Raw genomic sequence first — 72,089 nt, 5'->3', positions numbered from 1 at the left:
CCATGATGGAATCATCAGTTTATTAGAATTTTTATTCAATAAATGATGTTCTTACCACATGGGTACCTATAGAAAGAGAGAGATCGGCATTAGAAACAATCTTTCCATAAAAAGGAGGGACCTCTCTTTCTAACTATGAAATGAACCTAGATTGTGTATTCCGGACTGAGATTGCATCTTTGAGTTAGTAAGCCAAAACCTTGAGTTGGTAAGCAAAATCAAGATGATGCCATCTCAACAAGCATGATGCTGAAGAGAGAGAGAGAGAGAGAGAGAGAGAGAGAGAGAGAGAGAGTCAAGACATAGGCCTATTTATAAATGCTGAACCCCTCCTTGCCCAAAAATTAAATTTATATGGTACCACCCTATCAAAGTTAAATTAAACATGACTTCATGTTTGAGCAATCTCTCACAAAGAGTGGTGCAAGCCATAACAAGGCCAATTTAACAATACTCAAGAGAGAGAAAGAAAAAAGATAATACAAATTTCTACAAATGACCCAAAGGATCTATGAGACTAAAATATGTTACATATCTCAATGATGGAATTCCAAATGTCATAGGAATTCCTCCTTTAACATTTAAAATGAATTACTAGAAATTCCTCTTTTGCTAATTACTATTTATGCATAAACATAAAAATTAAAATTTTTCATGATTATAATGAGAATCATTCAATTAATCTAGAATGATTAATCCTAGAATATGGTAGGAAATCCTCTTTTCATATTATGAATGAAAATGATTTATGTGTTTATTTTTCAAAAAATTTACCATAGCTCGGCTGCTATTACTGATAATTCTCAATAAATTTGAAAGAATAAAGTTTAGTATTATTCATGTGATTAGAATAACCACCACTAATTGGATCATTATCCAAATATGGATTAATTCTTAATTTTACCATAAATTAAATAGCATAAAAGTATTAAAAAGCCATTATTTTGGCCTCCAATTAGACAAGCATAGAAATTACTTTTAGATTAGAGAAATGCTTCATGAGAGGCTTCATTTGAATTGAGAATAGGTCATAGGAATGACCATTCTTTGGGAGAGAGAGAAATGCTTAAAAACCATTTTAAATTAAGTATAAATGGAAATTTATGTATTTCTTTATTACAATACATTAAACTTACTTCAATAGTATTCAAAAGCCATTCAAATTAATGCTTCTAAAGCTTGAGAGGAGGGGTTGAGAAGAGAAACATTTTGGAGATTTAAGAAAAAGAAGACCATAATCCACACTTTACCTCCTAAATTACTTGATTCTTTGATCACACTAGAGGTCCCCAACCAATCAATTGGTTTGGTATGTTGTTGGAGTCTCCAAGGAAGATTGAAGAGAGAGACAAGCTCCAATCTCTTCAATTTGTAGAGGGTTTCTAGAAGATAATAGAAAATATCATTATTTTAGTATAATACTGGCATGGTATAGCTCTCATGTATTTTTACAAAGGGCTAAGGATCTATTTATAGGTGAGGGAGGCCTCTAACCAAGTCCAACTAGTTTCTAGAATTTTCCAGGTTCAGTTTGGCTGAATTTGGACAAGGTTTGGCTCCCTTTTGATTGGTTTGATCTAGGAGAGAGGAGAGATAAAAATATCACAATATTTTTGAGTTTATAACTCCACCATACAATTAAAATATATACATATATATATGTATACACACACACATATATATATATATGTATATGTATGTATGTATGTATATATACATATATATATATGTGTGTGTGTATGTATGTATGTATGTGTATATATATATATATACCTTAGGGTGTGCCCGTTCTCTTTCAAAAGAAGAAAGATGGAACATTAAGACTCTGTACTGATTATAGATGATTGAATGAGTTAACAATTAAAAATAAGTACCTTATCCTCCCAGGATTGATGAACTTCTAGATTGGTTAAGTGGAACCCAAATGTTCACAAAGATAGATCTCAAATCCGGGTACTACCAGATCAGAATCAAGGAACAAGACATCCTAATGACAGCATTCAATACTCGCTATGGGCATTATGAGTTCATAGTCATGCCATTTAGATTGACTAATGCCCCGGCGACATTTAATCGTCTCATGCAAGATATTCTCATAGAATACTTGGATGATTTTGTTCTTGTCTTCTTTGATGACATCTTGGTATACTCAAAGAATGCTGCAGATCATGAAGATCATGTGCGCAAGGTCCTAGAAATCCTAAGTGTTAGATCATCGTAATACCACTACGGGCATTACCACAGGAGGGGACGACCTTTGGCTCACCACCCAGCCATAGAGGAAGAATGAGGATTGCCCCTCATCCCCCAGGCTATTTAGTGTGTGGCATGCTGTCCACACTAGCCTGGCTGCCCATGGCTCTACATGGGCATCCTCTCCCACTAAACCCTGGATGGCCACGTCCTTGGCCCGCCGTCGGTCACAGACGTTACAGCCTACGTGACATTACCCCCTCTTAAGAAGAGTTTTCGTCCTCGAAAACAAACTCCGGAAACCTCTTGGAAATTGCACTATGACGTTCCCAGGTAGCTACCTCCTCATCCCTATCTGTCCATTTAACAAGTACCTCTTGGTACGCTTTATGTCGGGTTTGTCTATCATGATACTCTAGAATCTTTTCAAGTTCATGTGGTATCTTTGGTGGCTCTATCAAGTCCACCAAAATCTCTGGAGAAACTGCGTTCTCTAACCCATGAATTGATTTCTTCAGTTTACTGACATGGAAGATAGGATGGACTTGAGAACTCTGGTAACTCAAGTTTATATGCTACGTCCCCAATCTTCTTAAGGATTTTAAAAGGACCACAATATCTCGGAGAAAGTTTATCACACTTTCCCATTTTCATGGTTTTTGACTGCGCATGAACCTTGAGGAATACAAAGTCACCTTCTGCAAAGCTCACCTTTCTACGTCCTTTATCCGCATAAGTTTTAGCGTGATCCTGAGCGCTACAAATGCTCTCACGTGCGGCTCTGAGCATATCATTCATATCTTCAAGGAAACCCTTGACAGATTGAATCTTCTCCTTTTCTAGACCTACAGCCATTGAAGATCTCGGTTGGAATCCATACATTAACATGAATGGTTTTTCACTCTCGTTGCTGAGTGTTTGGAGCTGTTATAGGCAAACTCTAATAAGGGCAAGTACTCTTCCCAATTAGATTGCTTCTTACTAACATAAGAATGTAACATATCCTCTAGAATTTGGTTAACTCTTTCAGTTTGACCATCAGACTCCGGACGATCCGCCGTACTCATACTCAGAGTAGTATCCAACTTTTTGAAGACTTCCCTCCAAAAATGACTGTTGAACTTTCTATCTCTATCCGACACTATATCTGCGGCCAGCCGGGCAGGCCATATAGCTCTTGTAGAGATGTTCAATAAAGAGTTTTGCCAACTCTAGCGTTTTAACAGTTTTCTTCGTGGCGATAAACTTTGCCATTTTAGTTAACCTGTCCACTACCACCCACACTGAGTCATTCCCTCGACTCATCTTGGGTAAATCGGTAAATGGAAATGCTTTCCCATTTTCCTTGAAGAATCTCCAGTGGATGGAGTAGTCCTCCAACCTTAAGACGTTCATGTTTATTGACCTGGCACTTATTGCATTTCAGCACATAAGTCTGGACGTCCTTAAATAAACTAGGCCAATAAAACTATCCCTTTACTAGTGCATAGGTCTTTTGAATCCCGGGATGACCCGCACTTGGACTATCATGACTTTCTTTAAGAATCCCTTCATCACCTTTGACTGCCACAGCTTCAAAGGGGAGTGATAAACTTCATCGGGAGAACTAGCAATACGTGCCAACGAGGGAGGTGGTCATGTCTGTGAAGAAGTGCGTATGTGTACAGCACGCCAGACCTCTGTAAAAGATGGATCATGCTCACATAAACCACGTAGTGACTCCAAGAAATCATTCTTGAAGACTGTGAAACTAAGTTCATTAATCTGTGGCATGCGACTAAGTGCATCTGCCACCACGTTATACTTACCTTTCTGGTAACGTATCTGAAGGTCAAACTCCTGTAGAATCTCCACCCATCGAGCTTTTCTTCCCTTCAGTTCATTTTGACTTGAAAGCTATTTCAGACTCTCATGGTCCATTCGGACCTCAAAAGTAGCACCATATAAATAGTGTCTCCACTTTTTCAGTGCATGAACTATCACTAGTAACTCTTGCTTGTAAGCCGAGGAGTTACGCTGCGCACAATCTAACTTTTTACTCTCAAATGCAATTGGGTGTCCCCTTTGCATAAGCACGATCCTAATGGCCTCATTACTAGCGTCTGTTTCCAAAACAAACGGCTCATTTGGATCGACAATAGTCAAAACAGGTGCAGCAGCTACGGTCTCCTTGAGCTTATCAAAGCTCTTCTGTTGGGCTTCCCCCCAACTAATGTTTTTTGTTTTGAACCGTAACTGGTCAGTCACAACGGGACTGTGATCTTCACGTAGTCCTTCACATACTATCATAGAACCCCGACATGCCATGAAAAATCTGCAGTTCCTCGAGATTCTTCGGCGCTGGCCATTTAAGCATAGCCTCTACTTTTTTTGGCTCCATCCGCATACCATCGGCGGATATAATTTGGCCAAGGTAGTGAATTTCTATTTCAAAAAATTCACATTTGCTCTTCTTTGCAGATAGTTTGTGCTTTTGCAACAACTCGAACACTAGACGCAAATGCTCTATGTGTTCTTTCTATGTTTTACTGTACACAAGAATATCATCTAGGAAAACTACTACGAATTTTCCCAGATATGGATGTAAAATGCTGTCCACCATCAGCATCATAAACGTCGCTGGAGCATTGGTTAGCCCAAATGGTATAACCAAAAACTCAAAATGCCCAAAACGGGTCCTAAATGCTGTCTTCGCAACATCTTCTGCTTTAATTCTAACCTGATGATACCCAGATCTTAGGTCTATTTTTGTGAAGTATCTCGATCCATAGAGTTGATCAAACAACTCATCCATGCATGGCATCGGATACTTGTTCTTAATCGTTATCTGATTAAGAGCCCTATAGTCTATGCACATCCGCATAGATCCGTCTTTGTTCTTTACAACAAGAATAGGCGATGCCCACGGACTTGAGCTAGGCCGAATGAAGCCTTTGTTCAAATATTCAGTCAATTATTTTTCCACCTCCTGTGTCTCGGAGTGGCTTAATCTATAAGCAGGTTTGCTTATAGGTTTTGATCCTGGCATAACTTCGATGCCATGGTCTACTTCTCTAGATGGTGGTAAACCATCTGGTAAATCATCAGGAAAAACATCATGAAATTCCTCTAGTAAATTTGTTAAAGTATCTACGTACTTTTTCTTTAATATTTCTTTCACCTTGGATTTTTTCTTGTTTGAATCACATGCATGCCAAACAAGGTTTTCAAAGAGTGGGTCTCATCCAAGGCTATTTTGTTTTCCTTGTTTGTCTACGCAAACATCATTTTTAGTTTCATCTACGGAAACAGAATTTAAAAGAGGGTAACAAGAATATACCTCTGCTATTTGGTCTATGCGGACCGCTGTGCACAGCTCCATGGAGGAAATAAGTGGTGTGGCAGGGACAATACGATCACCTGCAGGGTAATGACTCTACCTCCATGTTCAAAATATAGCGTATTATGTAAGTAATTCTGAGCTAGACTAGGGCCCAAGCCATACAGCCACTCCCTGCCTAGATATACGTCTGCTCTGGCTAAGTACATGACCTGAAAGTCAAGCGGAGCCTCGTAGTCTTACATAGATAATGGGACCCCCAATACTACGGTATTCCATACCGTTTTGTCATATCCGTTGGCTAGGCCAACAGTATACTCATGATGATTACTCCGGGTCTCAGTCAACCCCAATTTCTTGACTAACGAGTAGTTCAAGAAGTTATGGCTAGCTCCATCATCAATAAAACCTGTGACTCTATGGCCACCTATGGTGCCATACATGTGCACCATGTCATGTGGACCTACAGTAGGCTGCCACATCGCTGGTGTCACTGAACAAGCGTGATGCTCATCACAATGACACACTGTCACCTCTTTGAACTCTGCGGAACTGAGAGGAAGTCTCTGCACTGTATGCAACTGCCTTGAGGATTTACCATCTTTTTTGGGCTCGTTGCCACTCGTGCTGGCTTTAGGCTTTAGACATTCAGCCTTCGTGTGCCCTACATCATTGCAATTAAAGCAACGATTTTCCTTTCGCGCTTTAATATAATGCTCTTTCTTTTGGATTTCGATGTCTCTCTTCTTCTTGGATGGTCGTGGTTTTTTAGACCAATGACCACCCTGTCCTTCCTGGTCCGTCCTATCCCCTTGTTTATCACTGTGGAACCCTTTTCTTTTAAGGCTTGACCTCCTCTTTTCACTACCCTCGGTCCTGCTCGAACCACCACGCGCACTACGGTGCTTGATGTCATCGAATATCTGCGCATACTTAATTTCCTCTGCTAAGTCTTTAGGCTATAAGGGCTCTACGTACTCAAGGTAATCATCTTTGAGACCTCTTTTAAAGCCTCGCAATGTCTGGAATGCATCGATCCCCTTTAGCTTGAGTACTATCTCCCTATAGTCTGAGATGTATTGAGTCAGGGATTTGTTCTCCATCGAGCACTTGTCCCATAACTCCCAGCTTCTCTCCGCCTCATTAAAAGGCAAAAACTCTTTTCGAAACATCGTTTCAAACTCCGTCCAAGTGGCAGGACGAGTTGTCAAACTCATCCACCACTTGTACGCTTTGCTGAGATTAATGAGAGGCTAGCCTCTCTACGGGCTGTATCCGGCTAGGCTACTATCACAGCGCGTGCAAATCTGACCACTTCGCTAGAAACATATTGACCGAGTCCTTGTTTCTCTCCTTCTCCTCGCCACCAAAACTAGGCGGCTTTAAGTGTTTTAATAACGACGAAGTTGTCGCTATGGACAGCCCCGTAGGCACATCGGCTTGTACTCCTACAACCACTGGCGAGGCTACGCTCACCCATGCCATAGGAGCTCGGCTACCTCGAGGAGTCGGCGTTCTAGCCGAGGCGGTTGTCAGTGCGTCTAACCGTGTGGGGAGATGCTCTGTAGCATCGTGACTAAGTCAGCCTAGACTTTACCCATATTGTTTAGTTTGGCATTAAGATATTTAAAAAGTCTACTAGAGAGCTCCGTCTCTGTCAGGACGTCGGTAGGGTCCAATAGGTCATAATCATCGTCGTCATACTCCAAGAGGTCCTCCTCGGTCCCCTCGGCGACGTCTGTGTTTATGTCCTTTGGCGGCTCATCGACCAAAAAGGGGTCATCTGCTAATGCGGCCACTGCGGGCTCGCTGGGTCCTAAGGCGGGGGTCAATAGACAAGGAGGGCGCTGGCGGATCACGCGTGATCGACGAGCGCACTCCGGACCGGACAACGGTCGGGCGTATATGGCATGACAATTCGGTCGGGGTCAAACCCGCCGCCGTTGGGATTATCCCTCCACTACTACCGGGAGAGAGGTGTTCGATTGATTTTTTATTGTATTTACTTTTTTAAATAAAATAAAATAAAAAATAAAAAATATTAAAAAAATGGCTGATGGCTGTTGGCTTTGGTGGCCGCCTGTGGGTTGGCCGCCGCCTCTGGGCCGGGTAGGTCGCTTGTCGCTGGCTGTTGGCTTTGGTGGCCGCCTGTGGGTTGGCCGCCGCCTCTGGGCCGGGTAGGTCGCTTGTCGCTGGCCGCCCGTGGTGGTGGCTGGCCGCCGCCTGTGGGTCGGGCAAGCCGCCCGTGGTGGTTGGCCGCCGCCTGTGGGCCAGGCAAGCCGGCCACCCGTCAACGCTTGCTGCCCGTTAGGGTTGGCCGCCGACGGTGGCTGCGCCTCGCCGCCTCGCCTGGCAGCCTCGCCTGGCGGCCTGAACTTAACTTCGCCCCCCTTGCATAGCGGTCGTCTACGTGTGGTCGTCGCCCCCCCTCTACACAACAGTAGTAGCTGGGTCGTGTTTAGGCTGGCCGCCGCCGCCAGCACCAGGCAGCCACTTATTATTTTTCAAAACCACCCGATGTAATGCTCTACACCAGGCGACCTCTCTTCACAGCCACTTGCTCTACACCAGGCGACTTCTCTCTCACCACCCAAACGAATATGTGTTTTCGCATAGACAAGGTTCAATGCCAAAAGAAAAACAAAAAATGCTTACTGGCAAATCCGCTTTGGTGTGTGCTACTGAGAGAGAGAGAGAGAGAGAGAGAGAGAGAGAGAGAGAGAGAGAGAGAGAGAGAGAGAGAGAGAGAATCTTCCTTTCAATTTTGGCCGCCTCCCTCCACACACAATCCATTGTGGAGATAAGGATAAGAGTTTTAGATGGTTGAAAACCATTGACTGGGCTCCGGTCCCCCGATCACACACGAACCTTGACCCAATCGAAACTCACGCTCTGATACCAGTGTTAGATCATCGTAATACCACTACGGGCATTACCACAGGAGGGGACGGCCTCTGGCTCACCACCTAGCCATAGAGGAAGAATGAGGATTGCCCCTCATCCCCCAGGCTATATAGTGTGTGGCCTGCCGTCCACACTAGCCTGGCCGCCCATGGTCCACACTAGCCTGGCCGCCCATGACTCCGCATGGGCATCCTCTCCCACTGAACCCCGGATGGCCACGTCCTTGGCCATCCGGTCTGTCGTCGGTCACCACAGGCGTTACAGCCTACGTGACACTAAGGAAGCACCAACTCTTTGCAAAAAAGAGCAAGTGTTCTTTCTCTGTTGACCAGGTGGAATACTTGGGATTCATAGTGTCTAAAGATGGGATTTCTCCTGACTCCACAAAAATCTCTTGGGATTCATAGTGTCTAAAGATGGGATTTCTCCTGACCCCACAAAAATCTAAGTAGTCGTAGATTAGTCAGAGCCCAAGACAGTGAAAGAAGTCAGAGGATTCTTAGGATTAACCGGATGATATAGAATCTTTATACCCAGGTATGCTCAGATATACCATCCCCTTTAACTAACCTCTAAAGAAGAGTACCCTATTTCAATGGACTGATATATGTTAGAGTGCCTTTGATAAGCTGAAGACAGCCTTAGTAACCAAACCTGTCCTTAAATTGCTAGATTTTACCAAACCTTTTGAAGTAGTTGTTACTGATGCCAGTGGTTTTGCCTTAGGTGTTCTCTTATGCAAGAAGGTCATGCAGTGGCCTATGAATCCAGAAAGCTGAGAACACATGAAAGAAATTATGTTGTCCATGACTTAGAGTTACTCTCAGTAGTTTATGCTCCTAAAGTTATGAAGGCATTATCTTTTGGGATAGAGATTCACCTTGATGAGGATAGATCATCAAAGTTTGAAGTGGATCTTCACCCAAAGGGATCTCAGCATGCATCAAAGAAGATGGATGCAGACCCTGTAGGAATTTGATTTTGAAATTAAGTATCAGCCAAGTAAAAAAAATGTGGTAGCAGATGCGCTTAGTAGAAAATCCTCCTTGCTTGCAATAGTTATTGGGTACAAATTGGATGAAGGATGCATGTATTATAATAATCGGCTATGCATTCCCAACGATGAGGGAATAAAGGGAAAGATTTTGAGAGAAGCCCATGATAGCCTGATAGCTGGACATCCAGGGTTCATAAAAACCTACATGTCTGTGAAGAAAAGCTTCTTCTGGCTAGGACTCAAAAAGGATGTACTTAATCATGTGCGGCAATGTTTAATGTGTCAGAGAGTCAAGGCAGAGAGCAAGAATCAGATATGGTCTTCATTCAAGTACGACCCAAAAGAAGTTCCTTATCTTTAGAGAAGTACAAGAACCTCTCTCCCAGATACTGTGGACCATATGCTGTTATAAAGAAAGTAGGAGATTTAGATGATAAACTTCTTCTGCCTCCCCATCTCAATGTACATAATGTATTCCATGTCACTTTGCTTAAGAAGTATGTACCGAGCCCGACTCAAGTGCTTGATCTCCAACTCAAGGTCAGATGGTACTCCAACAACCTGAAGAAATCCTTGACGTTTGGGTGATAGGACGCCTAAGTGGGATCCTAGAGGGTTCTGACCAGGTGATGCACGAGCTCGCGGTTGCTAGGACACCCATGCGTATGTCGAGGAAGATTCAAATGAACTGGAAGGAAATTATTTTTGTGAACTGGATTTTGATATTGGATCTCGTTGGTTGACCAGTTGGTCTATGGAGAGTCCTGATGATAATTTTTGTAAAACAATGGACTGGATATTTTGGAGGATTATGATCAGTAATACTATAGTTTCATTGAAAGATTTTTTTAAAAGACAACCGAATCTATTAAAAAGGCAATTTCATATTGGGTGTGTAAGTGGTGTGTCTACCTTGATGGTTTTTAACGTGAATTTTGACACTTTTGGGGTTCTTTTACATGTTCATTTTTTGTTAAAAAAGACGTCAAAAAGGCATGTCGGTAATAGTGATCACATAGTATAAGATTAGGTATCCTTAGGCTTATGCAAGTAAGCTCATGTTCCATCTCATAGGTTTCATGCCATGTCTACATGTTTCTTTTAACCTAAGGTTAACGGGAACCACCAAAAACATCTTGTCAAGACCTTGTACACAATGAATAATGGAGAAGTCATAATCAACAACGAGATTAGAAGGCATATCTAGCTTGTGGAAGAGCTAAGAAAAGGGCTTGGATGTTTGCAGTTAAAAAGGAATGGCCACGGACATCAAGAACTATCAATTGGTCACCTACACCATGCAATGTCTACCCAAAGCATGATTATAGATGTGTGTAGCATGTGCTAATCTTGCATTTGCACTTTATGTTATACTCAATGGGGATGGCATGGGTTGTACAAAGGCAATCATCCTATGCACTTCATGGGAGATCTCTAGTTATATCTCATTAGTTCACTTTTTTAGTGTTTGGCACCCCCATATAATATTAGGTATCCTTAGGCTTATGCAAGTAAGCTCATGTTCCATCTCATAGGTTTCATGCCATGCCTACATATTTCTTTTAACCTAAGGTTAACGGGAACCACCAAAAACATCTTGTCAAGACCTTGTACACAATGATGAATGGAGAAGTCATAATCAACAAACGAGATTAGAAGACATATCTAGCTTGTGGAAGAGCTAAGAAAAGGGCTTGGATGTTTGCAGTTAAAAAGGGATGGCCCACGGACATCAAGAACTATCAATTGGTCGCCTACACCATGCAATGTCTACCCAAAGCATGATTTCAGATGTGTGTAGCATGTGCTAATCTTGCATTTGCACTTTTTGTTATACTCAATGGGGATGGCATGGGTTGTACAAAGGCAATCATCCTATGCACTTCATGGGATATCTCTAGTTAATTCTCATTAGTTCACTTTTTTAGTGTTTGGAACCCAACTAAAGTCAATGTAAATGCCCGTGGCCATTACGTGGCATGTATATAAGTGACTTTAACTAATGAGAAAGGGACATTCCCTTATCTACTATTTGAAAGTGTGCTCTTGCTGCTTCTCCTCTAGCTCTCTACCATATCCTCTTGTCCTCTTGCTAGTGCTTGTGTGAGAGTGAGTGTGTGTGAGAGTCTTTTCCTCTTGCCCTCTTGATCTTGCCAAGTCTTGCTAGTGAGAGAGAGAGTGAACTATTGTCTTGCATAGTGGAGCATGGTCTTGCATAGTGGAGCATGGTCTTGCGTAACAACGAGGAGTGCTAAACTCTACATAGATAACTTTTGTGGTGTGAAAGCGGGAGGTGGGTCTTCTCAAGTTCTAGCATGCATTCGTTTGGTTTCCTCTTCCATGAGATGTCAGATAAGCTACGAAGTTCCCCATGACACACAAAACGTGAGTAATCTTCACATGGCTAGCTTCTTATCAGTGAGTGTTGTGTATTTGGGTTTTCCTTTGGCACCGCTAGAGCAAGAAGCATGGTGGTTTACGTTAACACTTGTTTTGACTCATGTGTAGATCTTGTTTTTATTGGCCACGTTGTGACAGACCCGTGAGAGCCTTAATGATATGTATGCTTCTTAAACTTTTTGAAGTTTGACATTTTTTTCGACTACCATATTGAGTTGATAGAATCTCGAAGAAGGAACTTCTTTGGTCCAAAAAAGAGTAGAATCTCCTAGAAGGAATTTATTTGAGAGAAACAAATTCACTATTGAATCCAAAAACAATAAATGTTTTTTTCTTACAAACTAGTGTTAAACATTTTATAGAAAGCTTATGTTTGATAATCACCTTTCCTCAACGTAATAGCCAAACACTTCCTGAATTAGCTTAACTTATCTTGTATCATCTTGCAACTCCTAAATTGGTGCAAATAAATAATAGAAAAACACTTCTTGAATTAGCTCATCTTACCTAAATTGGAGAAGAGTGACTCTTATATATATTGCACTAAGCGACATCTCTCACAACCCATTTGTATTGGCACCCCCAAAATGTTTGGTGTCATGCCTCCAATACGGGTAGGAGGCATAGTGAGAAGGGTAGCCAAGGGCCACAAGATGTGAAGTAAATATGAAGGGTAGCCAAGGGCCACTAGATGTGAAGTCTATATGAAGGGTAGCCAAGCCATATGAAGGCTAGGACAGCCAGAACCATTGGGAAATAGCCTGCATCGACGCATGGTGCTTCATAGTGGTTTTGGCGATGGCCTTCATATGGCTTAGGTTTTGATTTCCCCTTGGCCTACACATGGCCTACACATGGCTTGTCTAGCCTTTGTTTTGGACTTTCACATCAAACTAACATATATGAAGGCTAGGACAGCCAGAACCATTGGGAAATAGCCTGCATCGACGCATGGTGCTTCATAGTGGTTTTGGCGATGGCCTTCATATGGCTTAGGTTTCGATTTCCCCTTGGCCTACACATGGCTTGTCTAGCCTTTGTTTTGGACTTTCCCATCAAACTAATCATACACCCTAGAGTACCATGACCTGCATAGAGATAAAAATACATGCAAAAAACTGGCAGGCTTTTTTTGAATTGAATAAAAATATACTCCCCAAATAGATAGTGAGTATAGCCTTTGTTTTGGGCTTTTCCATCAAACCAATCATCCAACCCAGAGTACCACGACCTGCATAGTGATAAAAATACATGCAAAAAACTGGCAGGCTCTTTTTGAATTGAGTAAAAATATACTCCCCAAATAGATACTGAGTACACCCAACAACCATGTAGTTAATCAGTCTAATTAGTCCTTCAACATTGTGGATACATATGGCACTATTCTTTTCAAATGGTTATGGCCTTGGCCTTGATATGGTTAGCCTATTATTGGATATAGACATTAACTCTATGTACAATTCTTGCACATAGAAACCCTCCACATAAAAACCCTCATCATCAAGGAACTACCTTAAAAGAGTTGCTTAAACAATATTCTTGCTTAGGAATTTTCCATGTATACCTATGTGCATGTATCTTCTACCTCAAACAATGTATTGGTGCAAGTCTATGTGCATGTCTATATCCACGGTAGCAAAGCCAAGTGTAGTCCAAGGCCACACCATTGGGAAGCAGCCCACGTCAACGTGGGCTTCTTCCCATTATGAACTTGGCCTACATGTTTCTTTTAACCTAAGGTTAATGGGAACCACCAAAAGCATCTTGTCAAGGCCTTGTACACAATGAATAATGGAGAAGTCATCATCAACAAACAACGAGATTAGAAGACATATCTAGCTTATGGAAGAGCTAAGAAAAGGGCTTGGATGTTTGTAGTTAAAAAGGGATGGCCACCAACGGACATCAAGAACTATCAATTGGTCGCCTAAACCATGCAATGTCTACCCAAAGCTTGATTTTAGATGTGTGTAGCATACGCTAATCTTGCATTTGCACTTTATGTTATACTCAATGGGGATGGCATGGGTTGTACAAAGGAAATCATCCTATGCACTTCATGGGAGATCTCTAGTTAATTCCCATTAGTTCACTTTTTTAGTGTTTGGCACCCAACTAAAGTCAATGTAAATGCCCGTGGCCATTAAGTGGCATGTATATAAGTGACTTTTACTAATGAGAAAGGGACATTCCCTTGTCTACTGATTGAAAGTGTGCTCTTGCTCCTTTTCCTCTAGCTCTTTACCATATCCTCTTGTCCTCTTGGTAGTGCTTCTGTGAGAGTGAGTGTGTGTGAGAGTCTTTTCCTCTTGCCCTCTTGATCTTGCCAAGTCTTGCCTATTGTCTAGCCTTTGTTTTGGACTTTCCCATCAAACCAATCATACACCATAGAGTACCATGACCTGCATAGCGATAAAAATACATGCAAAAAACAGGCAGGCTTTTTCTGAATTGAATAAAAATATACTCCCCAAATAGATAGTGAGTATAGCCTTTGTTTTGGGCTTTTCCATCAAACCAATCATCCACCCTAGAGTACCACGACCTGCATAGTGATAAAAATACATGCAAAAAATTGGCAGGCTCTTTTTGAATTGAGTAAAAATATACTCCCCAAATAGATATTGAGTACACCCAACAACCATGCAGTTAATCAGTCTAATTAGTCCTTCAACACTGTGGATACATATGGCACTATTCTTTTCAAATGGTTATGGCCTTGGCCTTCATATGTCTAGCCTATCATTGGATATAGACATTAACTCTATGTACAATTCTTACACATAGAAACCCTCCACATAAAAACCCCTATCATCGAGGAACTACCTAAAAGAGTTGCTTATTCTTGCTTAGGAATTTTCCATGTATGTCTATGTGCATGTATCTTCTACCTCAAACAATGTATTGGTGCAAGTCTGTGTGCATGTCTATATCCATGGTAGCCAAGCCAAGTGTAGTCCAAGGCCACACCATTGGGAAGCAGCCCACGCCAATGTGGGCTTCTTCCCATTGGTTTTGAGCTTGGCCTACATATGGCTAGGCTACCATGGACATAGAAAAGGATGGGCTACCATGTGGATCTCTTTGCTACTCAAATGTTCTACTGTACCAGGAAGTCAAACATTAGCCTTTACCAATTTTGCTTGTGTGGCACTATGAATATCATCTCTCAGTATTTCAAATCACCCTTAGATATAGATCCCCATGTTTCCCACTCTACATAATTCACATAGACGGTAGATCTCCCTTGCCATCGGAGATGCTCAAGACTATGAGAACTTGAAAGCACTTGTATAAAATGCATCTTGCACTTGATGCTGCTTGCACATGTTATACAATGAACTATATAGAAATCAATACTACATCACTATCTTCAAATTACCCTCCCCAAAGCTATGTGTAGGTTAAGGCCTCACAATTGGGAAGCAGTCCGTGTCGACACGGGCTGCTTCTTCCCAATGGTGTGGGCTTGGCCTACACATGGCTTGGCTACCATGCACATAGACATGGCTTGTCTACCATGAATGCATATGATGTGCAGCGTAAACCGCACAGCATAAACCGCACAGCATAAACCGCACAACATAAATCGCACAACACAAAGTGCACAGCATAAACCCCAAAAATTCCATACCATGTGCAGCATAAACCCCATGATTCCATATCATATCAGTAGCAAAAAATGCACAGCATTAAAAAAATTAAAACATGTTGTTTATACAAAAGGCATTTAATAGAATGTTTTAAAAAAGGGGCCCCTTTTTTTAAAATTGAAGAGCAAGAAATATGTAGAAAACATTGTTTCCAACCATGACAAACCTGTGCGCATCCGCATCCAAATCCACGTAAACAAAGGGGAGATTTAGCGCATGCAAGGCCTTCTGATTTTTACACAACAATAGGGTCAATGCATGCTTGGGTGTAGCCATTTTTGGTGAGGTTCAGGGCATTTTTTGTATATAGGTAACTTTCCCGACCCATAACTTATGCATTGCTCAATGGAATTCGACAAACTTGGTATCCAAGCAATAGTGCACATTCCAATCTTCAATATGAGACAAACAAAACACAAAAGCAAAATTTATAATCTGATCATTAAAGTGTTACAAGTTTGATGTGGCGTCTGAGGCATGTGTTTTAAATAGCATATGTTATAACACTTTATGCAAAAATGTCAAAAATTTGTTCTGCACATACATGCAACCAAGTAATCATTCTAAAGTACACTACGTGAGCTTCTCCTTAACCATAGGACACATTCAATTGAGAACATCTGGTATGGTTTAAGGGACCTTCAATGTTGTGCTAGAATTTTGCATACCCATTCGAGGGCACGCTCCATAACCTTTTTTTGGTTTGTTGAAAACCTAAAGGGATTGAAAAAATGGAATCCACACTAGTGGGACTAATGCATGGTGGTCTTAAAACATTGGTAGTTGGTTATATCGGTATCTTGATTCACCCTGGAATGGAAGAAATTGAAAATGTTCAATTTTTGCATGTGCAAAGATCTTTTAATAAATCCAACACTATTTACAATTTTTCATTGCTTCTTTTTCTTTGCAGTTTCCTTGCTATATGACTCATAAGCATGTCAAGGGTCATTGCATTTCACATCGCACACCATCAAATCTGATAGCGTGCCTGTCATGTAGGCTGTAATGCGTGTGTGACCGACGGCAGATCGGATGGCCATATTCGGGGTTCAGTGGGAGAGGACGCCCATGCGGAGTCATGGGCGGCCAGGCTAGTGTGGACGGCCAGGCTAGTGTGGACGGCAGGCCACACACTACATAGCTTGGGGGATGAGGGGCAATCCTCATTCTTCCTCTATGGCTAGGTGGTGAGCCAGAGGCCGTCCCCTCCTGTGGTAACACCCTTAGCGGCGTTATGAGAATGTAACACTGGTATCAGAGCGTGGTTCGATGGGATTGTCAGAGCCCGCGCGTGACCGAGGGACCGAAGCCCACCACTCGATGGTTTTCAACCATTCATCTTCTCACCCTTATCTCCAATGGAGTGTGTGGAGGGAGGTGGCCAAGAAGAATGGAAGGGAAGAACTCTCTCTCTCTCTCTCTCTCCCCGTCACACACAGCATGCAAATTGGAGGTAAGCTTCTTGTTTTTTTTCCTGCGTTGAAGCGTATCTGCGAATATATTTTTCGTTTGGTAATGAAGCTTATCTACGAAAGAATTCGCTGACGCTTTTTTGGAACGAAAAGCGTTTTGTTGAACTGTGTGGGGGAGGCGACACCAGCCCCACGGCAATGGCCAGAAAACACTGTGTTTTAAGGTGGGCACGTTGTCCAGCGCCGTCCGGCAAAAAGCGCCCACATGTTTCGACACAAGCGCTGAAGGCTCCGGTTCAGGTAGAACTACAGACCCTCCAGCTTAAGCGTGCCTTCAATGATCTTCTCGGAGTCGGGCGCCAGCACCTCGCCTACCCAGTGGATCTCGTACAGTGGCCTCTCCACATGGAGCTGGGGTAGGGCGTCCACAATGACACCCGAGGTACGCCGAAGAGGGCGGTGCCCACGAGCTCGTAGGGAAACTTCTCGTTGAAAGGGTGGATGGCGGGCAGGCGGAGTTGACGGCCCTGCTGAGGCCCGGCCAGGCCAGCCACGCCTAGGCAGCCAGCCAAGCATCAAATTCTCACGGAATCGATTGTAGTCTTGGTGGAATGGGACGCCAAGGCTTGTGCATGTAACTTGACTCTTTGGCAGGTCTGTATGTACACTTGTCTGTAGTGATAAAGTGTGCAAGATAAAATTTGAACTTTGAAAATTACCAGTTACAGAGTTCGGAGAAGCTCTAGGTAGCAAGACCATGATGGTGTACTAGTGCTAACAGAGTGATTTAGTTCCGGAGTGATCTAAATCTAGAGGTGAGCAGTAAGACTAGTTTGGTTGGACAGTTTTGTGCATGGGGGATGCCCTATAGCATTTTGCAAGCGTAGTCTTGCCTATGTTCAACATAAGTGTGCGATTGTGAGCACATTTTAGTTGCTACCATATGAATTTGGGAAATATATTACTTTCCTACATAAGCAATTGTAATATTGCATGACAGGCTATTTTGCTTACAAAGTTCATGTGCGTGTAAACCCTATAAGTCGTATGACCCTGGGAAATGAGTGGAGCATTTCTAGGATTTAATCCCAGATGAGCCTGGTTGTTGTTAGTATCGGATCCGACATATGAAGTGTACATAAACTCGGGCTGAGTTAGGATAGAAGGCTAAGTCGGAGAGCTTAGTGGTAAATCCTACTGTATCTGGTGAGTTTTGACTTAACCGGAGTGTTAAGAAGTAAACTCAGAGTCTGGGGCTGAACTGGAGTGTTCGGAGGCAGACATATCTTTGTTAAATCGGAGAATTTAGCAACAGATGAGCTTGGGGTGAACCATGGTACCCAGGAAAAAAGCTCTTCACACTAAAATAGTGCACAATAATTTTAGGGTGATAAAAATCCATCGTAGGAATGTTTTACAACTTTCCATAGATGATAGATGAAGACCATGTACTTTACGGAGTTAAAGTACATAGGTGGTGACTTCGGCGCCACATTTTTTGTAGGAAGTCACCAGTGGTGTAATTAGGTCAGCCGAGACTCCACAAGACCTATGCACTAGTTTTTAAGTTGACCTCTATGATAAGGACGTCCAAATATTCGTGTTGTAATACCAGAAATTGTACTGCAATGTGCAATGGAGGGGTCAATTTGTGTAGTCACTTCTTAGCAGCAAGTGACTTAAGCATCTTGTTATAGATGGTTGTATATGGTACTCCCACTCGGGGGAGGTACGCCATTGGGTACGGAGCTACTCACAGACTAGTATGGAACTACTAGTGTGATGATAGTGGGTACGTAGTTACTCACTACTAATACATAGCTACTAATAAAATTAAGATCCTCGAGTGAAAGATACTCTAGATCAACATTTTAAATTACCGAACCACAATCTATGAGTATCGTGGTACTCATAAATATGTTGACGTTTCTCAAATCGAGGGACCGATTTGTTTGATGGTATGGACTAAGCAAGGAGAGTTGAGTAACTTAAAAGTTACACATCACTAGTCCTAGTGAGTTGTTGAGGTCATCCGTAGTTTGATGATCCCCTCTACCTATCAGATAACATTCAATTTTGCAAGCCCTGGCATTTAATCCGTAGTGATTATGAGTTTGGTGTGAGATATGGTTATGAAGTTCTTACAAGAGTACTCGTTTATTTATAGCTTGGTAGAGATTGCCACCTGTGATGGGTAGGTAGCTTTACCGCTATAATGAGGAGGCAGCAAATAATGTTCTCATAGTTATACTTCATACCAACACCAAACAGGGATAGGATGATATTCCTAAGTTCATCATCACGAACTACTGTGATGTTTGCATTTATATTGAATGTATGATGTAATGAGACATTGGGCTTGTGTAATTACCATCAATTATCTAGCAACCTATGGCTTCGCAGCAAGCTCAGTCATTATCTGTGGATTGATAATGTGGTTATTAGTAGTTTGGAATTTTCTTGATAGATGGTACAACCCACCCACATGATTCATAAGTGTGTAACCGCTTATGAAGGGTAATAATATGTAACAATGAAGCACTTTGTTACAAGTGTGAAACCACTGATCTGTTGCAAAGCAGTTTATCAATAGTACCACCATATGTGCGTAGACACTATACCACATCTTCATTGCAAGATGTTTAAAAGTTTCTTCGAAGGACTCAAGAATATAACATATGATATTAAACACGGTCTAGATTTGTTCTTGGACCTATGAAACTAGCGCGTAGTCCGCTTGAGAGTAGAGTTTTTGAGGACAAAAACCTTTCTTGAGGGAAAGGAGGGATATCCTCAAATATCACATAAACTGAAATAGTTGTGTGAGTCCAGACACTACTTGAAGGGATGTGTCTGGTAATAGCAAACCTTTCTTGAGGGATATCCTCAAATATCACATAAACTGAAATAGTTGTGTGAGTCCAGACAATACTTGAAGGGATGTGTCTGGTAATAGCAACAAAGAGTTGTAAGTGATTGGATGTAACTCCAGACACTCGTAGTGGTGCAAGAATCTTTATCAAACATCTCTCCACATACTATATGGTCTGCCCACATATATAGTATGGCATAAGAGATAGAAATTTGATTGTTATAGTTGAAGGGAAATTTTCAAAACTTACATTTACTCTGAGTTAGAGTGGAGTTTAACCATCCGTAGATTGATGGTAGTTAGAAACTCAACAAGATTAAAGAGCATATGCTTGTGCAAAAATGTTACTTTAAGAGAGAAAGTATCTCTCAGCTTTCAAACTAATCCTTGTGATGCATGATTAGATTGGCTCTAGTTTATTTCTCCTATGGCCGTAGAGCTTTCCAAGGAGAAGTTTTAACAAGTTGGTGATGCAACATGGTAAGCTAGTCTACAAATATCTAGTAGCATAGTCTGAGAACTTGCGCTACTAGAGTGCTCTCCAGTACATTAGCTTCTGTGCTAATGACATGATGCAAAATCAAGGCATGAAATTTGCCTTGGGGTTTTGGTTGAAATACCAAATCACGGCTTGCGTGAGTACTACTAGACATTTGCTTACCAATGACTTCCCCAGTTAATGGCACGTCGGATTGCCCGTTAGCAGCGGTCGAGCTCGACCGGACACGTGGGAGAAATATGCTAATTACTCCATTGACGACGGGTACTTACTTTACAAGGGTAGAGTATGTGTACCAACTATTGGTGACTTTCGGGCCCAAACTCTTAAAGAAAGTCATGATAGTCCAAGTGCGGGTCATCCTGGGATTCAGAAGACCTGTGCACTAGTAAAAAGACGATTTTATTGGCCTAGTTTGTTTAAGAACGTCCAGACTTATGTGCTGAAATGCAGTAAGTGCCAGGTCAATAAACATGAACGTCTTAAAGTTGGAGGACTACTCCGACAGCTGGAGATTCCTCAAGGGAAATGGGAAAGCATTTCCATGGATTTCATTACCGATTTACCCAAGACGGGTCGAGGGAATGACTCGGTGTGGGTGGTAGTGGACATGTTAACTAAAATGGCAAAGTTTATTGCCACGAAGAAAACTGTAAAAATGCCAGAGTTGGCAAAACTCTTCATTGAACATCTCTACAAGCTATATGGCCTGCCCGTATAGATATAGTGTCGGATAGTGAGAGAAAGTTCAACAGTCATTTTTGAAGGGAAATCTTCAAAAAGTTGGATACTACTCTGAGTATGAGTACGGTAGATCATCCAGAGTCTGATGGTCAAACCGAAAGAGTTAACCAAATTCTAGAGGATATGTTGCTTTCTTATGTTAGTAAGAAGCAATCTAATTGGGAAGAGTACTTGCCCTTTTTGGAGTTTGCCTATAACAGCTCCAAGCACTCCAGTGAACGACTGGATTTACACCATTCATGTTAATGTATGGATTCCAGCCGAGATCTCCGATAGCTGTAGGCCTAGAAAAGGAGAAGATTCAATCTGTCAAGGATTTCCTTGAAGATATGAATGATATGCTCAGAGCCGCACGTGAGAGCATTCGTAGCGCTCAGGATCGCGCTAAAACTTATGCGGATAAAGGACGAAGAAAGGTGACCTTTGCAGAAGGTGACTTTGTATTCCTCAAGGTTCCTGCGCAGTCAAAAACCATGAAAACGGGAAAGTGTGATAAACTTTCTCCGAGATATTGTGGTCCTTTTAAAATCCTTAAGAAGATTGGGGACGTAGCATATAAACTTGAGTTACTGGAGAGTTCTCAAGTCCATCCTGTCTTCCATGTCAGTAAATTGAAGAAATCAGTTCATCGGCTAGAGAACGCAGTTTCTCTAGGATTTTGGTGGACATGATAGAGCCACCAAAGATACCACATGAACCTGAAAAGATTCTACAGTATCGTGATAGACAAACCCGACATAAAGTGTACCAGGAGGTACTTGTTAAATGGACAGATAGGGATGAGGAGGTAGCAACCTGGGAACGCCGTAGTGCAATTTCCAAAAGGTTTTCCCAGTTTGTTTTCGAGGATGAAAACTCTTCTTAAGGGGGGGGTAATGTCATGTAGGCTGTAATGCCTATGAGACTGACGGCAGACCGGATGGCCATATTCGGGGTTCAGTGGGAGAGGATGCCCATGCGGAGTCATGGGCGGCCAGGCTAGTGTGGATGGCAGGCCACACACTACATAGCCTAGGGGATGAGGGGCAATCCTCATTCTTCCTCTATGGCTGGGTGGTGAGCCAGAGGCCATCCCCTCCTGTGGTAATGCCCGTAGCGCCGTTACGGGAATGTAACAGTGCCCTTTGGCCTATTGGCGTTTTGAAGCATTTTAGGCCACATTCCACTTGCTTGGGGGTAAGATTTTGCTGGCGTGTATCGCCGGAGGGGGAAAACCACGGTGGGTGAAAATTTCAATACCCCGTAGACTTTCAAATTTTCAGGCCTCCCGCTGTGGGGCGAATGTTTTGAATAAAGTACATAACATACCACCTACTATGTTGCAAAGTATTGTGTTCGTTTTCTTTGTCTTCTTTTCTTTGCTTTGTAAGATGTCTTCTTTTCTTTACTCACCTCCCCAGCTAGCTGGTCTTTTTGTGATCGTCTCCATGGAAATGGCAAGATGCAGCTCGCCCCCCCACCCTACAAGATGCACAATTTGGTGTGGCATTGTATTCTTTACCCTGGTAAGTTGTCTTCTTTTCTTTGCTTACCTAACGAGCTCAATGGCCTCTATCAGATCCCTTGCTTTACTGGTCTCACCAACGCGGTGGTCTCTATCTTCTTTGCTTTGCTTGCCTCTTAAGCTAGATGATCTCTGTATAAATCGTCTCCATGGCAATATGCAACTCTTCATGGCTTGCAAGAGAACCAGAAAAAGGTGGCAAGATAGGAACGTTGAAAAGCTTGGTCAAGGCACAAGGAGCATATTGCAAGACGAGGAAAGAAATGGCACGGATGACAAGCTCAAAGCGGCAATGCAAGACACTTTTGCAACGTATGCGGAGGGAGAAACAATGAGAAGACATAAGACTCCTTGCAGAGCAGCACAACAGGAAGCGGTTGTAGATGGATGCATTTGAACATTGCCATCGGAGCAGAGAACACGAGCTGTGGCCAATAGATTAGTGGGAGAATTCAAGGCAGCAACATCAGGCCATTCACATGAGTACAAGCCTCCTGTCATTAGAAGCTTTACCTTGCACCCTAAAATCCATAGAGTGAAAACCCCGCGAACACCTTAGGAGATGCACGCGCAAGAGACACTACTTTCTAACCTAAGAGATGGCCTACAGAAAGTGAAAGGGGTACACAGCTTAGATCAATTAGCTGCAAAGAGAGCGACATTAGCTATGTTGGTATCCCCTGAAACAAAGACGAAACAGCTTAAATGCACAACGTCAAAGATGTTGTCAATCTCAGAAGGTCCAACATTGCTCTAGCAGTTGGATGCAGAGTAAAAGTAATGCACGATGATCAAGAATTGAAAAGTATGTGGGCTTCAACAGAATGCAAGAAAAGGAAAGACACCCTGCTGACTGCGGAACTCACTACTAGAGTGACATCGTTCTGGCAGGAGAACACTGAATTATGGTAGGATATACCATGCTTCCAAATATGTGTCTTAACGTGAACTAATGCCCATCATTATAAGATGGGGTTGGAAGGCATTTAACACTAGCCTTATAGAAAAAAATAATTTTGGTGGGATATTGAGATATTTTCATTCAGGGGTGGGTTAACGTCATATCTAGATGGTCTCATGATGCCTAGTGGGTGGTGCTTTCATGTCACATTTGTTTGAGATTATGTTTTTTAAGATTAAATAAACTCACATGTTTTGTTGTAATAAAATAGGGCCTAGTAAGCTAGGTAGCAAGTTGGCCATGTGCCCTAATAGGTATCTCAAAAATTTGTTCTGCACATACATGCAACCAAGTAATCATTCTAAATTACACTACGTGAGCTTCTCCTCAACCATAGGACACATTCAATTGAGAACATCTGGTATGGCTTAAGGGACCTTCAATGTTGTCCTAGAATTTTGCATACTCATTCGAGGGCACCCTCCATAACCTTTTTTTGGTTTGTTGAAAACCTAAAGGGATTGAAAAAATGGAATCCACACTAGTGGGACTAATGCATGGTGGTCTTAAAACATTGGTAGTTGGTTATATCGGTATCTTGATTCACCCTGGAATGGAAGAAATTGAAAATGTTCAATTTTTGCATGTGCAAAGATCTTTTAACAAATCCAACACTATTTACAATTTTTCATTGCTTCTTTTTCTTTGCAGTTTCCTTGCTATATGACTCATAAGCATATCAAGGGTCATTGCATTTCACATCGCACACCATCAAATCCGATAGCGTGCCCTTTGGCCTATTGGTGTTTTGAAGCATTTTAGGCCACATTCCACTTGCTTGGGGGTAAGATTTTGCTGACGTGTATCACCGGAGGGGGGAAACCACAGTGGGTGAAAATTTCAATACCCCGTAGACTTTCAAATTTTTAGGCCTCCCGCTGTGGGGTGAATGTTTTGAATAAAGTACATAACCTGCCACCTACTATGTTGCAAAGTATTGTGTTCGTTTTCTTTGTCTTCTTTTCTTTGCTTTGTAAGATGTCTTCTTTTCTTTACTCGCCTCCCCAGCTAGCTGGTCTTTCTGTGATCGTCTCCATGGAAATGGCAAGATGCAGCTCGCCCCCCCACCCTACAAGATGGACAATTTGGTGTGGCATTGTATTCTTTACCCTGGTAAGTTGTTTTCTTTTCTTTGCTCACCTAACGAGCTCAATGGTCTCTATCAGATCCCGTGCTTTGCTGGCCTCACCAACGCGGTGGTCTCTATCTTCTTTGCTTTGCTTGCCTCTTAAGTAATAGTAGCGAAGCTATGGCAAATTGAGAATTATCAGTAATAGTAGCAAAGCTATGGCAATTTTTTTTAAAAAAAACATATCTTATTTTTATGCATAATACTAAAAGAAGAATTTCTACCATATTCTAGGTTTAGAAATTTTAAGCAAAAAGAATGATTTTTATCATATTCATGAAAGAATGCTTTTTAGTATTTATGCATAATTATTTAATTAAGAGAAAATAGAAATTTTTGATAAATTTATTTTTATGCATAAGAATTTAAATGTTAAAAGAGCAATTCCCATGACATTTGGGATTCAATCATTTAAATTTTAAAAGAGGAATTTTTTACATATTCCAAAATATAGATATTTAGAGAAATTTTCATGGTATTTAAGTAGAAAAAGGTCTAAATTAATTTTGATGATAAAAGAGGAGTTTTCACCGTAATTCCACATAGGAAATTAGGATATACTAATGTTGATGATTAAATTGGTGGAAAGAATATTTTAAGATATTTATATATCGATAAATCAATAAATTGATATATACTCAAAGATTGGATTAGTGGAAGAAGAGTATTTTTATAAAATCCCGATATTCTCATATAGAACTATTTCTAAATTCTATTGTGGTTAGGAAGGAAAGAAACTCATAAAGTTAGAATTTTCCTTACGATTATAGAAGTTCCGTTAAATTATCTAAAGAAAATCCTTAGGAATCAAAGTTAGAAGTAAACCAAATAAATTTTGATTAGACCACGATCGTGAGAATGGCAACCAGTAAATTACTTGCCCATCTCTCGAATCTGAATCAAGAAAAAACCTCGTGAGACCAATTCCAAATCTTGACACAAAGAATAGACTACCGTTGAATTAGAGAAGTTTTCCTTTAATATAAATCATCAAGAATCAAGTTGGAAATTCAGCCAAATGATGGGTAGATTACCGTGATGTGAGATCAATGATTCTCATTAAGAAAATCTGGATTGTGGAAAAAAGGGTTTTGTGGAATCAAACTCAAACCGCGAATTCCACTTGCATAGAATCTCTGTTTTTAAAGGACTGTTTTACGCCAGAATGTCGGAGGAAGCATTTGGCTTGTGATTTAAAACTAAGGAGAGATTCGTTGTAACAGCTAGCGTGGAGTCATCAAAGGACGTCGCTCATGGCAAAGTAAACCTACTGAGGTCTTGACAGCCTCGGTATGGTTAAAATGGTGCGCTTCTGATATGATGGGCGAGGACCGACGAAGTGGTCCCTGAGTAAAATGATAGGACGCCTAAGTAGGATCCTAGAGGTTTCTGACCAGGTGATGCACGAGCTCGCGGTTGCTAGGACACCCATGCGTATGTCGAGGAAGATTCAAATGAACTGGAAGGAAATTATTTTTGTGAATTGGATTTTGATATTGGATCTCGTTGGTTGACCAGTTGGGTCTACGGAGAGTCCTGATGATAATTTTTGTAAAACAATGGACTAGATATTTTGGAGGATTATGATCAGTAATACTATAGTTTCATTGAAAGATTTTTTTTAAAGACAACCGAATCTATTAAAAAGGCAATTTCATATTGGGTGTGTAAGTGGTGTGTCTACCTTGATGGTTTTTAACGTGAATTTTGACACTTTTGGGGTTCTTTTACATGTTCATTTTTTGTTAAAAAAGACGTCAAAAGGGCATGTCGATAATAGTGATCACATAGTATAAGATTAGGTATCCTTAGGCTTATGCAAGTAAGCTCATGTTCCATCTCATAGGTTTCATGCCATGTCTACATGTTTCTTTTAACCTAAGGTTAATGAGAACCACCAAAAACATCTTGTCAAGACCTTGTACACAATGAATAATGGAGAAGTCATAATCAACAACGAGATTAGAAGGCATATCTAGCTTGTGGAAGAGCTAAGAAAAGGGCTTGGATGTTTGCAGTCAAAAAGGAATGGCCACGGACATCAAGAACTATCAATTGGTCACCTACACCATGCAATCTCTACCGAAAGCATGATTATAGATGTGTGTACACTACAAGACAATGCTGCCATACACGCGTTTCATACACGCGATAAATTACGAACGCGTGTATGGTCGTGCTTGTATTTGAATAGAATCGAGCGCGTGTATTTTAGCATTTAAGTTCGCGTGTATATTTGCATTTATCAACGCGTTTATATACACGCAGTAATACACGCATAAATACACGATAATATTTACGGGGTAATACTCGCTATTATACACGGATAAATACACGCCACTGTACACGGATTAATACACGCATGGCAGAGAAAAACTGAAAAAAAACTGAATTCCTTAACAAAATTAAAAACTATTTTCCTTAAACCATCTCATAGTACATTACAGTATACATCATTACACAATCCCACTACATGCATTTACAACAATGAAATATATTCAAAAATAAATCATGCATATGAGATGATAGAAATGTCATCAATTTAGAACATACAGTGACGGATTGGTTAGGGTTCGATCTCATCTTCAATAAGATCCATCCTTGTCAAACGATCAACATCAATATCCATTTGATCAATTGGTAAGGCTACGATTAAATTTATTCCACTATCGATATTCTGTACTCCATTGATAATGGTATCGATGTCCTGATCATCCTCATCAACATCACCATCATCCTCAATGGTAGGGTCATTCTCATGATCATGAGAAATGGCATGCTCATCCTCATTATCACGATCATCTCTTATTTCTTGATCATCGATCACAACATCTTCAATGGCATGTTCGACGTCATCTTCATTGCGGCTTGTTACATCCTCCATATGCTCCATATCAGTGAATGTATTATACATCACTTTGGAATGTGGTGCAATAGGGATGACGTACCACCATTTGATGTCATGCACCATTGGTAGATAGATAACCTACTCAAATACACACAGTACAGTAATTAATTAGCATATCAAAAGTCAAGGGGTACGCGAGCTTAGATATATATGTACATGAAACACATTAGTAAAAAAATGCATACCTGCTCACATTGTTGTGGCAATACGAGCCTATCTTTCTTTGTTTGCCAGAACTTTGTAGAGTCAATAGTTACATATCCACTTGCATGGCGTTTTATCGTTGCATCAGGCCCTTTTTCCACCACGTTCATTTTCCATTTGACATCCAAAACATACACAAAGAAGCGACGAAAGTCAAGCCTAAATATGTCTTGGATTATGCCACAATAATCATCCATTTTTCCATTAGCTCCCTCAAAGCTACTAATGACACCGCAATCTTGTGTATTTCTCTTTTCATCAATTCTTTGTGTTCGAAAATGCTTGCCTTCACACCATATAGCATTGAACATAGTGCACTGGACCAAAATAGAAGCAATATTAATATTGTGTAAGCAATGTGAATAAATATTAAAAGCAAATCACTTACAACTAATGCAAAACATTAGTTCTATGTACCTTTGACATGCATCCTCGTGCATACTCCCATTCTTCCGCCGTGATATGCAGCCCCTCGTCACTCTCTGCTCTCTCCATTTCCTCATGCAACCAATCAACATGGATATCATTCGGAAGTGTTGCTAGATGCTTAGGGTACGCCTTCCGAGAGCCATGTTGCCTCCGAAAGAGAGCTCTTTCTGCTTGCCTTTTTGTCTTTGCATCCTCATATCTTGTAACCCATCTGCTCATCACATCACTATTAAGGATACAAGTGAAATTGAGATCATCAATCAATGTTCTGTCAATTACTTTACTCTGTCCTTAGCTTTTCCTTGAGGCACAATAGAGGTCATCCTCAAGTCCTCTTCATTGCTCCATAGTCGTGGCAAAGAGCTGTCCACCTGACCAAGAAATTCTGAAATATATACAAGAGACTCTTGTATCAACCAACCCTCGGCCATGCTTCCTTCAGGCCTTGCACTTTGCCTCACAAAGTCTTTTAAGGTCTTCATGAAGCGCTCTAGAAAGAACATCCAACGTGCATGCACAGTACCACATAAAGCAATTTCGTCCACTAAATGCACAATGAGATGTAGTTTACTTGTGAGAATGGTTCGCGGAAAAGTCTCCTCTACCAAACAAACCACCTCCACTGCCATAACACGCGCATCATCCAACGTGGCTGGATCAATTGCTTTGGAACTAACATATCTGAAAAATAAATAAATAGTACGTTATACCTCATGCACGTTCATTTTGCAAGGTATAATGAAGGGTGATCTGAGCATGGGTTTTACATACCTCACAAGCTCGCCCATCTTATAAATACATTTTTTCAAACTCTTATTCGCACAATGGTCGATGCTAGTAGGTAGTATGAACTGCGCACATAAGAGCACATTTATGGTTTATGGCATTACAAAATTTAATTTCAACGTACGTACAAGACTTGGAAAACACTTACTTGAAGCATCTTGTGCCAATCGTGGGACTTCAACCCATATAGTTGCTCAACGCCTCTTTTCTTAGTGGTTGTAAAGGCTCCCTTCAATGATCTCATGCATCCAGTGGGAGTACGCAAAGTGGTGATGGCCTGCTTTACCTGCTTCTCCTCTTTCTTTGATATAATCCATGGTGCAGGCGGAAGACGAACGTGCCCACCCACCTCTCGTGGCCAAGCTTGACGCATACGTCCTGCGACCCGCAAGTCCTCACGTACGCTAACATTGTCTCGTTTACCAGTAATATGTTCCCAAATACCAGATCCCACATTCTTGAAGATGTGCATGGGATCAAGAAGATGGTTGATCTTAAGATGGGTCCAATATGGCAGCCGAAAAAAATGGAGTACCTGCACAAGGGATTGCTCTATGTGACCTTTAATCCAATTAGAGACTACACAAAACAAGATTGAAAAAACATCACTATACCTGTTCATGCCATCTGGAGGAAGAATAGTTGTAGACTCCCAAATACGCTTCCAATCTTTTGCACGAAGTGTTTGTGGAGGAATGTTACTCTTACTAGCAACATATTTAGGATGATCTGAGGGGAGAAATCGATGATGATTATCGAATATAGTCTTACACAAACCATCAGCATACTCATGTACTAACGAAGGACCACAAACAGGACATGCATGTTTACCCGATGTTTTCAAACCTGTTAAAATATAAATAAAAGTTAGAATAATAAAGTCAAACCGTCTAATTAATATATATAGCCAATAGTAATAGAGTAGGGAGGTAATTAGAATTCTTACCAGAACAATCGCTGTATCCTGGAAAGTCATGCATTGTCCACATCAACACTGCTTTTAAGTCGAAGTGTCGAGAGGAGGGAGGCCTACTAATGTCCACCACCGCAACACCTCTCCATAGTTCCTCCAACTCATCAATCAGTGGTTCAAGATAAACATCCATATGCTTGACTTTATGTTTCCCTGTAATTAGAAGGGATAACATAAGATGTCCCTTCTTGATCGCCATTGATGGTGGAAGGTTGTAATTCACCAGCACAACTGGCCACACGCTGTATGCGGTGCTTTTGAAACCAAATGGATTCACTCCATCCATACCCAGGCCAAGTCTCAAGTTTCTAGGCTCTGTTTTAAAGCTGGGCCACTCATCTTCAATATGCTTCCAAGCAGGAGTGTCTGCGGGAATTCTCCACATGCCATCATCCGATCGATGTGAGGAATGCCATGACATGAGCTCTGCTATGGATTTGCACTTGAACATGTGTTTGATGCGAGGAATTATAGGAAAGTGTCGCAAGACTTTACGAGGTACATCAAAACTCTTCATATCTGTTCTGTACCTTGCTTCACCACAAGTGGGACATGTCAGAGCCTCCTTATGCGTCCCACGAAAGAGAATGCAATCATTGACGCATGCATGTATTTTATCATAATCCAGTCCTCCAAGAGATGTCACATAGCGCCTCGCTATGTCTCTTGAGGTGGGTAGTCTATTTTCCTTTGGAAGCATGTTTGACAATAGCCTGCATCCAATATCATCAATTATAATTAGTCTTAAATCCTAAACCTTAAACCACTAATTCAAATTTATAAGTTAGAATGCTTACTTCAACAATGCGTCAAGACTTGCATTGCTCCATCCATAAACTGTTTGTATATTAAGTAGTTCAAGGGAAGCACGTAAAACTGAGAATGTGCACCCTTCAAACACCGGTGTCGATGAAGCTTTATAAAGATGCTCTTGTTCCATATCATCGTCGTCCATACCTTTGGGATCATCCTTAAAAAGATTCCGCACCATATCATCAAGCACCTCCTCTTCCACAACTTCGTGGGGTGCAGGGCTATTGTCGTCCCTTTCCCACTCATCTCTGACAATAGATCCCGAAGCTCCAGCATCATCTCGTCGACGCTTTACGTGCTCTCGTCGCGCGTAGGGTACCATGTTAGGGTGTGGTACTACATCCTGCTTCAATTTATCAAATTATATGTTACAACTCTATTAATTTAATTTGGATACCATGAGTCATTTGAATACCATCAATTTACATCTACTCACCTCTAAACCTGTTTGATTCCATTCTCCATACATGGAGATGTGATTCAAGGTAATTCGACGTGCTCGTACAATGCATCCTTGACATCGATTGCACATACATTTGATCCGTTGTCCCAACCACACATCGCGATTACGATGACGCATTGTCTCATCTTCCCCAGAACTGCTTGAAGAGGTTGATGACATCCTGTGTACAAACCAGAAAACACAAACTCATTATATATTTTTAATGAAAGCACAATATCGCGTGTATTCACGCGGCTATCTCCTAAAACTTGCTTCCTAAAAAACGCGTGTATTCACGCGGCTAATTTCTGCAAAACGCGTGTATAAACGCAGCTAAAATCCTATACACGCGAATATACCTGCGTTCGTAAACGCGAACATAAACGCGGCGGCATATTTAAACTAAAAATAGCCCGCCTTCCCCAAATATAGATTTTGAACTTAGAAATCAACAGTGCATGCGTTTTCGCCTGTTTTTGCCTCTTCCAACAGCAAGGAGGGAGCAGAGAAAGGAGCACACACACGGGAGAAGGAGGGAGCAGAGAAGGAGCAGAGAGGACTCACTTTTTCAGAGGTGAGTCACTTTGTCCTGTGCCTTGTCTCTTTTGTCAGATTTGTTTACTTTGCTCTTTGCTCTTTGGGTTTGTCTTTTTGCACACGATTGGGTTGCTGCATCCTGACAGGGGAGACAATGGCTGGTCCTTTTATAAGGACATTCTGTCTTTGTCGGGGGGTCGGTCTTTTCGAGAAATTTTTTTCGCAGGTCGCGTGTACAAACGCGTGTAGAAGCGCGTGTAACCTGTCTGCAGAGTTTTTTCACGCGCATATACACGCGTTTTTGGCCGGGTGTATACACGCGTTTTTTGACGGGTGTATACACGCGTTTCTGCAGACAGAAAATTGCGGCGTTTCAGATTTCATGGTTTGCAGGCAATTGACTTGTGTAATGACAATGTGTGAGTCAAGAGACAGCCCATGATGTACATGATGATGTTTGTTGCAGGTTCTTTATGGATATTCCAGGTTCTTCATCCGATCCATTTGCGTACAGCAATTGGTTGATGGAGATGATGAATCACTTTGGGCGCCAACCTGGTCCGGTTGAGCTTACAGAGTATATGTATGCCCATCCCCCTCCTTCCCTGCCTGGTATCTATACCCCTACCGCGAGTATCCAGGGCACTCCAGTGCCGTCTATTCCTCCGAGTCGGACGAGACGGCATGCAGCTTCTCCTCTTCCACGTCCACCGAGGAGACATACCTCGTCCCAGACACACTCACGTACACCCTCACAGCCACCATCACGTGCTCCCTCAGAGCCACCGTCACGTCAGGGCTCACAGCCACCGTCACGTAGACAATCCCCCAGTCGTGACTCCACCCGCAGCAGTAGGAAGAGTGGGAGTGGAGGATGCGGCGGGTGCTTTGGTGGGGGAGGTGGGGGAGGTGGGGGAGGTAGTAGGGCACGGGGTGAGAGAGGAGATAGAGGGAGAAGAGTTAGAGAAGACAGTTCGGAAGAGGAGGAGATGAGAGAGATGGAGAGAGTGGTTTGCTATGATGTGACGGATAGGGGCGGGATAGTGATGGATGCGAGGGGGAGGGAGGTAATGGAGTACATGCGTGGGGTAGTATCAAACTCATATAGAAATTGTTTTATTAAATTTAAAGATCAAAATAGCCGATTAGTTGGGGAGGTGATAGAGGCTGTACACAGTCGGTACCCCAATCCCCCACATGCTACATTCTCGGATGTATGGGGAAGGATGCGAATAAGGGAGATCTTAAGTAATAAAAGATCTCACCTTAAAAAACTCGCGTACGATGACCGGCTAAATGTAGCTGCGGGTGGCTATCCTGCCGAGAAACCTGCCACTGCGCACAAACGCGAGTGGAAGGAGGCAAAGAAACGAGCAGAGGGTGGCGTGAAGAGCAGGCAGCATGTGGAGGCACGACGGATCCAGATGGAGACCGTTGGATCTTTGCATTTCGGATCTGGCGGCGTCGAGTCATGGGAGGCAGAGTTCGTAAGTATCCTGTCACTTTATTTGATTGTTTACTTAATTCATTGATTCTATGAATTGTTTTAATCTTACAAATTGTGTTGATTATGATACAGCGACGGGTTACGGGGAGGAAGCCCACAACCCACGATACTGCGTATGCTCGCCGGCATAGCAGACGTGACACGTGGGCCATCTTCAGAGCCGAGGGACGTATTACGGACGCGCAGTTTGAGTTGGCCATGAGACCATACGGTCGACAGGTACTTGAAAATTCGTAACGAATGGTTTTGGTTTATTGAATTGCATATATATATATACTTATATACTATATATTACTTGAATAGGCACAAGCTGCTGATGATCCACCGGCCGCCGCTGCAGAGGGTGGACGTGAGCACTACTCCTCGGACATTCCGACCGATGCGAGCTCATCTGAGCATGGGGGGAGCACCGAGTCATCATCTGGGTCTGAGTAGTACTCAGACTTGTAGTATCACATTCCATATTTAGGATGTGATTGTATATATTTTTTTGTAAACTCAAGCCATGGGCTACTTCGAGATATGGACTCCCTTGTATACATGTATGAAATTTTGATAGTAATATTGAATTGATTGATCGATAGTATTACATTCATGTCTGTCTTGAATCGTGTAATGACAATGTATGCATTCATGTCGTTCTTGTCTTAATCTCCCTCGTGCATATGTTCTTCGTGGATGGTCTAATGGGATGGTCTAATGCACCAAAAACCCTAAACCAGAGAGTGCTATTGGGTGCTGGAATGCTGGAACAGTATTCAGGCACCAAATAGCACTCTCTGAATTTTTTTTTTGGCTCTCTGTTCGCGTGTATAAACGCGTCAAAACTGCTAAAATTCGCGTGTATCGACGCGGATACCCTAGAAATTACGCGTGTATTAACGCATATAAACTGGCAATAACGCGTGTATGAGCGCATCTAAATTAAAGAAACGCGTGTATACAGGCAAGTACAAACGCGTCTGGGACATGGGAACTGAACAGGATGCGGCTATACACCCGTGTATAAGCGCGTCTAATATAATAAGAAGCGTGTATAGGGGCGTGTATTAACGCGTCTGTGAAAAAAAACGCAGCTATACACCCGTGTATACGCGCGTCTGAGAGGTACTTTAGACGCGGTTTTACACGCATGTCTCTGGCCGCGATTATACACGCGCTGATACACGGGCCCACTACTTTTCTTCACAAGTCATTTTTAGCGGCTAAGAGCGCGGGTATGAGCCCAATCCCTTGTAGTGGTAGCATGTGCTAGTCTTGCATTTGCACTTTATGTTATACTCAATGGGGATGGCATGGGTTGTGCAAAGGCAATCATCCTATGCACTTCATGGGAGATCTCTAATTATATCTCATTAGTTCACTTTTTTAGTGTTTGGCATCCCAGTATAATATTAGGTATCCTTAGGCTTATGCAAGTAAGCTCATGTTCCATCTCATAGGTTTCATGCCATGTCTACATGTTTCTTTTAACCTAAGGTTAACGGCAACCACCAAAAACATCTTGTCAAGACCTTGTACACAATGAATAATGGAGAAGTCATAATCAACAAACAAGATTAGAAGACATATCTTAGTATCTAGCTTGTGGAAGAGCTAAGAAAAGTGCTTGGATGTTTGCAGTTAAAAAGGGATGGCCCACGGACATCAAGAACTATCAATTGGTCGCCTACATCATGCAATGTCTACCCAAAGCATGATTTTAGATGTGTGTAGCATGTGCTAATCTTGCATTTGCACTTTTTGTTATACTCAATGGGGATGGCACGGGTTGTACAAAGGCAATCATCCTATGCACTTCATGGGAGACCTCTAGTCAATGTAAATGCCCGTGGCCATTACGTGGCATGTATATAAGTGACTTTAACTAATGAGAAAGGGACATTCCCTTATCTACTATTTGAAAGTGTGCTCTTGCTGCTTCTCCTCTACCTCTACCATATCCTCTTGTCCTCTTGCTAGTGCTTGTGTGAGAGTGAGTGTGTGTGAGAGTCTTTTCCTCTTGCCCTCTTGATCTTGCCAAGCCTTGCTAGTGAGAGAGAGTGTGAACTATTGTCTTGCATAGTGGAGCATGGTCTTGCGTAACAACGAGAAGTGCTAAACTCTACATAGATAACTTTTGTGGTGTGAAAGTGGGAGGTGGGTCTTCTCAAGTTCTAGCCTGCATTTGTTTGGTTTCCTCTTCCATGAGATGGCAAATAAGCTACAAAGTTCCCCATGACACACAAAACGTGAGTAATCTTCACATGGCTAGCTTCTTATTAGTGAGTGTTGTGTATTTGGGTTTTTCTTTGGCACCGCTAGAGCAAGAAGCATGGTGGTTTACGTTAACACTTGTTTTGACTCATGTGTAGATCTTGTTTTTATTGGCCACGTTGTGAAAGACCCGTGAGAGCCTTAATGATATGTATGCTTCTTAAACTTTTTGAAGTTTGACATTTTTTTCAACTACCATATTGAGTTGATACAATCTCGAAGAAGGAACTTCTTTGGTCCAAAAAAGAGTAGAATCTCATAGAAGGAATTTATTTGAGAGAAACAAATTCACTATTGAATCCAAAAACAAAAAATGTTTTTTTCTTACAAACTAGTGTTAAACATTTTACAGAAAGCTTATGTTTGATAATCACCTTTCCTCAACTTAATAGCCAAACACTTCCTGAATTAGCTTAACTTTTTACATCTTGTATCATCTTGCAACTCCTAAATTGGTGCAAATAAATAATAGCAAAACACTTCTTGAATTAGCTCATCTTACCTAAATTGGAGAAGAGTGACTCTTATATATATTGCACTAAGCCATATCTCTCACAACCCATTTGTATTGGCACCCCCAAAATGTTTGGTGTCATGCCTCCAATACGGGTAGGAGGCATAGTGAGAAGGGTAGCCAAGGGCCACAAGATGTGAAGTCAATATGAAGGGTAGCCAAGGGCCACTAGATGTGAAGTCTATATGAAGGGTAGCCAAGCCATATGAAGGCTAGGGCAGCCAAAACCATTGGGAAATAGCCTGCATCGACGCATGGTGCTTCATAGTGGTTTTGGCGATGGCCTTCATATGGCTTAGGTTTCGATTTCCCCTTGGCCTACACATGGCCTACACATGGCTTGTCTAGCCTTTGTTTTGGACTTTCCCATCAAACTAATCATACACCCTAGAGTACCATGACCTGCATAGTGATAAAAATACATGCAAAAAATTGGCACGCTTTTTTTGAATTGAATAAAAATATACTCCCCAAATAGATAGTGAGTATAGCCTTTGTTTTGGGCTTTCCCATCAAACCAATCATCCAACCCAGAGTACCACGACCTGCATAGTGATAAAAATACATGCAAAAAACTGGCAGGCTCTTTTTGAATTGAGTAAAAATATACTCCCCAAAAAGATACTGAGTACACCCAACAACCATGTAGTTAATCAGTCTAATTAGTCCTTCAACATTGTGGATACATATGGCACTATTCTTTTCAAATGGTTATGGCCTTGGCCTTGATATGGTTAGCCTATTATTGGATATAGACATTAACTCTATGTACAATTCTTGCACATAGAAACCCTCCACATAAAAACCCTCATCATCAAGGAACTACCTTAAAAGAGTTGCTTAAACAATATTCTTGCTTAGGAATTTTCCATGTATACCTATGTGCATGTATCTTCTACCTCAAACAATGTATTGGTGCAAGTCTATGTGCATGTCTATATCCATGGTAGCAAAGCCAAGTGTAGTCCAAGGCCACACCATTGGGAAGCAGCCCACGTCAACGTGGGCTTCTTCCCATTATGAACTTGGCCTACATGTTTCTTTTAACCTAAGGTTAATGGGAACCACCAAAAGCATCTTGTCAAGGCCTTGTACACAATGAATAATGGAGAAGTCATCATCAACAAACAACGAGATTAGAAGACATATCTAGCTTATGGAAGAGCTAAGAAAAGGGCTTGGATGTTTGCAGTTAAAAAGGGATGGCCACCACGGACATCAAGAACTATCAATTGGTCGCCTAAACCATGCAATGTCTACCCAAAGCTTGATTTTAGATGTGTGTAGCATACACTAATCTTGCATTTGCACTTTATGTTATACTCAATGGGGATGGCATGGGTTGTACAAAGGAAATCTTCCTATGCACTTCATGGGAGATCTCTAGTTAATTCCCATTAGTTCACTTTTTTAGTGTTTGGCACCCAACTAAAGTCAATGTAAATGCCCGTGGCCATTAAGTGGCATGTATATAAGTGACTTTTACTAATGAGAACGGGACATTCCCTTGTCTACTGATTGAAAGTGTGCTCTTGCTCCTTCTCCTCTAGCTCTTTACCATATCCTCTTGTCCTCTTGGTAGTGCTTCTGTGAGAGTGAGTGTGTGTGAGAGTCTTTTCCTCTTGCCCTCTTGATCTTGCCAAGTCTTGATAGTGAGAGAGTGACAGTGAACTATTGTCTTACATAGTGGAGCATGGCCTTGGGTAACAACGAGGAGTGCTAAACTCTACATAGACAACTTTTGCAGTGTGAAAGCGGGAGGTGGGTCTTCTCAAGTGCTAGCATGAATTCGTTTGGTTTCCTCTTCCCTGAGATGGTGGATAAGCTATGAAGTTCCCCATGACACACAAAACGTGAGTACTCTTCATGTGACTGCATGGTAGTTTACGTTATCACTTGTTTTGACTCATGTGTAGGGCTTGTTTTTATTGGCCATGTTGTGAAAGACCCGTGAGAGCCTCAATGATATGTATGCTTCTTAAACTTTTTGAAGTTTGACATTTTTTTCGACTACCATATTGAGTTGATAGAATCTCGAAGAAGGAACCTATTTGATCGAAAAAAGAGTAGAATCTCCTAGAAGGAATTTATTTGAGAGAAATGAATTCACTATTGAATCCAAAAACAACAAATGATTTTTTTTCTTACAAACTAGTGTTAAACATTTTATAGAAGCTTATGTTTGATAATCACCTTTCCTCAACTTAATAGCAAAACACTTCCTGAATTAGCTCAACTTTTTACATCTTGCAGCTCCTAAATTGGTGCAGATAAATAATAGCAAAACACTTCTTGAATTAGCTCATCTTTCTTTATCTTTTATCAAGTGAGTGTGAATACCCATGGTGAGTAAGTGACATGTATATAAGTGGCTTTAACTAACGAGAAAAGGGACATTCCCTCCTTGAGTGTTGATTGAAAGTGTGCTCTTGCTCCTTGTTCTCTAGCTTTCTACCCTATCGTCTTGTCCTCTTGGTAGTGCTTGTGTGAGAGTTTTTTCCTCTTGCTCTCGGTCTTGCCATGTTTTGCTAGTGAGAGAGTGAGAGTGAACTATGGTCTTGCACAATGGAGCAAGGTCTTGCAACAATGGGGAGTGCTAAGCGCTACAAAGACAACTTTTACGATGTGACAGTGAGAGGTTGGTCTTCTCAATTGCTAGCGTGCATTCGTGTGGTTACCTCTTCCATGAGATGGTGGATAAGCTACGAAGTTCCCCCCCACAACACACAAAAGGAGAGTACTCTTCATATGGCTAGCTTCTTGTTAGGAGTGTTGTGTATTTGGGTTTTCCATTAACACCACTACCAGCAGAGCGAGCATGCTAGTTTGTGTTAACAGTTTTTTTACTCATGTGTAGGGCTTGTTTTTAATGGCCACATGGGATCCGAGAGAGCCTCAATGATATGTATGCTTCTTAAACTTTTTGAAGTTTGAGATTTTTTTCGACTATCATATTGAGTTCATAGAATCTCAAAAAAGGAGCTTATTTGATCTAAAAAAGAGTAAGATCTCCTAGAAGGAATTTATTTGAGAGAAAAAAACTCACTATTGAATCCACAAACAACAAATGATTTTTTTTCCTTACAAACTAGTGTTAACATTTTATAGAAATCTTATGTTTGATAATCACCTTTCCTCAACTTAATAGCAAAACACTTCCTAAATTAGCTCAACTTTTTATATCTTGTATCACATTGCAACTCCTAAATTGGTGCAAATAAATAATAGCGAAACACTTCTTGAATTAGCTCATCTTTCTTTATCTTTTATCATTTGGCAACCTCTAAATTCGTAAAAATAAATAAATGACCTTTGTTATGCACAAAACAAACTTTTTCGAATGGCATATATAACTTAAGTTGTCTCAAAACATCAGGTAATAATAATTGTACAAATTTCTTGGCCTACTTGTGTTTATTTGTATGTAATTATTATAATTTCTAACCAAGAATACCTTCAAACTCAAAATATGATAAGATTTTTTTAAATATCCTAGCTAAGCCAAATGAACACACACATGCATACACACAAAGAAAACTCATCAAAGATTGCCTATTCATTATGGGATGTAGAACACCATTGTTAGAATGTCTATTCTTTAAAATAAATTGTAAGTTATCTTATAATCAACTCTGGATTTCCATTTTCTATTGAGAATGGCAGGATTAGGAGATGAGATGACCATTAGGAAAACTTTTATTCACAACAAAAAAAGAAATACGTACAACAAAAAAAAGAAGAGTGTAGATAGAACAATGATTTTTTAAAACATAAAAACCACAAGAAGGATGATTGAAGAGCATCTACCGTGAACCATTTTTCAACTCTATAAAAGCATCTTTCTTTTCCAAACAAACCGACTGCTAAACCACATTCATGAATCAAAAAAGAGGCCATCCAAAAAATGGGCAAGATTCTCTATCTTCATACTACAAGAGCAGAAGCCAACTATATTGTTCCTGCTCCTCTCTTAATTAACTCCATCAAAGAAATCCAAAGCTAGCTTCTGATACAAAATGTATTGTCTATGAATTCATGCTTGTAGCGTGCTTAATGATCTCTTATCACATTGCTAGTGTCGAGTTTATCGACCTAAACATTGCACTAGGATTGCTCAACACATTGGCCACATACTCTTTCCTGTAAATTCAACCAAAAGCCTGTTAATAGTTAGAGACATTGCAACACCGTCAACAACAGATTATGATGATGCAAAACCAACAATTCACTATATACATGCGTATACGAAAGATAAATTCTTTGTGAAGGAAAACCAAATTATGCAAATATTTAAAGTAGATATATCATGATAATGCAAGACTACCTACTCATGGGTGTGGATTGTCTTGTCTTTGTAAAGACATGTTATTGAAAAAAAAAAAGAGAGGAATACTAGCTGGAGATAAGTCTCACTTAATCTAAAAATGTTTTTTTTTTCCAAATAGAGGAAGGAATGAATACTAGTTATTGGAGATAAGTTTCACTTCATCTAAAGTCTGTGTGAAAAGTTCAAGGAGGTGACTGATAGTAACAAGAAGAATACAGACAGATTATAACAAGCTCCTGAACCGATTAGAGTGTTACCAAGACATTCGCTTCATAGTACATAAAAATGATAGCCTATCACTCCTCCTACAAAGAGAGAAAGAGAGGATGATAAATTTACCTCGACTCTATCTCATCTCCATCAGGTTTAAGAAGATCGATCCTCGTGGGAACCTCTGTGTATAGAAGAACTGCCTGCGTTGGTAAGGTAATTGGTAGATTAAGATTAATGAAACCGAAATAATAGTGAGGGAATATGATCAAGGAGTGTGTGCAAAGATCAAGGATTGGTTGATCCTAGTATTTACGCGCCGCGAGTCAAAAAGATAATCATATGTACCTTAATGTAGTCTTCGGTGTCGAGCGTGAATCGATGGTACATTCCTGGCGGCAAGGTAATCATATCTCCCTTTTTGACAGTAAACCTTATCCAGCTGTTATCGTAATCTCTTATGTCCCAATAACCTACGTAGAAAGGCTAGATATGATTAGCATTAGCTTAGCTGCACTTCCTAGTTATAAGTGCAATGCTACACATACCAGGTTATATATATATATATATATATATATAACATTACACAAAAACAAGCCTAGGTTTTTAGTTTGCATATTGAAGCCTAATTTGAATATCTGCTCGACGATGGTGCCGATGGCTTCTCTACCCTCCTCCTCGCGTTTTCTTGCTTTCAAGTCTTCTTTCCGGAACATCATCATGCCCAAATTTGTTTCGCCCAAATCCTCGCACACGCACACTTCGTCTTCTCATGCTAATGCTGCTCGTTGTTGCGTTCCGCATGAGAGAGCAAGACGGAGACCCTACCTTCGTAGCTCTACCCTTGTAGCATATCGTTCCCTTTCCAAGACTTTGGAGGAGGAGGAGGAGCAAGCTATCAGCAAGTCATGCAATGTTGAAATACATTTTCGCTGCCTGAGGTGTGAGTGCAGAGTCACCACAAATCATAGGTTGATGGGATGTGTGACCACACCACCATGATCATGACATAGGTAGGCGCTGGTGGTAGATAAAGTTCCGTGAGTTGCCCACTGCAGCACAGCACAGTGGAGGAGGGCGACGTATATATGCAAGAAGATGAACGTCGTTGACAGCTACTTGACCGGAATTTGGGTTGCTTGGGAGCCAATAGGGTTGACGTTGGTCGGCGCGTCGTACATGTAGGAAGGGGTAATTAATAATTATGCAATATCATCGAAGATTTTCATGACCAAATAAAGTGACTGATTTAATTTACCACGGCCTTCAAGGATAAGTCGGCTTTCTTCATAGGGATGCAGATGTTCCTGAAAGAAGTGTTCAGTCTTCTGCTCAAAGTTGTCCATAACGCCAGGTGCTACAGTTATCGTCTCCTGCATCATGGTAGTAATTACAAACCAAAATCATATCACATATGCATGCATGCAGTAGTAGTAGTAGTAGTCGTCACCTTCATTTGCATTAGTAAGCTGCACTAGTACTGCGTTTTTATAATGCCATATCATAGGAATCAAATACCAAACGATTAATTATTGCTAGCTGCAATAACAAGCTGATTACCCAATAAACGTAGCCATGGTCGCCTTTTACTCTCTCGAGCGTAGGGTCTCTCTCCCAGTTGCAGTCAACATCTATTTTCCAATGTAAGACGCCGAGTTCTACACGAAAATTAAATTAACAAAGAGTAAAACCTCCCTTAGGCCTTGAGCATCATGACGCAATCTTTAACGCAGCAAACAAGCTGACTGTTAAGCTTACTGTGCGTTGAGTTGATAACGAAAAGAGTTAAACTTGACGAAACATGTCACCTTTCAAGTGTTCCTTTGATACTGGGCGATTAGGAACGTATTTGTGAGGAAGCCTGCGGTCATCATCTGCGGGATTGTACACCCAAGCCTCCATAGCTTCTTCTAATTAGCTATCCTGCGAGAAAGCAAGCTGCCTAAGGACGTTAGTCTTGTGATACCAGGAAGCTAAGCTGGTACAAAAACCTCAGTATAAAAAGGTAACCCCCCAAAAAAAAAACTACAAGTAATTGATGAAAAAAGCAACGCCATGTACACAGACAAGGAATTAAACGCTTCGCCGCTCATAAGAAACGCAATGTTGTCTTGCGCCTGCTCCCCACAAAACTCTTATATAGAGAGGTGTGAGCCATATTATATTAATTTCTTTCATTTTGTGAGAACGATGCGCTCTAGTTTGACGAAGGCCGCAAGTGTGAGCATAATTTCATTTTGTGTGAAATATAAACAATAAATAGATCACATTTAGATTCGAGGGTTAAATATAAACAATACTAAGATCACATTTAATTTTGTGTAAAATATACACAAAATAATAAGAACACATTTAGATTCGAGGGGACGCTAGGCGAACACCACAGCTTTGCTTTGCCTGCTGCCACAATGCAAAAATTACACTGGACACAAGGTTAAGATATTAGCAAGCCCTTGCACCTCCAATATCCCACTCCACATCATCTTATGGCCCTAAACTAAGCGGGCACACAACCATCCTTGGGCTTCTCTGCGCTTATTTAAGCCCTATTCTAAGGTGAGAGTCTAAACAACATCCAACCACTACAAGAGATCACCCTAATACCGTAATACCGTTGTATATACCGAAGATTTAGATTTGGTTTTTTTGCCTAAAACTACCCACACTGATCATTATCACTGTCGGTATTGAATCGTCAATAATATTTATCGCTCAACCGTTGTCTTTATAAACTAGTATACTGATGCTACCTACTGTGATTGGTATATGCATCGGGCATCGATGTTTTTACTGACATAAATATCGATGCAAATATCAATGTTTATTTCGACATAAATACCGACACTGGTATAAATCTTTTTTTTTGGGTGAAATGAGACAGATTCAAGTAGTTTGTCCCAACCTGTCTCGTTGTGCCCATACTACCTAGCTAGTAACTTTAAATATAAACACATTAAAAACAAAGATGTAGAAAAGATAATCAAATTTATGCATATTTTTGTGTGGAATTCGGAAAACTAAAAAGTGCACAGATATTCATATTCAAGATGCGATAACTCATCATTGACATTAAGAAACCTCACAAGAAGTATAAAACTCCAAATACGGTATTAGAAAATCTTGATACTTTGGAAATTTTGCAAGTTGTCTTGCAAACAAAAAAAAAATAGTGGATCTAGCGCTCTTAAAAAAATTACGAACATAGCTCTTACAAAGAACATTTGAAAGTTGTCTTACAAAAAAAAAGAAACTGAGAGGCCCATGTAAGAGCTACTAGTCGTGATCACATCAACGCATCTTTCCACTTCTCGTGGCTTCGACTTGCTAAATATGCTAAATACTCTTCCTTCAATGGGCATGGTTATACTAAAGAAGAGTATGATTTCACGTGGTCTCACGGAACTACATCCTTGTTTGACAAGATGGAGCGAGAAAGGCAAGAGCTCAATTGGGCCCATATTGTCAACTATGTAAGTATATAATATCGTCAAACATTAAACTTTTTAGTTTTCTAAATTTCACACATAAATTATGTGTATCATTTATCTTTCTGTACTTTATCTTTTTTATGTTACATTGTCATGATAAAACTTATGGTTCTATTCCTCAATGTAGGGAGTATCTTGCAAAAAGAAAGAGATGAAGACTTACAAAGTATGTACAAAAGTGATCGATGCCACCAACACAAAGGTGAGAAGTACCTGAACCTTTGAGGCGTACTTTATGAGCATCTCATTGTAATTGCTTGTACTTATTGGGGGTGTTACAAACCTCCACCTTAGCTTTCCTTCGGTCTTTGATGTTGAGATACATGGGCTTACTCTTTCTTTTATTTAAATTTACATCTCACACCTCAAACCTTCAATGGCTCGTTAGATCTCTCATTCTCTTGAGCATGTAATTATTTGTTGAATTGCTGGAAGAGATTTGAGACTAGGAACCCTCTATGAAGCTACTCAAGAATGCAATTCTTTTATTCTTCTGGTTGGTCATGCCACTTCATGAGGATGTCATGGCTAAACTGCACACTACAGAGGTGAGTGTCAATACCCTACCACCTGGCTTATCCTCAATGATGGACCTATCATCATAGCATCTATAGGAGTATAGGGACCCTGATGCTATAGAGCAGGGAGTAAAGGGAGTGCGAGAAAAAGGAGTGTCTACCCAAGTGAAGTCTAGAGGGATGCCACGAGTGGCTCTAGGAATGAAACCCAAAGTTATTCTAGAAGTGACACCCTGATAAGTATATGGAGTAGTCTTAACAAAATGTGTAGGAGGATGATGTGGTGTAGTAGTAGCATCACTACCACCTCCACATAACAAAATGTGGAGGATGATGTGGTGTAGTAGGAGGATGATGTGGTGTAGTAGTAGCATCACTACCACCTCCACATATACTAGTGCTAAAAGCACCACCACCACTAGCACTACCACTTCCATTACCACTAGCCCTACTACGTAATGGCTACTACCACTATGGCTACAATGAGACCTGTGTCATGAACTCTTTGCATCACTAGCAACAGTTTGAACACTCGGGGTGGTGGGACTCAATGAGTCGAGAATGGGTGAGGTGAGCTCCAACCGAGCTATCTCATGTTGGCTCAAGGGGGAACACTTGGAAGGAATTTTGGATCTCATCCTATGTGCAGTCTCGTAGATTACTAGACATGGCTACTTTAAAACAAAACGTGGATTCAGCTCAAAACAAAGCATACTTTTGCATAGAAAATCATAAATATAAAAAGAGCTTGTGTGTACGAGCTTACCTCCAGCGGTTGAGAACAGCTAATGTCTCAAATAAGGTGAAAGACCAACAATAGCTTACCTCCAGTATGTATACTCTATAGTCTATGTATACATAGCGTGCATAGTGTATAAATACATTCTTATGCCTATACACGCATTCATAATCTATGCTCTATACTTTATGATCTATGCGTATAAAGAGTATGCATAATCTATGCATACGTAAAGAGTATGCATGTTCTATGCATACGTAGCATGCATACCTTATACATGCATAGAGTATAGATTAAGCATAGAGCATCTATACTTTTTATGTGTGCATGCTCTATAGTTTTTATACATGTATAGAATATAGACTATGTGATCTCTATGCTTTATGCATGCATAAAGAGAGCATGGTTTGTGCATGCATAGAGTATGTGTGCTCTAGGCATGCATTGAGTTGTGCAAGCTCTAAGGCTGCATAGAGCCACCATAGAGCATGTAGTATACTGTATGCATGCATAGCTCTTTATGCATATAGCCTCTATAGAGGACACATTAAGTAACGACACATCTTTCCATTGTAAATCCAGCATGCCAATAGGTTGCTATGCCGTTTACTCAGCATTGGGTTGAGGTGTTGTAGTAGGCATTATGGCTTGTGGGGCTGTGATGGAAAAGGTAAATCCAATTGTGTTGAGGTTTGAAATAATTAGTGACGAGCACTTGCACGTGTGCGGCACTCAGAATTCTCATGACCACTCTCTCCTTGAATAAATATGTTCCTTTTCTTAGCCTTCATTCCATGTTGGATTACTTTCAAAAAATTTGTGAAATTCATCTCCGTTAAAGTGTTACCCACCACTAAAGTGTTACCCTTAGCAATGGGTTTAATAGTAGAAGTGGTATCACATTTAGAATCTAATGCTTTGGCTCCCTTGACCATCAGATTATCTTCTACTTGGATGGCATTTGTTGTGTTACTTTATCCCACATAGTGATCCTTCTAATGACTAAGCCATTATAGGAGGTCGCTTCATGCGTAAGGCGACGGATGAACCTATCCACAGTAGGGTGATTATTTGAATAACCTTCAGGTGGAAGGCAATGAGAGTTTGAATGCTTGAGACATCTAATGAAATGTCTAACTGATTCCTCTTCTTCTCTCTGGGCTTTGTGTAGCTATGAAGCTAACCACTAGTTTATTCTCAGAGGTGGGTACATATGGCATGATTTGAAGGGAAGCCTCCATTGCAATTTGAGTCTCATCCAAATTCTCTTCCCCCCCACTTCATCCATCCCACTGCCATCTCTAGAAGCCTCTTTCAACTCATCAATTGATGGAGGACTAACTTTCTCCACTGTTTTCCTTTCGCAACACTCGATTGCTCTTTCTTTTCACTGTATGTCTTTGTTTCGTGGAATTTTTTCTCTCCATCTTCTGAACACAAACAAACACACAACTAAATCATGCTTGAAGAATATGAATTAGTCCTTCCACATTACAACAACTACAACATAATAACTCCTAAGAGATTCCATACAATAAAATGGCTCATGACATAACACTTTAAGTTACCATACATTAGGGAACAAGCCAAGCTCAAGGTAACCATGATTACCAACGTGAACTTCGTTAGTCCTTATGATGCCATGCCGCCCCTTCTCTTGCACAAAGATGCTGATCATACTACAATGTCACACCATTAAAATATTGAAGTTTGTCTACAACACAAATCGGAACCACCCCGCAGAACTACCACCGAGACTTAATCCTAGCCTTGCATAATGTATGGTACAAATGGTGGAACGCTCATTGGTTTTCTAAAACCCAGCCATCTGTGTGCCATGGCCAAAAGCATTGGGAAGTAGCCGGCATAGACGTGGACTACTTGTCAATGGTTTTGGCCATGGCAGACGGATGGCTTGGCTACCCTTGGATTCACCCTTGGCCTACATATGCCCTACACATGGCATGGCTAATTAAAAAAATGCTACAAAGCTTAATGCTATTCTCATGCACAATGAAGACATTGAGAAGTAGAGAGGAGGAGAAGAGCACTTGACTCTTATATATAATGCACAAACCCACATCTCTTAGAGCCCATTTGTATTGGCACCCCCAAAATGTTTGGTGTCATGCCTCCAATAAGGGTAGGAGGCACAGTGTGAAGGGTAGCCAAGTTCCATGAGATGTGAAGTCTATATGAAGGGTAGCCAGGCTATGTGTGTGCCATTTGCCAAATCCATTGGGAAGCACCCCGCATCGACACGGGTTGCTTCTCAATGATTTTCGCCATGGCACACAGATGACCGGGCTACCCTTGGATTCACCCTTGGCATACATATGGCTACAGATGGCATGGACAGTACATGATTTTTAACAAAATGCTACAAATATTAATGCTAATCTCATGCACAATGAAGACATTGAGAAGTAGAGAGAAGGAGAAGAGTGACTCTTATATATAATACACAAAGCCACATCTCTCACAACCCATTTGTATTGGCACCCCCAAAATGTTTGGTGTCATGCCTCCAGTAAGGGTAGGAGGCATAGTGAGAAGGGTAGCCACATCACAGTAGTAGTAGTAGCATCATTACCACCTCCACATATACTAGTTCCAAAACCACCACCACCACTAGCGCTACCACTTCCATTACCACTAGCACTACTACGTAATGGCTACTACCACTATGGCTACGATGAGACCTGTGTCATGAACTCTTTGCATCACTAGAAACAGTTTGAGCACTCGGGGTGGTGGGACTCAATGAGTCGAGAATGGGTGAGGTGAGCTCCAACCGAGCTATCTCATGTTGGCTCAAGGGGGAACACTTGGAAGGAATTTTGGATCTCATCCTATGTGCAGTCTCGTAGATTACTAGACATGGCTACTTTAAAACAAAACGTGGATTCAGCTCAAAACAAAGCATACTTTTGCATAGAAAATCATAAATAGAAAAAGAGCTTGTGTGTACGAGCTTACCTCCAGTGGTTGAGAAGAGCTAATGTCTCAAATAAGGTGAAAGACCAACAATAGCTTACCTCCAGTATGTATACTCTATAGTCTATGTATACATAGCGTGCATAGTGTATAAATACATTCTTATGCCTATACACGCATTCATAATCTATGATCTATGCGTATAAAGAGTATGCATAATCTATGCATACGTAAAGAGTATGCATGTTCTATGCATACGTAGCATGCATACCTTATACATGCATCGAGTATAGATTAACCATAGAGCATCTATACTTTTTATGTATGCATGCTCTATAGTTTTTATACATGTATAGAATATAGACTATGTGATCTCTATGCTTTATGCATGCATAAAGAGAGCATGGTTTATGCATGCATAGAGTATGTGTGCTCTAGGCATGCATTGAGTTGTGCAAGCTCTAAAGCTGCGTAGAGCCACCATAGAGCATGTAGTGTACTCTATGCATGCATAGCTCTTTATGCATATAGCCTCTATAGAGGACACATTAAGTAGCGACACATTTTTCCATTGTAAATCCAGCATGCCAATAGGTTGCTATGGCGTTTACTCAGCATTGGGTTGAGGTGTTGTAGTAGGCATTATGGCTTGTGGGGTTGTGATGGAAAAGGTAAATCCAATTGTGTTGAGGTTTGAAATAATTAGTGACGAGCACTTGCACGTGTGCGGCACTCAGAAGTCTCATGACCACTCTCTCCTTGAATAAATATGTACCTTTTCTTAGCCTTCATTCCATGTTGGATTACTTTCAAAAAATTTGTGAAATTCATCTCCGTTAAAGTGTTACCCACCACTAAAGTGTTACCCTTAGCAATGGGTTTAATAGTAGAAGTGGTATCACATTTAAAATCTAATGCTTTGGCTCCCTTGTTGACCATCAGATTATCTTCTACTTGGATGGCATTTGTTGTGTTACTTTATCCCACATAGTGATCCCTCTAATGACTAAGCCATTAGAGGAGGTCGCTTCATGCGTAAGGCGACGGATGAACCTATCCACAGAGCAGGGTGATTATTTGAATAACATTCATGTGGAAGGCAATGAGAGTTTGAATGCTTGAGACATCTAATGAAATGTCTAACTGATTCCTCTTCTTCTCTCTAGGCTTCGTGTAGCTGTGAAGCCAACCACTGGCTCATTCTCAGAAGTGGGTACATATGGCACGATTTGAAGGGAAGCCTCCATTGCAATTTGAGTCTCATCCAAATTCTCTTCCCCCCCACTTCATCCATCCCACTGCCATCTCTAGAAGCCTCTTTCAACTCATCAATTGATGGAGGACTAACTTTCTCCACTGTTTTCCTTTCGCAACACTCGATTGCTCTTTCTTTTCACCGTATGTCTGTTTCGTGGAATTTTTTCTCTCCATCTTGTGAACACAAACAAACACACAACTAAATCATGCTTGAAGAATATGAATTAGTCCTTCCACATTACAACAACTACAACATAATAACTCCTAAGAGATTCCATACAATAAAAAAGCTCATGACATAACACTTTAAGTTACCATACATTAGGGAACAAGCCAAGCTCAAGGTAACCATGATTACCAACCTGAACATTAGTCCTTATGATGCCATGCAGCTCCTTCTCTTGCACAAAGATGCTGATCATACTACAATGTCACACCATTAAAATAATGAAGTTTGTCTACCACACAAATCGGAACCACCCCGTAGAACTACCACTGAGACTTAATCCTAGCCTTGCGTAATGTATGGTACAAATGGTGGAACGCTCATTGATTTTCTAAAACCCAGCCATCCGTGTGCCATGGCCAAAAGCATTGGGAAGTAGCCGGCATAGACGCGGACTACTTGTTGTCAATGGTTTTGGCCATGGCAGACGGATGGCCTGGCTACCCTTGGATTCACCCTTGGCCTACATATGCCCTACACATGGCATGGCTAATAGATGATGATTAAAAAAATGCTACAAAGCTTAATGCTATTCTCATGCACAATGAAGACATTGAGAAGTAGAGAGGAGGAGAAGAGCACTTGACTCTTATATATAATGCACAAACCCACATCTCTTAGAGCCCATTTGTATTGGCACCCCCAAAATGTTTGGTGTCATGCCTCCAATAAGGGTAGGAGGCACAGTGTGAAGGGTAGCCAAGTTCCATGAGATGTGAAGTCTATATGAAGGGTAGCCAGGCTATGTGTGTGCCATGGCCAAATCCATTGGGAAGCAACCCGCATCGACACGGGTTGCTTCTCAATGGTTTTGGCCATGGCGCACAGATGACCGGGCTACCCTTGGATTCACCCTTGGCATACATATGGCTACAGATGGCATGGACAGTACATGATTTTTAACAAAATGCTACAAATATTAATGCTAATCTCATGCACAATGAAGACATTGAGAAGTAGAGAGAACGAGAAGAGTGACTCTTATATATAATACACAAAGCCACATCTCTCACAACCCATTTGTATTGGCACCCCCGAAATGTTTGGTGTCATGCATCCTGTAAGGGTAGGAGGCATAGTGAGAAGGGTAGCCAAGGCCCACAAAATGTGAAGTCAATATGAAGGGTAGCCAAGGGCCACAAAATGTGAAGTCAATATGAAGGGTAGCCAAGGGCCACTAGATGTGAAGTCTATATGAAGGGTAGCCATGCCATATGAAGGCTAGGGCCAGAACCATTGGGAAGTAGCCTGTGTAGATGCAAGGTGCTTCCTAGTGGTTTTGGCCATGGCCTTCATATGGCTTCGGTTTCGATTTCCCCTTGGCCTACACATGGCCTATTGTCTAGCCTTTGTTTTGGACTTTCCCATCAAACCAATCATACACCATAGAGTACCATCACCTGCATAGCGATAAAAATACATGCAAAAAATAGGCAGGCTTTTTTTGAATTGAATAAAAATATGCTCCCCAAATAGATAGTGAGTATAGCCTTTGTTTTGGGCTTTTCCATCAAACCAATCATCCACCCTAGAGTACCACGACTTGCATAGTGATAAAAATACATGCAAAAAACTGGCAGGCTCTTTTTGAATTGAGTAAAAATATACTCCCCAAATAGATATTGAGTACACCCAACAACCATGCAATTAATCAGTCTAATTAGTCCTTCAACACTGTGGATACATATGGCACTATTCTTTTCAAATGGTTATGCCCTTGGCCTTCATATGTCTAGCCTATCATTGGATATAGACATTAACTCTATGTACAATTCTTACACATAGAAACCCTCCACATAAAAACCCTTATCATCGAGGAACTACCTAAAAGAGTTGCTTATTCTTGCTTAGGAATTTTCCATGTATGTCTATGTGCATGTATCTTCTACCTCAAACAATGTATTGGTGCAAGTCTATGTGCATGTCTATATCCATGGTAGCCAAGCCACGTGTAGTCCAAGGCCACACCATTGGGAAGCAGCCCACGCCAATGTGGGCTTTTTCCCATTGGTTTTGAACTTGGCCTACATATGGCTAGGCTACCATGGACATAGAAAAGGATGGGCTACCATGTGGATCTCTTTGCTACTCAAATGTTCTACTGTACCAGGAAGTCAAACATTAGCCTCTACCAATTTTGCTTGTGTGGCACTATGAATATCATCTCTCAGTATTTCAAATCACCCTTAGATATAGATCCCCATGTTTCCCGCTCTACATAATTCACATAGACGGTAGATCTCCCTTGCCATCGGAGATGCTCAAGACTATGAGAACTTGAAAGCACTTGTATAAAATGCATCTTGCACTTGATGCTGCTTGCACATGTTATACAATGAACTATATAGAAATCAATACTACATCACTATCTTCAAATTACCCTCCCCAAAGCTATGTGTAGGTTAAGGCCACACAATTGGGAAGAAGCAGTCCGTGACATGGGCTGCTTCTTCCCAATGGTGTGGGCTTGGCCTACACATGGCTTGGCTACCATGCTCATAAACATGGCTTGTCTACCATGAATGCATATGATGTGCAGCGTAAACCGCACAGCATAAACCACACAACATAAAGCGCACAGCATAAAGCGCACAGCATAAACCTCGAAAATTCCATACCATGCACAGCATAAACCCCATGATTCCATATCATATCAGTAGAGCAGAAACTGCACATCATTAAAAAAATTAAAACATGTTGTTTATACAAAAGGCATTTAATAGAATGTTTTAAAAAAGGGGCCCCTTTTTTTAAAATTGAAGAGCAAGAAATATGTAGAAAACATTGTTTCCAACCATGACAAACCTGTGCACATCCGCATCCAAATCCACATAAACAAAGGGGAGATTTAGCGCATGCAAGGCCTTATGATTTTTACACAACAATAGGGTCAATGCATGCTTGGGTGTAGCCATTTTTGGTGAGGTTCAGGGCATTTTTTGTATATAGGTAACTTTCCCGACCCATAACTTATGCATTGCTCAATGGAATTCGACAAACTTGGTATCCAAGCAATAGTGCACATTCCAATCTTCAATATGAGACAAACAAAACACAAAAGCAAAATTTATAATCTGATCATTAAAGTGTTACAAGTTTGATGTGGCGTCTGAGGCATGCGTTTTAAATAGCATATGTTATAACACTTTATGCAAAAATGTCAAAAATTTGTTCTGCACATACATGCAACCAAGTAATCATTCTAAAGTACACTACGTGAGCTTCTCCTCAACCATAGGACACTTTCAATTGAGAACATCTGGTATGGTTTAAGGGACCTTGAATGTTGTGCTAGAATTTTGCATACCCATTCAAGGGCACGCTCCATAACCTTTTTTTGGTTTGTTGAAAACCTAAAGGGATTGAAAAAATGGAATCCACACTAGTGGGACTAATGCATGGTGGTCTTAAAACATTGGTAGTTGGTTATATCGGTATCTTGATTCACCCTGGAATGGAAGAAATTGATGCACAATTTGGTGTGGCATTGTATCCTTTACCTTGGTAAGTTGTCTTCTTTTCTTTGCTCACCTAACGAGCTCAATGGTCTCTATCAGATCCCTTGCTTTGCTGGCCTCACCAACGCGGTGGTCTCTATCTTTTTTGCTTTGCTTGCCTCTTAAGAAATAGTAGCGAAGCTATGGCAAATTGAGAATTATCAGTAATAGTAGCAAAGCTATGGCAGTTTTTTTTTTAAAAACATATCTTATTTTTATGCATAATACTAAAAGAAGAATTTCTACCATATTCTAGGTTTAGAAATTTTAAGCAAAAAGAATGATTTTTATCATATTCATGAAAGAATGCTTTTTAGTATTTATGCATAATTATTTAATTAAGAGAAAATAGAAATTTTTGATAAATTTATTTTTATGCATAAGAATTTAAATGTTAAAAGAGAAATTCCCATGACATTTGGGATTCAATCATTTAAATTTTAAAAGAGAAATTTTTTACATATTCCAAAATATGGATATTTAGAGAAATTTTCATGGTATTTAAGTAGAAAAAGGTCTAAATTAATTTTGATGATAAAAGAGGAGTTTTCACCGTAATTCCATATAGGAAATTAGGATATACTAATGTTGATGATTAAATTGGTGGAAAGAATATTTTAAGATATTTATATGTCGATAAATCAATAAATTGATATATACTCAAAGATTGGATTAGCGGAAGAAGAGTATTTTTATAAAATCCCGATATTCTCATATAGAACTATTTCTAAATTCTATTGTGGTTAGGAAGGAAAGAAACTCATAAAGTTAGAATTTTCCTTACGATTATAGAAGTTCTGTTAAATTATCTGAAGAAAATCCTTAGGAATCAAAGTTAGAAGTAAACCAAATAAATTTTGATTAGACCACGATCGTGAGAATGGCAACCAGTAAATTACTTGCCCATCTCTCGAATCTGAATCAAGAAAAAACCTCGTGAGACCAATTCCAAATCTTGACACAAAGAATAGACTACCGTTGAATTAGAGAAGTTTTCCTTTAATATAAATCATCAAGAATCAAGTTGGAAATTCAGCCAAATGATGGGTAGATTACCGTGATGTGAGATCAATGATTCTCATTAAGAAAATCTGGATTGTGGAAAAAAGGGTTTTGTGGAATCAAACTCAAACCGCGAATTCCACTTGCATAGAATCTCTGTTTTTAAAGGACTGTTTTACGCCAGAATGCCGGAGGAAGCATTTGGCTTGTGATTTAAAACTAAGGAGAGATTCGTTGTAACAGCTGGCGTGGAGTCATCAAAGGACGTCGCTCGTGGCAAAGCAAACCTACCGAGGTCTTGACAGCCTCGGTATGGTTAAAATGGTGCGTTTCTGATATGATGGACGAGGACCGACGAAGTGGTCCCTGAGTAAAGTGATAGGACGCCTAAGTAGGATCCTAGAGGGTTCTGACCAGGTGATGCATGAGCTCGCAGTTGCTAGGACACCCATGTGTATGTCGAGGAAGATTCAAATGAACTGGAAGAAAATTATTTTTGTGAACTGGATTTTGATATTGGATCTCGTTGGTTGACCAGTTGGTCTACGGAGAGTCGTGATGATAATTTTTGTAAAACAATGGACTAGATATTTTGGAGGATTATGATCAGTAATACTATAGTTTCATTGAAAGATTTTTTTAAAGACAACCGAATCTATTAAAAAGGCAATTTCATATTGGTTGTGTAAGTGGTGTGTCTACCTTGATGGTTTTTAACGTGAATTTTGACACTTTTGGGGTTCTTTTACATGTTCATTTTTTGTTAAAAAAGACGTCAAAAAGGCATGTCGATAATAGTGATCACATAGTATAAGATTAGGTATCCTTAGGCTTATGCAAGTAAGCTCATGTTCCATCTCATAGGTTTCATGCCATGTCTACATGTTTCTTTTAACCTAAGGTTAACGAGAACCACCAAAAACATCTTGTCAAGACCTTGTACACAATGAATAATGGAGAAGTCATAATCAACAACGAGATTAGAAGGCATATCTAGCTTGTGGAAGAGCTAAGAAAAGGGCTTGGATGTTTGCAGTTAAAAAGGAATGGCCACGGACATCAAGAACTATCAATTGGTCACCTACACCATGCAATGTCTACCCAAAGCATGATTATAGATGTGTGTAGCATGTGCTAATCTTGCATTTGCACTTTATGTTATACTCAATGGGGATGGCATGGGTTGTACAAAGGCAATCATCCTATGCACTTCATGGGAGATCTCTAATTATATCTCATTAGTTCACATTTTTAGTGTTTGGCACCCCAGTATAATATTAGGTATCCTTAGGCTTATGCAAGTAAGCTCATGTTCCATCTCATAAGTTTCATGCCATGTCTACATGTTTCTTTTAACCTAAGGTTAAGGGCAACCACCAAAAACATCTTGTCAAGACCTTGTACACAATGAATAATGGAGAAGTCATAATCAACAAACAAGATTAGAAGACATATCTAGCTTGTGGAAGAGCTAAGAAAAGGGCTTGGATGTTTGCAGTTAAAAAGGGATGGCCCACCGACATCAAGAACTATCAATTGGTCACCTACACCATGCAATGTCTACCCAAAGCATGATTATAGATGTGTGTAGCATGTGCTAATCTTGCATTTGCACTTTATGTTATACTCAATGGGGATGGCATGGGTTGTACAAAGGCAATCATCCTATGCACTTCATGGGAGATCTCTAATTATATCTCATTAGTTCACTTTTTTAGTGTTTGGCATCCCAGTATAATATTAGGTATCCTTAGGCTTATGCAAGTAAGCTCATGTTCCATGTCATAGGTTTCATGCCATGTCTACATGTTTCTTTTAACCTAAGGTTAACGGCAACCACCAAAAACATCTTGTCAAGACCTTGTACACAATGAATAATGGAGAAGTCATAATCAACAAACAAGATTAGAATACATATCTAGCTTGTGGAAGAGCTAAGAAAAGGGCTTGGATGTTTGCAGTTAAAAAGGGATGGCCCACGGACATCAAGAACTATCAATTGGTCGCCTACACCATGCAATGTCTACCCAAAGCATGATTATAGATGTGTGTAGCATGTGCTAATCTTGCATTTGCACTTTATGTTATACTCAATGGGGATGGCATGGGTTGTACAAAGGCAATCATCCTATGCACTTCATGGGAGATCTCTAGTTAATTCTCATTAGTTCACTTTTTTAGTGTTTGGAACCCAACTAAAGTCAATGTAAATGCCCGTGGCCATTACGTGGCATGTATATGAGTGACTTTAACTAATGAGAAAGGGACATTCCCTCATCTACTATTTGAAAGTGTGCTCTTGCTGCTTCTCCTCTAGCTCTCTACCATATCCTCTTGTCCTCTTGCTAGTGCTTGTGTGAGAGTGAGTGTGTGTGAGAGTCTTTTCCTCTTGCCCTCTTGATCTTGCCAAGCCTTGCTACTGAGAGAGAGAGTGAACTATTGTCTTGCATAGTGGAGCATGGTCTTGCGTAACAACGAGGAGTGCTAAACTCTACATAGATAACTTTTGTGGTGTGAAAGTATGAGGTGGGTCTTCTCAAGTTCTAGCGTGCATTCGTTTGGTTTCCTCTTCTTATTAGTGAGTGTTGTGTATTTGGGTTTTTCTTTGGCACCGCTAGAGCAAGAAGCATGGTGGTTTACGTTAACACTTGTTTTGACTCATGTGTAGATCTTGTTTTTATTGGCCACGTTGTGACAGACCCGTGAGAGCCTTAATGATATGTATGCTTCTTAAACTTTTTGAAGTTTGACATTTTTTTCAACTACCATATTGAGTTGATACAATCTCGAAGAAGGAACTTCTTTGGTCCAAAAAAGAGTAGAATCTCCTAGAAGGAATTTATTTGAGAGAAACAAATTCACTATTGAATCCAAAAACAAAAAATGTTTTTTTCTTACAAACTAGTGTTAAACATTTTACAGAAAGCTTATGTTTGATAATCACCTTTCCTCAACTTAATAGCCAAACACTTTCTGAATTAGCTTAACTTTTTACATCTTGTATCATCTTGCAACTCCTAAATTGGTGCAAATAAATAATAGCAAAACACTTCTTGAATTAGCTCATCTTACGTAAATTGGAGAAGAGTGACTCTTATATATATTGCACTAAGCCATATCTCTCACAACCCATTTGTATTGGCACCCCCAAAATGTTTGGTGTCATGCCTCCAATACGGGTAGGAGGCATAGTGAGAAGGGTAGGAGGCATAGTGAGAAGGGTAGCCAAGGGCCACAAGATGTGAAGTCAATATGAAGGGTAGCCAAGGGCCACTAGATGTGAAGTCTATATGAAGGGTAGCCAAGCCATATGAAGGCTAGGGCAGCGAGAACCATTGGGAAATAGCCTGCATCGACGCATGGTGCTTCATAGTGGTTTTGGCGATGGCCTTCATATGGCTTAGGTTTTGATTTCCCCTTGGCCTACACATGGCCTACACATGGCTTGTCTAGCCTTTGTTTTGGACTTTCCCATCAAACTAATCATACACCCTAGAGTACCATGACCTGCATAGTGATAAAAATACATGCAAAAAATTGGCACGCTTTTTTTGAATTGAATAAAAATATACTCCCCAAATAGATAGTGAGTATAGCCTTTGTTTTGGGCTTTCCCATCAAACCAATCATCCAACCTAGAGTACCACGACCTGCATAGTGATAAAAATACATGCAAAAAACTCGCAGGCTCTTTTTGAATTGAGTAAAAATATACTCCCCAAATAGATACTGAGTACACCCAACAACCATGTAGTTAATCAGTCTAATTAGTCCTTCAACATTGTGGATACATATGGCACTATTCTTTTCAAATGGTTATGGCCTTGGCCTTGATATGGTTAGCCTATTATTGGATATAGACATTAACTCTATGTAGAATTCTTGCACATAGAAACCCTCCACATAAAAACCCTCATCATCAAGGAACTACCTTAAAAGAGTTGCTTAAACAATATTCTTGCTTAGGAATTTTCCATGTATACCTATGTGCATGTATCTTCTACCTCAAACAATGTATTGGTGCAAGTCTTTGTGCATGTCTATATCCACGGTAGCAAAGCCAAGTGTAGTCCAAGGCCACACCATTGGGAAGCAGCCCACGTCAACGTGGGCTTCTTCCCATTATGAACTTGGCCTACATGTTTCTTTTAACCTAAGGTTAATGGGAACCACCAAAAGCATCTTGTCAAGGCCTTGTACACAATGAATAATGGAGAAGTCATCATCAACAAACAACGAGATTAGAAGACATATCTAGCTTATGGAAGAGCTAAGAAAAGGGCTTGGATGTTTGCAGTTAAAAAGGGATGGCCACCACCACGGACATCAAGAACTATCAATTGGTCGCCTAAACCATGCAATGTCTACCCAAAGCTTGATTTTAGATGTGTGTAGCATACGCTAATCTTGCATTTGCACTTTATGTTATACTCAATGGGGATGGCATGGGTTGTACAAAGGAAATCATCCTATGCACTTCATGGGAGATCTCTAGTTAATTCCCATTAGTTCACTTTTTTAGTGTTTGGCACCCAACTAAAGTCAATGTAAATGCCCGTGGCCATTAAGTGGCATGTATATAAGTGACTTTTACTAATGAGAAAGGGACATTCCCTTGTCTACTGATTGAAAGTGTGCTCTTGCTCCTTCTCCTCTAGCTCTTTACCATATCCTCTTGTCCTCTTGGTAGTGCTTCTGTGAGAGTGAGTGTGTGTGAGAGTCTTTTCCTCTTGCCCTCTTGATCTTGCCAAGTCTTGCTAGTGAGAGAGTGAGAGTGAACTATTGTCTTACATAGTGGAGCATGGTCTTGCGTAACAACGAGGAGTACTAAACTCTACATAGACAACTTTTGCAGTGTGAAAGCGGGAGGTGGGTCTTCTCAAGTGCTAGCATGAATTCGTTTGGTTTCCTCTTCCCTGAGATGGTGGATAAGCTATGAAGTTCCCCATGACACACAAAACGTGAGTACTCTTGACTGCATGGTAGTTTACGTTATCGCTTGTTTTGACTCATGTGTAGGGCTTGTTTTTATTGGCCATGTTGTGAAAGACCCGTGAGAGCCTCAATGATATGTATGCTTCTTAAACTTTTTGAAGTTTGACATTTTTTTCGACTACCATATTGAGTTGATACAATCTCGAAGAAGGAACTTCTTTGGTCCAAAAAAGAGTAGAATCTCCTAGAAGGAATTTATTTGAGAGAAACAAATTCACTATTGAATCCAAAAACAAAAAATGTTTTTTTCATACAAACTCGCACCCCCAAAATGTTTGGTGTCATGCCTCCAATACGGGTAGGAGGCGTAGTGAGAAGGGTAGGAGGCATAGTGAGAAGGGTAGCCAAGGGCCACAAGATGTGAAGTCAATATGAAGGGTAGCCAAGGGCCACTAGATGTGAAGTCTATATGAAGGGTAGCCAAGCCATATGAAGGCTAGGGCAGCGAGAACCATTGGGAAATAGCCTGCATCGACGCATGGTGCTTCATAGTGGTTTTGGCGATGGCCTTCATATGGCTTAGGTTTTGATTTCCCCTTGGCCTACACATGGCCTACACATGGCTTGTCTAGCCTTTGTTTTGGACTTTCCCATCAAACTAATCATACACCCTAGAGTACCATGACCTGCATAGTGATAAAAATACATGCAAAAAATTGGCACGCTTTTTTTGAATTGAATAAAAATATACTCCCCAAAAAGATAGTGAGTATAGCCTTTGTTTTGGGCTTTCCCATCAAACCAATCATCCAACCTAGAGTACCACGACCTGCATAGTGATAAAAATACATGCAAAAAACTCGCAGGCTCTTTTTGAATTGAGTAAAAATATACTCCCCAAATAGATACTGAGTACACCCAACAACCATGTAGTTAATCAGTCTAATTAGTCCTTCAACATTGTGGATACATATGGCACTATTCTTTTCAAATGGTTATGGCCTTGGCCTTGATATGGTTAGCCTATTATTGGATATAGACATTAACTCTATGTACAATTCTTGCACATAGAAACCCTCCACATAAAAACCCTCATCATCAAGGAACTACCTTAAAAGAGTTGCTTAAACAATATTCTTGCTTAGGAATTTTCCATGTATACCTAGGAATTTTCCATGTATACCTATGTGCATGTATCTTCTACCTCAAACAATGTATTGGTGCAAGTCTATGTGCATGTCTATATCCACGGTAGCAAAGCCAAGTGTAGTCCAAGGCCACACCATTGGGAAGCAGCCCACGTCAACGTGGGCTTCTTCCCATTATGAACTTGGCCTACATGTTTCTTTTAACCTAAGGTTAATGGGAACCACCAAAAGCATCTTGTCAAGGCCTTGTACACAATGAATAATGGAGAAGTCATCATCAACAAACAACGAGATTAGAAGACATATCTAGCTTATGGAAGAGCTAAGAAAAGGGCTTGGATTTTTGCAGTTAAAAAGGGATGGCCACCACCATGGACATCAAGAACTATCAATTGGTCGCCTAAACCATGCAATGTCTACCCAAAGCTTGATTTTAGATGTGTGTAGCATACGCTAATCTTGCATTTGCACTTTATGTTATACTCAATGGGGATGGCATGGGTTGTACAAAGGAAATCATCCTATGCACTTCATGGGAGATCTCTAGTTAATTCCCATTAGTTCACTTTTTTAGTGTTTGGCACCCAACTAAAGTCAATGTAAATGCCCGTGGCCATTAAGTGGCATGTATATAAGTGACGTTTACTAATGAGAAAGGGACATTCCCTTGTCTACTGATTAAAAGTGTGCTCTTGCTCCTTCTCCTCTAGCTCTTTACCATATCCTCTTGTCCTCTTGGTAGTGCTTCTGTGAGAGTGAGTGTGTGTGAGAGTCTTTTCCTCTTGCCCTCTTGATCTTGCCAAGTCTTGCTAGTGAGAGAGTGAGAGTGAACTATTGTCTTACATAGTGGAGCATGGTCTTGCGTAACAACGAGGAGTACTAAACTCTACATAGACAACTTTTGCAGTGTGAAAGCGGGAGGTGGGTCTTCTCAAGTGCTAGCGTGAATTCGTTTGGTTTCCTCTTCCCTGAGATGGTGGATAAGCTATGAAGTTCCCCATGACACACAAAACGTGAGTACTCTTGACTGCATGGTAGTTTACGTTATCACTTGTTTTGACTCATGTGTAGGGCTTGTTTTTATTGGCCATGTTGTGAAAGACCCGTGAGAGCCTCAATGATATGTATGCTTCTTAAACTTTTTGAAGTTTGACATTTTTTTCGACTACCATATTGAGTTGATACAATCTCGAAGAAGGAACTTCTTTGGTCCAAAAAAGAGTAGAATCTCCTAGAAGGAATTTATTTGAGAGAAACAAATTCACTATTGAATCCAAAAACAAAAAATGTTTTTTTCATACAAACTCGCACCCCCAAAATGTTTGGTGTCATGCCTCCAATACGGGTAGGAGGCGTAGTGAGAAGGGTAGGAGGCATAGTGAGAAGGGTAGCCAAGGGCCACAAGATGTGAAGTCAATATGAAGGGTAGCCAAGGGCCACTAGATGTGAAGTCTATATGAAGGGTAGCCAAGCCATAAGAAGGCTAGGGTAGCGAGAACCATTGGGAAATAGCCTGCATCGACGCATGGTGCTTCATAGTGGTTTTGGCGATGGCCTTCATATGGCTTAGGTTTCGATTTCCCCTTGGCCTACACATGGCCTACACATGGCTTGTCTAGCCTTTGTTTTGGACTTTCCCATCAAACTAATCATACACCCTAGAGTACCATGACCTGCATAGTGATAAAAATACATGCAAAAAAATGGCACGCTTTTTTTGAATTGAATAAAAATATACTCCCCAAATAGATAGTAAGTATAGCCTTTGTTTTGGGCTTTCCCATCAAACCAATCATCCAACCTAGAGTACCACGACCTGCATAGTGATAAAAATACATGCAAAAAACTCGCAGGCTCTTTTTGAATTGAGTAAAAATATACTCCCCAAATAGATACTGAGTACACCCAACAACCATGTAGTTAATCAGTCTAATTAGTCCTTCAACATTGTGGATACATATGGCACTATTCTTTTCAAATGGTTATGGCCTTGGCCTTGATATGGTTAGCCTATTATTGGATATAGACATTAACTCTATGTACAATTCTTGCACATAGAAACCCTCCACATAAAAACCCTCATCATCAAGGAACTACCTTAAAAGAGTTGCTTAAACAATATTCTTGCTTAGGAATTTTCCATGTATACCTATGTGCATGTATCTTCTACCTCAAACAATGTATTGGTGCAAGTCTATGTGCATGTCTATATCCACGGTAGCAAAGCCAAGTGTAGTCCAAGGCCACACCATTGGGAAGCAGCCCACGTCAACGTGGGCTTCTTCCCATTATGAACTTGGCCTACATGTTTCTTTTAACCTAAGGTTAATGGGAACCACCAAAAGCATCTTGTCAAGGCCTTGTACACAATGAATAATGGAGAAGTCATCATCAACAAACAACGAGATTAGAAGACATATCTAGCTTATGGAAGAGCTAAGAAAAGGGCTTGGATGTTTGCAGTTAAAAAGGGATGGCCACCACCACGGACATCAAGAACTATCAATTGGTCGCCTAAACCATGCAATGTCTACCCAAAGCTTGATTTTAGAGGTGTGTAGCATACGCTAATCTTGCATTTGCACTTTATGTTATACTCAATGGGGATGGCATGGGTTGTACAAAGGAAATCATCCTATGCACTTCATGGGAGATCTCTAGTTAATTCCCATTAGTTCACTTTTTTAGTGTTTGGCACCCAACTAAAGTCAATGTAAATGCCCGTGGCCATTAAGTGGCATGTATATAAGTGACTTTTACTAATGAGAAAGGGACATTCCCTTGTCTACTGATTGAAAGTGTGCTCTTGCTCCTTCTCCTCTAGCTCTTTACCATATCCTCTTGTCCTCTTGGTAGTGCTTCTGTGAGAGTGAGTGTGTGTGAGAGTCTTTTCCTCTTGCCCTCTTGATCTTGCCAAGTCTTGCTAGTGAGAGAGTGAACTATTGTCTTACATAGTGGAGCATGGTCTTGCGTAACAACGAGGAGTGCTAAACTCTACATAGACAACTTTTGCAGTGTGAAAGCGGGAGGTGGGTCTTCTCAAGTGCTAAACTATTGTCTTACATAGTGGAGCATGGTCTTGCGTAACAACGAGGAGTGCTAAACTCTACATAGACAACTTTTGCAGTGTGAAAGCGGGAGGTGGGTCTTCTCAAGTGCTAGCGTGAATTCATTTGGTTTCCTCTTCCCTGAGATGGTGGATAAGCTATGAAGTTCCCCATGACACACAAAACGTGAGTACTCTCGACTGCATGGTAGTTTACGTTATCACTTGTTTTGACTCATGTGTAGGGCTTGTTTTTATTGGCCATGTTGTGAAAGACCTGTGAGAGCCTCAATGATATGTATGCTTCTTAAACTTTTTGAAGTTTCACATTTTTTTCGACTACCATATTGAGTTGATACAATCTCGAAGAAGGAACTTCTTTGGTCCAAAAAAGAGTAGAATCTCCTAGAAGGAATTTATTTGAGAGAAAAAAATTCACTATTGAATCCAAAAACAAAAAATGTTTTTTTCATACAAACTCGCACCCCCAAAATGTTTGGTGTCATGCCTCCAATACGGGTAGGAGGCATAGTGAGAAGGGTAGGAGGCATAGTGAGAAGGGTAGCCAAGGGCTGTTGGAGCTCTATATATGGCTCACTCTACCTAACTTGGTCTCACCTATATATATGTATCTTGTCCTCAATATGAATCAGTCTTTGGGAGCGTACATGATGTGTCTCTTGTCTCGTCTCTTTCTCTCTACATTTCAACATGGTATCAGAGCATCTATGAGGGAAGCATCTATGTCTTCTTGTTAAATTCATGATTCTAATTTCATGTCTTACAAGATTATTCTTTGATTATGTGTTGTCTACATGATTTTATAGCTTAACTTGTTGTAATTAGAGTTGTAATTAGAGGTGCGGGTGCGTAGATTGTATTGTGCTGGTGAATCCTATCAAAAAAGTTTGTCAAACGGAGTTGTGAGTCAAAAGTTATGACAGTTCAGGCAAACTGCATCTGTAAAACAGCAAAACAGGTTCTTTGTGTGAGCACACAGGTTTCGTCTTCATCACCCGCCCAAATCTAGCTTCTTCGTCAAGCGTTTTTAGCAAACCGCCAAATCTAGCTTTTTTGTCAAGCGTCTACCAATGAATCTTGCGTCCCACGTCTCGGATTTTGCTATTTTTAGCAAAGCGACCAATCTAGCTTTTTCATCCACATGAATCTTGCGTCCCACGTTTCGCTATTTTGAGGACTCTTTTCTTATTGACGTCTCTTATCTCTTGCAGTCGTCCTTGTCTATGGTGTGCAAATTTTGTGATTTTATCTTATACGTCTTCTCACAGACGGATATGGCTATGACTGTTCTCGTCAATGGTTTTCCTTCTGGCCAACGTTCTATTCCTTCTTTTCAAGGCCAAGGGTTTCCCGGTTGGAAAGCAAAGATGCTGTTAATTCTTGAAGGCGATGAGCTCTCAGATGTTGTTATTGGCAATTCTCTATGTCCGTCTCAGCCTATTATTCCAAATTCTGACAACGTTCTTATCACGGAAGGCCCTGTTTTTGATGCATGGCGTCTTGCTTATATGGATTGGCAGAGGCGTGATAAAGCAGCTCGTCGGTATATTCTTTCTGCTCTTAGTGATTCTCTCATGCTTGATGTGTATGACTTTCCTACTTCCCATGACGTATGGGAGTATCTTATAGCAAATTTTCAGAAAAAGTCTGTTACAGAAACACTTTATTTGAGAGGTTTGCTTTCAAAGTTACAGTATGAAGTTGGTACTGCTATGACGGGACATATTGATTCTTTCAAATCTATTATTAATCAACTTGCTGCTGCGGGTGATCCTGTTCCACGAAAGCAACTTATTACAATTCTTCTTGATACAATAAAGGATCCGTCTTATGACAACATTGTTACCATTCTTTCTAACAAGGACGGTCTTGATTTTGACCAAACTTGCATATCTTTGATTGAGTATTCTCAACGTCAACAACGACGTAGTGTTGGTCATGATGCAGTTATGTTTTCGCAACAAGAGGAGCCTGAGTCACAACAGTTGGAACGAGCCTTTAATGTGCGAAGGCGTTCTTTTCAACGAGGCAACCGTAGAGGTGGTCGTGGTGGTGGTAGTTTCTCTCGTCTCAAATTTCCTAACAAGCATTGTTCTTACTGCAATAGGAATGGTCATACTGAAGATGACTGTTGGGCACGTCAATATGATGAAGAACACAACATTACCACAAAACAACCACGTTTATCTAGAGATTCTTCTTCTTGTGATTATTGTGGAAAATCTGATCATCCCTCTTCCATGTGCTTTAAGCGTCGATTTGATGTAGATCGAAATCGAGCATATGCAGCCGAGCATCATGATAATGTTATGCCTGAAACAAGTTGTGTTTTATGTTCAGTTCCCCCAGACAGAATACTTCATGTACATGATGGTTCACTTTTCATTATTGATTCTGGTGCTACAGGAAATATGACATATGAATCTAAGTGGCTACATAACTATCATTCTTTACCTGTTAAGCGTGTTGTTTATCTTGCTGATGATACAACTTGCCAAGTCAAGGGCATTGGAGATTTATATCTTGGCACCTTATCTTCTTCAACTCGAGTTTTACGAGGGGTTTTACATGTCCCAGAACTTCAACGTAATCTTCTTTCAGTTGCAAGACTTGTTGATCTTGGTTTGTTTGTTGGATTCGACCACACCAAATGCCGCATTGAGAAAGATGGACAGATTATTGCAACTGCTTCTCGTAATGGCAATTTGTTTGAGCTCTCTCTTAATGATGCTGTAGCAAATGTTGTCACTGCTCCAGGGGATCATGATTGCAAGATATGGCATCATCGCTTTGTTCATGCTGATTTCTCAAAGCTTCTTAATCTTCATCGTCAAGGTCTTGTACGCGGAATGGATCTTAAAGCTCATCCTCATATGGGAATCTGTGAGTTTTGTGCTCTTGGCAAACACAATCGTAAACCCTTTCCTCTCTCGAATTCAGTTCATTCTCATGATTTGTTGGATCTTGTTCATACCGACATTTGTGGACCTTTGCCTCCATCGAGAACACAACATCGTTATTTCATTACGTTTATTGATGATTACTCACGGTATACAGTTGTTTTCTTGCTTCAACAAAAGTCTGAGGCGTTATCTGTTTTTAAGCAATTTCACAAGGCTGCCGAACTTCAAACTGGACGTCGCCTCAAGAAACTTCGCAGCGATAATGGTGGAGAATATGTGTCTCGTGAGTTTGAGAGTTATTGTACGGACCATGGTATTCATCATGAACATACAATTCCATATTCACCTCAACAGAACGGTGTTGCTGAACGTAAGAATCGCACTATTATCAATGCTATACGATGTATGCTGATTCATTCTGGGTTATCTCGTGTCTTCTGGAGTGAAGCTCTCTTGACAGTAGTCTTTGTTCAGAATCATCTTCCTACTACTGCTCCTTTTGGTAAGATACCCATCACAGCATGGACAGGTGAAATTCCTTCTGTATCTCATTTTCGAACCTTTGGATGTATTGCTTACATTCATGTTCCTAAAGAAACACGAGCAAAGCTTGATGCTCCTGGCCTTAAAGTTATTTTTATTGGGTATTCTGACACTTCCAAAGGCTACAAATTCTATGACCCGTCCTCCAAGAAAGTGCTTGTGAATCATGATGCTATTTTCAATGAACAGCTTATGGGTGGTACATGGTCCATGGATGATTCTGATGATACTAAATCTTTGCTTCAAGCTTTTCCATTCTTGTGTGATGATGAATCTTCTTCTATAGAGCAAATTTCCTCTTCACAACCATCTAAAGAGCAACTTTCCTCTTCACAACCATTGATTCCGAATGCTGTCATTGATGATGTTGACATTTTTATTGATCTGCCTATTGATTTTGAGCATGGTTCTTGTCATGTTTATGATGAAGATTTTGAGGCTAATGTTTTCTCTACTTCTGAAGATCCAGCCACGTACAGTGATGCTATATGTTCTCCACAAAAGGATCAATGGCAAGAGGCTATGGAAGCAGAGTATGATTCTCTTATCTCTAAAGGTACATGGATACTCACTGAGCTACCTCCTGGCCGTACTGCCATTAAGTGTAAGTGGGTATATAAGACAAAATTTAAAGCAGATGGATCCTTTGACAAATTCAAGGCACGTTTAGTTGCCAAAGGTTATTCTCAAGTTGCTGGCGTTGATTATCACGAAACCTTTTCACCAGTTGTTCGCATTACTAGTATTCGGGTTTTATTGGCATTTGCTGTTCAATTTGATTTAGAAATTCATCAGATGGACGTGCGCACAGCTTTCTTGAATGGAGATTTGAATGAAGAAATTTACATGGAGCAGCCAGAAGGATTTGTTATTGCAGGGAAGGAAGATCTTGTTGCTCGTCTTCATAGGGCTTTATATGGTCTTAAACAAGCTTCACGGGCCTGGTACATCAAGTTTGATCTTTTTCTTACCTCCCATGGTTTTCTCTCTTGCTCTTCTGATCCCAACTTATTTACCAAACACCAAAATGGTAGTTTTGTAATCCTTGCCCTTTATGTGGATGATACAATCCTTGTTTCCAATGATTTGGGATTTCTACACCAAAGTAAGCAGTTGTTATCTTCGGCATTTGATATGGTGGATCTTGGAGAGCTTCACTCGTGTCTTGGCATTCAGATTCAAAGGGATCGCAGTAAAGGTATTTTATTACTTCGACAGTCAAAGTTTATTGAAGATACTATTAAGAAGTTTGGTTTGGAATCTGCACATTCAGCAACTACTCCTTGTCTTGCGAGTTCCATGAAAAACACTTCTGATGGTGGTGGCCAGCTTGTTACAAATCAACCATATGCTAATTTGGTTGGATGTCTTCAAGTTGTTGGTTTGAACACTCGTCCTGACATTTTATTTATTGCTAACTATCTCGGGCAACACCTTGCATGTCCTTCTCTTAAGCATTGGTCTTCAGCAAAGCGCGTGTTGAAATACTTGAAAGGCACTAAAGATTATGGTTTGGTTTATCAACGACAATTCACATCCGACTCCATTCCATCTCTTTCTCTTTTGGGTTACACAGATGCAGATTGGGCCAGCTCACATTTATCTATGCGATCTACTAGTGGCAATTGTTTCTTCATTAATGGTTGTCTTATTTCTTGGACCAGCAAGAAACAGCGTTGTGTTGCAGTTTCTACAACCGAATCTGAATATGTTGCGGCATCACTTGCAGCTCGTGAACTCATTTGGCTTCGACAAGTGTTGACAGATATCGGCCATTCTCCTCTTTCTAGTACACCCTTGCGGTGTGATAATCAGAGTGCTATTAGTCTTGCAAAAGACTATGTCCAACATAACAAGTCAAAACATATTGCTGTGCATTACCATTATGTTCGATACGAAGTACGCAAAGGCACTATCATGATTGAACATTGTCCAAGTGACCAGATGATTGCAGATATTCTTACCAAAGGTCTCAATGAGTCACGCTTCATTCTCTTGCGCTCAGAGCTTGGAGTTGCCTCGGGCTCACTCTTTCTAGATTAGGCTCTTTACTCTTATGGTAGCTTTGTACATATATCGTTGTAATCTTCTAGACACCATGCACTTTGCACATTCCACAATTGCTCACTATGACCTCTTGGTCCTTTTGTATATTTGTACATAGATGCACAATGCACTTTCACATCATTACTTCTGGTTCATATTTTCACATTTGTATAGGGGCTTGGGTTTTTCCCTTGTACTCCCCAAGGGTTTTTTCATCCATAGCTAGAGACCCTTGTTTGAGTGGGGGTGTTGGAGCTCTATATATGGCTCACTCTACCTAACTTGGTCTCACCTATATATATGTATCTTGTCCTCAATATGAATCAGTCTTTGGGAGCGTACATGATGTGTCTCTTGTCTCGTCTCTTTCTCTCTACATTTCAACAAGGGCCACAAGATGTGAAGTCAATATGAAGGGTAGCCAAGGGCCACTAGATGTGAAGTCTATATGAAGGGTAGCCAAGCCATATGAAGGCTAGGGCAGCGAGAACCATTGGGAAATAGCCTGCATCGACGCATGGTGCTTCATAGTGGTTTTGGCGATGGCCTTCATATGGCTTAGGTTTTGATTTCCCCTTGGCCTACACATGGCCTACACATGGCTTGTCTAGCCTTTGTTTTGGACTTTCCCATCAAACTAATCATACACCCTAGAGTACCATGACCTGCATAGTGATAAAAATACATGCAAAAAATTGGCACGCTTTTTTTGAATTGAATAAAAATATACTCCCCAAATAGATAGTGAGTATAGCCTTTGTTTTGGGCTTTCCCATCAAACCAATCATCCAACCTAGAGTACCACGACCTGCATAGTGATATAAATACATGCAAAAAACTGGCAGGCTCTTTTTGAATTGAGTAAAAATATACTCCCCAAATAGATACTGAGTTCACCCAACAACCATGTAGTTAATCAGTCTAATTAGTCCTTCAACATTGTGGATACATATGGCACTATTCTTTTCAAATGGTTATGGCCTTGGCCTTGATATGGTTAGCCTATTATTGGATATAGACATTAACTCTATGTACAATTCTTGCACATAGAAACCCTCCACATAAAAACCCTCATCATCAAGGAACTACCTTAAAAGAGTTGCTTAAACAATATTCTTGCTTAGGAATTTTCCATGTATACCTATGTGCATGTATCTTCTACCTTAAACAATGTATTAGTGCAAGTCTATGTGCATGTCTATATCCACGGTAGCAAAGCCAAGTGTAGTCCAAGGCCACACCATTGGGAAGCAGCCCACGTCAACGTGGGCTTCTTCCCATTATGAACTTGGCCTACATGTTTCTTTTAACCTAAGGTTAATGGGAACCACCAAAAGCATCTTGTCAAGGCCTTGTACACAATGAATAATGGAGAAGTCATCATCAACAAACAACGAGATTAGAAGACATATCTAGCTTATGGAAGAGCTAAGAAAAGGGCTTGGATGTTTGCAGTTAAAAAGGGATGGCCACCACCACGGACATCAAGAACTATCAATTGGTTGCCTAAACCATGCAATGTCTACCCAAAGCTTGATTTTAGATGTGTGTAGCATACGCTAATCTTGCATTTGCACTTTATGTTATACTCATTGGGGATGGCATGGGTTGTACAAAGGAAATCATCCTATGCACTTCATGGGAGATCTCTAGTTAATTCCCATTAGTTCACTTTTTTAGTGTTTGGCACCCAACTAAAGTCAATGTAAATGCCCGTGGCCATTAAGTGGCATGTATATAAGTGACTTTTACTAATGAGAAAGGGACATTCCCTTGTCTACTGATTGAAAGTGTGCTCTTGCTCCTTCTCCTCTAGCTCTTTACCATATCCTCTTGTCCTCTTGGTAGTGCTTCTGTGAGAGTGAGTGTGTGTGAGAGTCTTTTCCTCTTGCCCTCTTGACCTTGCCAAGTCTTGCTAGTGAGATATAAACATAATTTCATTTTGTGTGAAATATAAACAATAAATAGATCACATTTAGATTCGAGGGTTAAATATAAACAATACTAAGATCACATTTAATTTTGTGTAAAATATACACAAAATAATAAGAACACATTTAGATTCGAGGGGACGCTAGGCGAACACCACAGCTTTGCTTTGCCTGCCACAATGCAAAAATTACACTGGTTAAGATATTAGCAAGCCCTTGCACCTCCAATATCCCACTCCACATCGTCTTATGGCCCTAAACTAAGCAGGCACACAACCATCCTTGGGCTTCTCTACGCTTATTTAAGCCCTATTCTAAGGTGAGAGTCTAAACAACATCAAACCACTACAAGAGATCACCCTAATACCGTAATACCGTCGTATATACCGAAGATTTAGATTTGGTTTTTTTGCCTAAAACTACCCACACTGATCATTATCACTGTCGGTATTGAATCGTCAATAATATTTATCGCTCAACCGTTGTCTTTATAAACTAGTATACTGATGCTACCTACTGTGATTGGTATATGCATCGGACATCGATGTTTTTACTGACGTAAATATCGATGCAAATAACAATGTTTATTTCGACATAAATACCGACACTGGTATAAATCTTTTTTTTTGGGTGAAATGGGACGGATTCAAGCAGTTTGTCCCAACCTGTCTCGTTGTGCCCATACTACCTAGCTACTAGTAACTTTAAATATAAACACATTAAAAACAAAGATGTAGAAAAGATAATCAAATTTATGCATATTTATGTGTGGAATTCGGAAAACTAAAAAGTGCACACATATTCATATTCAAGATGCGATAACTCATCATTGACATTAAGAAACCTCACAAGAAGTATAAAACTCCAAATACCGTATTAGAAAATCTTGATACTTTGGAAATTTTGCAAGTTGTCTTGCAAACAAAAAAAAATAGTGGATCTAGTGCTCTTAAAAAAATTACGAACATAGCTCTTACAAAGAACATTTGAAAGTTGTCTTACAAAAAAAAAGAAACTGAGAGGCCCATGTAAGAGCTCCTAGTCGTGATCACATCAACTCATCTTTCCACTTCTCGTGGCTTCGACTTGCTAAATATGCTAAATACTCTTCCTTCAATGGGCATGGTTATACTAAAGAAGAGAATGATTTCACGTGGTGTCACGGAACTACATCCTTGTTTGACAAGATGGAGCGGGAAAGGCAAGAGCTCAATTGGTCCCATATTGTCAACTATGTAAGTATATAATATCGTCAAACATTAAATTTTTTAGTTTTCTAAATTTCACACATAAATTATGTGTATCGTTTACCTTTCTGTACTTTATCTTTTTTATGTTACATTGTCATGATAAAAC

General features: G+C 40.6%; 1 protein-coding gene across 1 annotated transcript; it reads right to left on the bottom strand.

Moving 5' to 3' along the window:
• Positions 1 to 40,023: 40,023 nt before the first annotated feature.
• LOC147630937 (uncharacterized) lies at positions 40,024 to 42,398 on the bottom strand. The gene is made up of 6 exons (XM_086808997.1): positions 42,305 to 42,398; positions 42,057 to 42,154; positions 41,755 to 41,869; positions 40,845 to 40,969; positions 40,626 to 40,699; positions 40,024 to 40,099 (listed from the first exon to the last, which is right to left on the bottom strand). The coding sequence occupies exons 1-6, from the start codon at positions 42,396 to 42,398 to the stop codon at positions 40,024 to 40,026; spliced, it is 582 nt and encodes a 193-aa protein (XP_086665123.1).
• Between the last annotated feature and the right edge of the window lie 29,691 nt (positions 42,399 to 72,089).

Source organism: Cibotium barometz, chromosome 15, assembly GCF_041138505.1.
Source record: "Cibotium barometz isolate CiBa-2024 chromosome 15, ASM4113850v1, whole genome shotgun sequence".
Classification (NCBI taxonomy): Eukaryota; Viridiplantae; Streptophyta; class Polypodiopsida; order Cyatheales; family Cibotiaceae; genus Cibotium; species Cibotium barometz.
This window is presented reverse-complemented; position numbering and strand designations above follow the sequence as displayed.

What these genes read in the sequence shown, in the direction of transcription:
- LOC147630937 (XM_086808997.1), bottom strand. Translation starts at nt 42,398, where the DNA reads ATGGAGGCTTGGGTGTACAATCCCGCAGATGATGACCGCAGGCTTCCT. An exon ending in ACACCGAAGACTACATTAAG is followed by an intron (nt 40,700 to 40,844) that starts GTACATATGATT and finishes TTACCAACGCAG; the next exon opens with GCAGTTCTTCTATACACAGA. An exon ending in GGAGATGAGATAGAGTCGAG is followed by an intron (nt 40,100 to 40,625) that starts GTAAATTTATCA and finishes TTGAATTTACAG; the next exon opens with GAAAGAGTATGTGGCCAATG.